Here is a 72,089-nt window from a genome sequence, read left to right as displayed (position 1 = left end):
CATGAGACGTGATATCCAACTCCTTCCCATTCCAATCCTGAGACTCTTCCTATAGCATGAGATGTGATATCTCAATGCTTCTACCAAACCTGAGACCCTTCCTATAGCATGAGATGTGATATCCAACTCCTTCCCATTCCAATCCTCAGACACTTTCTATAGCATGAGATGTGATATCTCAATGCTTCTAATACCAAACCTGAGACCCTTCCTATGGCATGAGATTTGATATCACACTCCTTCCCATTCCAATCCTGAGACCCTTCCTATAGCATGAGATATGATATCCAACTCCTCCCCATTCCAATCCGGAAACCCTTCCTATACCATGAGGTGTGAAATCTCAATGCTTCTAATACCAAACCTGAGACCCGTCCTATAACATGAGATGTGATATCCAAATCCTTCCCCTTCCAAAACTGAGACCCTTCCTTTAGCATGAGATGTGATACCCAGCTCCTTCCCATTCCAATCCTGAGACCCTTCCGATAGCATGAGATGTGATATCTCAATGCTTCTAATATCAAAACTGAGACCCTCCTTATAGCATGAGATGTGATATCTAAGTCCTTCCCATTCCAATCCTGAGATCCTTCTGATAGCAGAGATGTGATATCTCAATGCTTATACGAAACCTGAGACCCTTCCTATGGCATGAGTTGTGATATACAAATCCTTCCCATTCCAAACCAGAGACCCTTCCTATAGCGTGAGCTGTGATATCACAATGCTTGTAATACCAAACCTGAGACCCTTCCTATAGCATGAGATGTGATATCTCAATGCTTCTAATACCAAAACTGAGACCCGTCTTAAAGCATGAGATGTGATATCCAACTCCTTCTCATTCCAAACCTGAGGCCCTTCCTATAGCATATGTGATATCCAACTCCTTCCCATTCCAAACCTGAGACCCATCCTATAGCAAGAATGTAATATCCAACTCCTTCTCATTCCAATCCTGAGACCATTCCTATAGCATGAGATGTGATATCTCAATGCTTCTAATAGCAAACCTGAGATCCTTCCTATGACATGAGATGTGATATCCAATTCCTTTCCATTCCAAACCTGAGACCCTTCCTACAGCATGCGATGTGAATATCTCAATGCTTCTAATACCACACCTGAGACCCATCCAATAACATGAGATGGGATATCCAGGTCCTTCCCATTCCAATCCTGAGACCCTTCCTATAGCATGGGATGTGATATCTCAATGCTTCTAATACCAAACCTGAGACCCTTCCTATAACATGAGATGGTATATCCAACTCCTTCCCATTCCAATCCTGAGACCCTTCCGATAGCAGAGATGTGATATCTCAATGCTTATACCAAACCTGAGACCTTTCCTATGGCATGAGATGTGATATCCAAATCCTTCCCATTCCAATCCTGAGATCCTTCCTATAACATGAGATGTGATATCCAATTCCTTTCCATTCCAAACTTGAGACCCTTCCTATTGGATGAGATGTGATATCCAACTCCTTCCCATTCCAATCCTGAGACCCTTCCTATACCATGAGATGTGATATCTCAATGCTTCTAATACCAAACCTGGGACCCGTCCTATAACATGAGATATGATATCCAAATCCTTCCCCTTCCAAACCTGAGACCCTTCCTTTAGCATGAGATGTGATATCCAAATCCTTCCCATTCCAATCCTGAAACCCTTCCTATGGCATGAGATGTGATATCTCAATGTTTCTAATAAAAAACCTGAGACCCATCCTTTAGCATGAGATGTGATATCCAAATCCTTCCCATTCCAATCCTGAGACCCTTCCGATAGCAGAGATGTGATATCTCAATGCTTATACCAAACCTGAGACCTTTCCTATGGCATGAGATGTGATATCCAAATCCTTCCCATTCCAATCCTGAGATCCTTCCTATAACATGAGATGTGATATCCAATTCCTTTCCATTCCAAACTTGAGACCCTTCCTATTGGATGAGATGTGATATCCACCTCCTTCCCATTCCAATCCTGAACCCCTTCCATGAGATGTGATATCTCACTGCTTCTAATACCAAAGTCGGACCGTTCCTACACCATGAGATGTGATATCCAACTCCTTCCCATTCCAATCCTGCGTCCCTTCATTTAGCATGGGATTTGAGATCTCAGTGCTTCTAATACCAAACCTGAGACACTTCCTATAACATGAGATGTGATATCCAACTCCTGCCGATTCCACTCCTGAGACCCTTCCTATGGCATGAGATGTGATATCTCAATGTTTCTAATAACAAACCTGAGACCCTTCCTATTGCAAGAGATGTGATATCCAACTCCTTCCCATTTCAATCATGAGGCCCTTGCTATAGCATGAGATGTGATATCTCAATGCTTCTACCAAACCTGAGACCCTTCCTATAGCATGAGATGTGATATCTCAAGGCTCTTAATACCAAACCTTGGATCATTCCTATTGCAAGAGATGTGATATCCAAATGCTTCCCATTCCAAACCTGAGACCCTTCCTACAGGATGAGAAGTGATATCCAACACCTTCCCATTCCAATCCTGAGACCCTTCCTATAGCATGAGATGATATCCAACTCCTTCCCATTCCAATCCTGAGACCCTTCCTATACCATGAGATGTGATATCTCAATGTTTCTAATACCAGACCTGAGACCCTTCCTATTGCAAGAGATGTGATATCCAAACCCTTCCCATTCCAAACCTGAGACCTTTCCTATTGCATGATGTGATATCCAACTCCTTCCCAATCCAATCCTGAGACCCTTCCGATAGCATTAGATGTGATATTTCAATGCTTCTAATATCAAACCTGAGACCCTCCCTATAGCATGAGATGTGATATCCAACTCCTTCCCAATCCAATCCTGAGACCCTTCCGATAGCATGAGATGTGATATCCAACTCCTTCCAATTCCAACCTATGACCCTTCCTATAGCATGAGATGGGATATCCAACTCCTTCCCAATCCAATCCTGAGACCCTTCCGATAGCATGAGATGTGATATCTTAATGCTTCTACCATACCTGAGACCTTCCTATGGCATGAGATGTGATATCCAACTCCCTCCCATTCCAATCCTGAGACCCTTCCTAAAGCATGAAATGTGATATCCAACTCCTTCCCATTCCAATCCTGAGACCCTTCCAATAGCATGAGATGTGATATCCAACTTCTTCCCATTCCAATCCTGAGACCCTTCCTATAACATGAGATGTGATATCCAACTCCTTCCCAATCCAATCCTGAGACCCTCCCTATAGCATGAGATGTGATATCCAACTCCTTCCCATTCCAGTCCTGAGACCCTCCCTATAGCATGAGATGTGATATTCAACTCCTTCCCATTCCAATCCTGAGACCCTTACGATAGGATGAGATTTATTATCTCACTCCTTCAAATACCAAACTTGAGTCCCTTCCTAAAGGATGAGATCTGATATCTCAGTGCTTCTAATACCAAACCTGAGTACCTTCCTATAACATGAGATGTGATATCCAACTCCTTCGCATTCCAATCATGAGGCCCTTCCTATAGCATGAGATGTGATATCTCAATGCTCTTATTACCAAACCTGGGATCTTTCCTATAACACGAGATGATATCCACCTCCTTCCCATTCTAATCCTGAACCCCTTCCATGAGATGTGATATCTCAATGCTTCTAATACCAAAGTCGGACCGTTCCTATACCATGAGATGTGATATCCAACTCCTTCCCATTCCAATCCTGCGTCCCTTCATTTAGCATGGGATTTGAGATCTCAGTGCTTCTAATACCAAACCTGAGACACTTCCTATAACATGAGATGTGATATCCAACTCCTGCCGATTCCACTCCTGAGACCCTTCCTATGGCATGAGATGTGATATCTCAATGTTTCTACTACCAAACCTGAGACCTTTCCTATAACATGAGACGTGATATCCAACTCCTTCCCATTCCAATCCTGAGACTCTTCCTATAGCATGAGATGTGATATCTCAATGCTTCTACCAAACCTGAGACCCTTCCTATAGCATGAGATGTGATATCCAACTCCTTCCCATTCCAATCCTCAGACACTTTCTATAGCATGAGATGTGATATCTCAATGCTTCTAATACCAAACCTGAGACCCTTCCTATGGCATGAGATTTGATATCACACTCCTTCCCATTCCAATCCTGAGACCCTTCCTATAGCATGAGATATGATATCCAACTCCTCCCCATTCCAATCCGGAAACCCTTCCTATACCATGAGGTGTGAAATCTCAATGCTTCTAATACCAAACCTGAGACCCGTCCTATAACATGAGATGTGATATCCAAATCCTTCCCCTTCCAAAACTGAGACCCTTCCTTTAGCATGAGATGTGATACCCAGCTCCTTCCCATTCCAATCCTGAGACCCTTCCGATAGCATGAGATGTGATATCTCAATGCTTCTAATATCAAAACTGAGACCCTCCTTATAGCATGAGATGTGATATCTAAGTCCTTCCCATTCCAATCCTGAGATCCTTCTGATAGCAGAGATGTGATATCTCAATGCTTATACGAAACCTGAGACCCTTCCTATGGCATGAGTTGTGATATACAAATCCTTCCCATTCCAAACCAGAGACCCTTCCTATAGCGTGAGCTGTGATATCACAATGCTTGTAATACCAAACCTGAGACCCTTCCTATAGCATGAGATGTGATATCTCAATGCTTCTAATACCAAAACTGAGACCCGTCTTAAAGCATGAGATGTGATATCCAACTCCTTCTCATTCCAAACCTGAGGCCCTTCCTATAGCATATGTGATATCCAACTCCTTCCCATTCCAAACCTGAGACCCATCCTATAGCAAGAATGTAATATCCAACTCCTTCTCATTCCAATCCTGAGACCATTCCTATAGCATGAGATGTGATATCTCAATGCTTCTAATAGCAAACCTGAGATCCTTCCTATGACATGAGATGTGATATCCAATTCCTTTCCATTCCAAACCTGAGACCCTTCCTACAGCATGCGATGTGAATATCTCAATGCTTCTAATACCACACCTGAGACCCATCCAATAACATGAGATGGGATATCCAGGTCCTTCCCATTCCAATCCTGAGACCCTTCCTATAGCATGGGATGTGATATCTCAATGCTTCTAATACCAAACCTGAGACCCTTCCTATAACATGAGATGGTATATCCAACTCCTTCCCATTCCAATCCTGAGACCCTTCCGATAGCAGAGATGTGATATCTCAATGCTTATACCAAACCTGAGACCTTTCCTATGGCATGAGATGTGATATCCAAATCCTTCCCATTCCAATCCTGAGATCCTTCCTATAACATGAGATGTGATATCCAATTCCTTTCCATTCCAAACTTGAGACCCTTCCTATTGGATGAGATGTGATATCCAACTCCTTCCCATTCCAATCCTGAGACCCTTCCTATACCATGAGATGTGATATCTCAATGCTTCTAATACCAAACCTGGGACCCGTCCTATAACATGAGATATGATATCCAAATCCTTCCCCTTCCAAACCTGAGACCCTTCCTTTAGCATGAGATGTGATATCCAAATCCTTCCCATTCCAATCCTGAAACCCTTCCTATGGCATGAGATGTGATATCTCAATGTTTCTAATAAAAAACCTGAGACCCATCCTTTAGCATGAGATGTGATATCCAAATCCTTCCCATTCCAATCCTGAGACCCTTCCTATAGCATGAGATGTGATATCTCAATGCTTATACCAAACCTGAGACCCTTCCTATAGCCTGAGATGTGATATCCAACTCCTTCCCATTCCAATCCTGAGACCCTTCCTATAGCATGAGATGTGATATCTCAATGCCTCTAATACCAAACCTGAGATCCTTCCTCTAACATGAAATGTGATATCCAACTCCTTCCCTTTCCAAACCTGAGAGCCTACCTATAGCATGAGATGTGATATCCAAGTCCTTCCCATTCCAATCCTTAGACCCCTCCTACAGCATGCAATATGATATCTCAATGCTTATACCAAACCTGAGACCCTTCCTATAGCATGAGATGTGATATCCAACTCCTTCCCATTCCAATCCTGAGACCCTTCCTATAGCATGAGATGTGATATCTCAATGCCTCTAATAGCAAACCTGAGATCCTTCCTCTAACATGAAATGTGATATCCAACTCCTTCCCTTTCCAAACCTGAGAGCCTACCTATAGCATGAGATGTGATATCCAACTCCTTCCCATTCCAATCCTGAGACACTTCCAATAGCAGACATATGATATCTCAATGCTTATACCAAACCTGAGACGCTTCCTATAACATGAGATGTGATATCCAACTCTTTCCAGTTCCAAACCTGAGAACCTTCCTATAGCATGAGATGTGATATCCAACTTCTTCCCATTCCAATCCTGAGACCCATCCGATAGCATGAGATGTGATATCTCAATGCTTCTAATACCAAACCTGAGATCCTTCCTATAACATGAGATGTGATATCCAAATCACCTTCCAAACCTGAGACCCTCCCTATAGCATGAGATGTGATATCCAACTCCTTCCAGTTCCAAACCTGAGACCCTTCCTATAGCATGAGATGTGATATCCAACTCCTTCCCATTCCAATCCTGAGACCCTTCCAATAGCATGAGATGTGATATCTCAATGCCTCTAATACCAAACCTGAGATCCTTCCTCTAACATGAAATGTGATATCCAACTCCTTCCCTTTCCAAACCTGAGAGCCTTCCTATAGCATGAGATGGGATATCCAACTCATCCTATCCTGAGACCGTTCCGATAGCATGAGATGTGATATCTCAATGCTTCTACCAAACCTGAGACCCATACTATGGCATGAGATGTGATATCAAACTCCTTCCCATTCCAATCCTGAGACCCTTCCTATAGCTTGAGATGTGATATCCAACTCCTTCCCATTCCAATTCTGAGACCCTTCCTATACCATGAGACTTGATATCTCAATGCTTCTAATACGAAACCTGAGACCCTTCCTATAGCATGAGATGTGATATCCAATTCCTTCCCATTCCAAACCTGAGACCCTTCCTACAGCATGCAATGTCATATCTCAATGCTTCTAATACCAAACCTGAGACCCGTTCTATAACATGAGATGGGATATCCAACTCCTTCCCATTCCAAATCTGAGACCCTTCGTATAGCATGAGATGTGATATCTCAATGCTTCTAATACCAAACCTGGATCCTTCCTATAGCATGAAATGTGATATAAAACTCCGTCCCATTCCAATCCTGAGACACTTCCTATAACATGAGATGTGATATCCAACTCCTTCCCATTCCAACCTGAGACCCTTCCTATAGCATGAGATGGGATATCCAACTCATCCTATCCTGAGACCGTTCCGATAGCTTGAGATGTGATATCTCAATGCTTCTACCAAACCTGAGACCCATACTATGGCATGAGATGTGATATCAAACTCCTTCCCATTCCAATCCTGAGACCCTTCCTATAGCTTGAGATGTGATATCCAACTCCTTCCCATTCCAATTCTGAGACCCTTCCTATACCATGAGACTTGATATCTCAATGCTTCTAATACGAAACCTGAGACCCTTCCTATAGCATGAGATGTGATATCCAATTCCTTCCCATTCCAAACCTGAGACCCTTCCTACAGCATGCAATGTCATATCTCAATGCTTCTAATAACAAAACTTAGACCCGTCCTATAACATGAGATGGGATATCCAACTCCTTCCCATTCCAAATCTAAGACCCTTCGTATAGCATGAGATGTGATATCTCAATGCTTCTAATACCAAACCTGGATCCTTCCTATAGCATGAAATGTGATATAAAACTCTGTCCCATTCCAATCCTGCGTCCCTTCCTATAGCATGAGATTTGATATCTCAATGTTTCTACTACCAAACCTGAGACCTTTCCTATAACATGAGACGTGATATCCAACTCCTTCCCATTCCAATCCTGAGACTCTTCCTATAGCATGAGATGTGATATCTCAATGCTTCTACCAAACCTGAGACCCTTCCTATAGCATGAGATGTGATATCCAACTCCTTCCCATTTCAATCCTCAGACACTTTCTATAGCATGAGATGTGATATCCAGCTCCTTCCCATTCCAATCCTGAGACCCTTCCGATAGCATGAGGTGTGAAATCTCAATGCTTCTAATACCAAACCTGAGACCCGTCCTATAACATGAGATGTGATATCCAAATCCTTCCCCTTCCAAAACTGAGACCCTTCCTTTAGCATGAGATGTGATATCCAGCTCCTTCCCATTCCAATCCTGAGACCCTTCCGATAGCATGAGATGTGATATCTCAATGCTTCTAATATCAAAACTGAGACCCTCCTTATAGCATGAGATGTGATATCTAAGTCCTTCCCATTCCAATCCTGAGATCCTTCTGATAGCAGAGATGTGATATCTCAATGCTTATACGAAACCTGAGACCCTTCCTATGGCATGAGTTGTGATATACAAATCCTTCCCATTCCAAACCAGAGACCCTTCCTATAGCGTGAGCTGTGATATCACAATGCTTGTAATACCAAACCTGAGACCCTTCCTATAGCATGAGATGTGATATCTCAATGCTTCTAATACCAAAACTGAGACCCGTCTTAAAGCATGAGATGTGATATCCAACTCCTTCTCATTCCAAACCTGAGGCCCTTCCTATAGCATATGTGATATCCAACTCCTTCCCATTCCAAACCTGAGACCCATCCTATAGCAAGAATGTAATATCCAACTCCTTCTCATTCCAATCCTGAGACCATTCCTATAGCATGAGATGTGATATCTCAATGCTTCTAATAGCAAACCTGAGATCCTTCCTATGACATGAGATGTGATATCCAATTCCTTTCCATTCCAAACCTGAGACCCTTCCTACAGCATGCGATGTGAATATCTCAATGCTTCTAATACCACACCTGAGACCCATCCAATAACATGAGATGGGATATCCAGGTCCTTCCCATTCCAATCCTGAGACCCTTCCTATAGCATGGGATGTGATATCTCAATGCTTCTAATACCAAACCTGAGACCCTTCCTATAACATGAGATGGTATATCCAACTCCTTCCCATTCCAATCCTGAGACCCTTCCGATAGCAGAGATGTGATATCTCAATGCTTATACCAAACCTGAGACCTTTCCTATGGCATGAGATGTGATATCCAAATCCTTCCCATTCCAATCCTGAGATCCTTCCTATAACATGAGATGTGATATCCAATTCCTTCCCATTCCAAACCTGAGACCCTTCCTATTGGATGAGATGTGATATCCAACTCCTTCCCATTCCAATCCTGAGACCCTTCCTATACCATGAGATGTGATATCTCAATGCTTCTAATACCAAACCTGGGACCCGTCCTATAACATGAGACATGATATCCAAATCCTTCCCCTTCCAAACCTGAGACCCTTCCTTTAGCATGAGATGTGATATCCAAATCCTTCCCATTCCAATCCTGAAACCCTTCCTATGGCATGAGATGTGATATCTCAATGTTTCTAATAAAAAACCTGAGACCCATCCTTTAGCATGAGATGTGATATCCAAATCCTTCCCATTCCAATCCTGAGACCCTTCCTATAGCATGAGATGTGATATCTCAATGCTTATACCAAACCTGAGACCCTTCCTATAGCCTGAGATGTGATATCCAACTCCTTCCCATTCCAATCCTGAGACCCTTCCTATAGCATGAGATGTGATATCTCAATGCCTCTAATACCAAACCTGAGATCCTTCCTCTAACATGAAATGTGATATCCAACTCCTTCCCTTTACAAACCTGAGAGCCTACCTATAGCATGAGATGTGATATCCAAGTCCTTCCCATTCCAATCCTTAGACCCCTCCTACAGCATGCAATATGATATCTCAATGCTTATACCAAACCTGAGACCCTTCCTATAGCATGAGATGTGATATCCAACTCCTTCCCATTCCAATCCTGAGACCCTTCCTATAGCATGAGATGTGATATCTCAATGCCTCTAATACCAAACCTGAGATCCTTCCTCTAACATGAAATGTGATATCCAACTCCTTCCCTTTCCAAACCTGAGAGCCTACCTATAGCATGAGATGTGATATCCAAGTCCTTCCCATTCCAATCCTTAGACCCTTCCTACAGCATGCAATATGATATCTCAATGCTTATACCAAACCTGAGACCCTTCCTATAGCATGAGATGTGATATCCAACTCCTTCCCATTCCAATCCTGAGACCCTTCCTATAGCATGAGATGTGATATCTCAATGCCTCTAATATCAAACCTGAGATCCTTCCTCTAACATGAAATGTGATATCCAACTCCTTCCCTTTCCAAACCTGAGAGCCTACCTGTAGCATGAAATGTGATATCCAAGTCCTTCCCATTCCAATCCTTAGACCCTTCCTACAGCATGCAATGTGATATCTCAATGATTCTAATACCAAACCTGAGACCCGTCCTATAACATGAGATGGGATATCCAACTCCTTCCCATTCCAATCCTGAGACACTTCCGATAGCAGAGATGTGATATCTCAATGCTTATACCAAACCTGAGACGCTTCCTATAACATGAGATGTGATATCCAACTCCTTCCAGTTCCAAACCTAAGACCCTTCCTATAGCATGAGATGTGATATCCAACTCCATCCCGTTCCAATCCTGAGACCCATCCGATAGCATGAGATGTGATATCTCAATGCTTCTACCAAACCTGAGACCCTTCCTATAGCATGAGATGTGATATCCAACTCCTTCCCATTTCAATCCTCAGACACTTTCTATAGCATGAGATGTGATATCCAGCTCCTTCCCATTCCAATCCTGAGACCCTTCCGATAGCATGAGGTGTGAAATCTCAATGCTTCTAATACCAAACCTGAGACCCGTCCTATAACATGAGATGTGATATCCAAATCCTTCCCCTTCCAAAACTGAGACCCTTCCTTTAGCATGAGATGTGATATCCAGCTCCTTCCCATTCCAATCCTGAGACCCTTCCGATAGCATGAGATGTGATATCTCAATGCTTCTAATATCAAAACTGAGACCCTCCTTATAGCATGAGATGTGATATCTAAGTCCTTCCCATTCCAATCCTGAGATCCTTCTGATAGCAGAGATGTGATATCTCAATGCTTATACGAAACCTGAGACCCTTCCTATGGCATGAGTTGTGATATACAAATCCTTCCCATTCCAAACCAGAGACCCTTCCTATAGCGTGAGCTGTGATATCACAATGCTTGTAATACCAAACCTGAGACCCTTCCTATAGCATGAGATGTGATATCTCAATGCTTCTAATACCAAAACTGAGACCCGTCTTAAAGCATGAGATGTGATATCCAACTCCTTCTCATTCCAAACCTGAGGCCCTTCCTATAGCATATGTGATATCCAACTCCTTCCCATTCCAAACCTGAGACCCATCCTATAGCAAGAATGTAATATCCAACTCCTTCTCATTCCAATCCTGAGACCATTCCTATAGCATGAGATGTGATATCTCAATGCTTCTAATAGCAAACCTGAGATCCTTCCTATGACATGAGATGTGATATCCAATTCCTTTCCATTCCAAACCTGAGACCCTTCCTACAGCATGCGATGTGAATATCTCAATGCTTCTAATACCACACCTGAGACCCATCCAATAACATGAGATGGGATATCCAGGTCCTTCCCATTCCAATCCTGAGACCCTTCCTATAGCATGGGATGTGATATCTCAATGCTTCTAATACCAAACCTGAGACCCTTCCTATAACATGAGATGGTATATCCAACTCCTTCCCATTCCAATCCTGAGACCCTTCCGATAGCAGAGATGTGATATCTCAATGCTTATACCAAACCTGAGACCTTTCCTATGGCATGAGATGTGATATCCAAATCCTTCCCATTCCAATCCTGAGATCCTTCCTATAACATGAGATGTGATATCCAATTCCTTTCCATTCCAAACTTGAGACCCTTCCTATTGGATGAGATGTGATATCCAACTCCTTCCCATTCCAATCCTGAGACCCTTCCTATACCATGAGATGTGATATCTCAATGCTTCTAATACCAAACCTGGGACCCGTCCTATAACATGAGATATGATATCCAAATCCTTCCCCTTCCAAACCTGAGACCCTTCCTTTAGCATGAGATGTGATATCCAAATCCTTCCCATTCCAATCCTGAAACCCTTCCTATGGCATGAGATGTGATATCTCAATGTTTCTAATAAAAAACCTGAGACCCATCCTTTAGCATGAGATGTGATATCCAAATCCTTCCCATTCCAATCCTGAGACCCTTCCTATTGCATGAGATGTGATATCTCAATGCTTATACCAAACCTGAGACCCTTCCTATAGCCTGAGATGTGATATCCAACTCCTTCCCATTCCAATCCTGAGACCCTTCCTATAGCATGAGATGTGATATCTCAATGCCTCTAATACCAAACCTGAGATCCTTCCTCTAACATGAAATGTGATATCCAACTCCTTCCCTTTCCAAACCTGAGAGCCTACCTACAGCATGAGATGTGATATCCAAGTCCTTCCCATTCCAATCCTTAGACCCCTCCTACAGCATGCAATATGATATCTCAATGCTTATACCAAACCTGAGACCCTTCCTATAGCATGAGATGTGATATCCAACTCCTTCCCATTCCAATCCTGAGACCCTTCCTATAGCATGAGATGTGATATCTCAATGCCTCTAATAGCAAACCTGAGATCCTTCCTCTAACATGAAATGTGATATCCAACTCCTTCCCTTTCCAAACCTGAGAGCCTACCTATAGCATGAGATGTGATATCCAACTCCTTCCCATTCCAATCCTGAGACACTTCCAAAAGCAGACATATGATATCTCAATGCTTATACCAAACCTGAGACGCTTCCTATAACATGAGATGTGATATCCAACTCTTTCCAGTTCCAAACCTGAGAACCTTCCTATAGCATGAGATGTGATATCCAACTTCTTCCCATTCCAATCCTGAGACCCATCCGATAGCATGAGATGTGATATCTCAATGCTTCTAATACCAAACCTGAGATCCTTCCTATAACATGAGATGTGATATCCAAATCACCTTCCAAACCTGAGACCCTCCCTATAGCATGAGATGTGATATCCAACTCCTTCCAGTTCCAAACCTGAGACCCTTCCTATAGCATGAGATGTGATATCCAACTCCTTCCCATTCCAATCCTGAGACCCTTCCAATAGCATGAGATGTGATATCTCAATGCCTCTAATACCAAACCTGAGATCCTTCCTCTAACATGAAATGTGATATCCAACTCCTTCCCTTTCCAAACCTGAGAGCCTTCCTATAGCATGAGATGGGATATCCAACTCATCCTATCCTGAGACCGTTCCGATAGCATGAGATGTGATATCTCAATGCTTCTACCAAACCTGAGACCCATACTATGGCATGAGATGTGATATCAAACTCCTTCCCATTCCAATCCTGAGACCCTTCCTATAGCTTGAGATGTGATATCCAACTCCTTCCCATTCCAATTCTGAGACCCTTCCTATACCATGAGACTTGATATCTCAATGCTTCTAATACGAAACCTGAGACCCTTCCTATAGCATGAGATGTGATATCCAATTCCTTCCCATTCCAAACCTGAGACCCTTCCTACAGCATGCAATGTCATATCTCAATGCTTCTAATACCAAACCTGAGACCCGTCCTATAACATGAGATGGGATATCCAACTCCTTCCCATTCCAAATCTGAGACCCTTCGTATAGCATGAGATGTGATATCTCAATGCTTCTAATACCAAACCTGGATCCTTCCTATAGCATGAAATGTGATATAAAACTCCGTCCCATTCCAATCCTGAGACACTTCCTATAACATGAGATGTGATATCCAACTCCTTCCCATTCCAACCTGAGACCCTTCCTATAGCATGAGATGGGATATCCAACTCATCCTATCCTGAGACCGTTCCGATAGCTTGAGATGTGATATCTCAATGCTTCTACCAAACCTGAGACCCATACTATGGCATGAGATGTGATATCAAACTCCTTCCCATTCCAATCCTGAGACCCTTCCTATAGCTTGAGATGTGATATCCAACTCCTTCCCATTCCAATTCTGAGACCCTTCCTATACCATGAGACTTGATATCTCAATGCTTCTAATACGAAACCTGAGACCCTTCCTATAGCATGAGATGTGATATCCAATTCCTTCCCATTCCAAACCTGAGACCCTTCCTACAGCATGCAATGTCATATCTCAATGCTTCTAATACCAAACCTGAGACCCGTCCTATAACATGAGATGGGATATCCAACTCCTTCCCATTCCAAATCTAAGACCCTTCGTATAGCATGAGATGTGATATCTCAATGCTTCTAATACCAAACCTGGATCCTTCCTATAGCATGAAATGTGATATAAAACTCCGTCCCATTCCAATCCTGCGTCCCTTCCTATAGCATGAGATTTGATATCTCAATGTTTCTACTACCAAACCTGAGACCTTTCCTATAACATGAGACGTGATATCCAACTCCTTCCCATTCCAATCCTGAGACTCTTCCTATAGCATGAGATGTGATATCTCAATGCTTCTACCAAACCTGAGACCCTTCCTATAGCATGAGATGTGATATCCAACTCCTTCCCATTTCAATCCTCAGACACTTTCTATAGCATGAGATGTGATATCCAGCTCCTTCCCATTCCAATCCTGAGACCCTTCCGATAGCATGAGGTGTGAAATCTCAATGCTTCTAATACCAAACCTGAGACCCGTCCTATAACATGAGATGTGATATCCAAATCCTTCCCCTTCCAAAACTGAGACCCTTCCTTTAGCATGAGATGTGATATCCAGCTCCTTCCCATTCCAATCCTGAGACCCTTCCGATAGCATGAGATGTGATATCTCAATGCTTCTAATATCAAAACTGAGACCCTCCTTATAGCATGAGATGTGATATCTAAGTCCTTCCCATTCCAATCCTGAGATCCTTCTGATAGCAGAGATGTGATATCTCAATGCTTATACGAAACCTGAGACCCTTCCTATGGCATGAGTTGTGATATACAAATCCTTCCCATTCCAAACCAGAGACCCTTCCTATAGCGTGAGCTGTGATATCACAATGCTTGTAATACCAAACCTGAGACCCTTCCTATAGCATGAGATGTGATATCTCAATGCTTCTAATACCAAAACTGAGACCCGTCTTAAAGCATGAGATGTGATATCCAACTCCTTCTCATTCCAAACCTGAGGCCCTTCCTATAGCATATGTGATATCCAACTCCTTCCCATTCCAAACCTGAGACCCATCCTATAGCAAGAATGTAATATCCAACTCCTTCTCATTCCAATCCTGAGACCATTCCTATAGCATGAGATGTGATATCTCAATGCTTCTAATAGCAAACCTGAGATCCTTCCTATGACATGAGATGTGATATCCAATTCCTTTCCATTCCAAACCTGAGACCCTTCCTACAGCATGCGATGTGAATATCTCAATGCTTCTAATACCACACCTGAGACCCATCCAATAACATGAGATGGGATATCCAGGTCCTTCCCATTCCAATCCTGAGACCCTTCCTATAGCATGGGATGTGATATCTCAATGCTTCTAATACCAAACCTGAGACCCTTCCTATAACATGAGATGGTATATCCAACTCCTTCCCATTCCAATCCTGAGACCCTTCCGATAGCAGAGATGTGATATCTCAATGCTTATACCAAACCTGAGACCTTTCCTATGGCATGAGATGTGATATCCAAATCCTTCCCATTCCAATCCTGAGATCCTTCCTATAACATGAGATGTGATATCCAATTCCTTCCCATTCCAAACCTGAGACCCTTCCTATTGGATGAGATGTGATATCCAACTCCTTCCCATTCCAATCCTGAGACCCTTCCTATACCATGAGATGTGATATCTCAATGCTTCTAATACCAAACCTGGGACCCGTCCTATAACATGAGACATGATATCCAAATCCTTCCCCTTCCAAACCTGAGACCCTTCCTTTAGCATGAGATGTGATATCCAAATCCTTCCCATTCCAATCCTGAAACCCTTCCTATGGCATGAGATGTGATATCTCAATGTTTCTAATAAAAAACCTGAGACCCATCCTTTAGCATGAGATGTGATATCCAAATCCTTCCCATTCCAATCCTGAGACCCTTCCTATAGCATGAGATGTGATATCTCAATGCTTATACCAAACCTGAGACCCTTCCTATAGCCTGAGATGTGATATCCAACTCCTTCCCATTCCAATCCTGAGACCCTTCCTATAGCATGAGATGTGATATCTCAATGCCTCTAATACCAAACCTGAGATCCTTCCTCTAACATGAAATGTGATATCCAACTCCTTCCCTTTCCAAACCTGAGAGCCTACCTATAGCATGAGATGTGATATCCAAGTCCTTCCCATTCCAATCCTTAGACCCCTCCTACAGCATGCAATATGATATCTCAATGCTTATACCAAACCTGAGACCCTTCCTATAGCATGAGATGTGATATCTCAATGCCTCTAATACCAAACCTGAGATCCTTCCTCTAACATGAAATGTGATATCCAACTCCTTCCCTTTCCAAACCTGAGAGCCTACCTATAGCATGAGATGTGATATCCAAGTCCTTCCCATTCCAATCCTTAGACCCTTCCTACAGCATGCAATATGATATCTCAATGCTTATACCAAACCTGAGACCCTTCCTATAGCATGAGATGTGATATCCAACTCCTTCCCATTCCAATCCTGAGACCCTTCCTATAGCATGAGATGTGATATCTCAATGCCTCTAATATCAAACCTGAGATCCTTCCTCTAACATGAAATGTGATATCCAACTCCTTCCCTTTCCAAACCTGAGAGCCTACCTGTAGCATGAAATGTGATATCCAAGTCCTTCCCATTCCAATCCTTAGACCCTTCCTACAGCATGCAATGTGATATCTCAATGATTCTAATACCAAACCTGAGACCCGTCCTATAACATGAGATGGGATATCCAACTCCTTCCCATTCCAATCCTGAGACACTTCCGATAGCAGAGATGTGATATCTCAATGCTTATACCAAACCTGAGACGCTTCCTATAACATGAGATGTGATATCCAACTCCTTCCAGTTCCAAACCTAAGACCCTTCCTATAGCATGAGATGTGATATCCAACTCCATCCCGTTCCAATCCTGAGACCCATCCGATAGCATGAGATGTGATATCTCAATGCTTCTAATACCAAACCTGAGATCCTTCCTATAACATGAGATGTGATATCCAAATCCCCTTCCAAACCTGAGACCCTCCCTATAGCATGAGATGTGATATCCAACTCCTTCCCGTTCCAATCCTGAGACCCATCCGATAGCATGAGATGTGATATCTCAATGCTCATACCAAACCTGAGACCCTTCCTATAGGATGAGAAGTGATATCCAACACCTTCCCATTCCAATCCTGAGACCCTTCCTATAGCATGAGATGATATCCAACTCCTTCCCATTCCAAACCTGAGACCTTTCCTATTGCATGAGATGTGATATCCAACTCCTTCCCAATCCAATCCTGAGACCCATCCGATAGCATTAGATGTGATATCTCAATGCTTCTAATATCAAACCTGAGACCCTCCCTATAGCATGAGATGTGATATCCAACTCCTTCCCAATCCAATCCTGAGACCCTTCCGATAGCATGAGATGTGATATCCAACTCCTGCCAATTCCAACCTCTGACCCTTCCTATAGCATGAGATGGGATATCCAACTCCTTCCCAATCAAATCCTGAGACCCTTCCGATAGCATGAGATGTGATATCTTAATGCTTCTACCATATCTGAGACCTTCCTATGGCATGAGATGTGATATCCAACTCCTTCCCAATCCAATCCTGAGACCCTCCCTATAGCATGAGATGTGATATCCAACTCCTTCCCATTCCAATCCTTTGACCCTTCCCATAGCCTGAGATGTGATATCCAACTCCTTCCCATTCCAATCATGAGGCCCTTCCTATAGCATGAGATGTGATATCCAACTCCTTCCCATTCCAATCCTGACACCCTTCCTTTAGCATGAGATGTGATATCTCAATGCTTCTACCAAACCTGAGATCCTTCCTAAAGCATGAGATGTGATATTCAACTCCTTCCCATTCCAATCCTGAGACCCTTACGATAGGATGAGATTTATTATCTCACTCCTTCAAATACCAAACTTGAGTCCCTTCCTAAAGGATGAGATCTGATATCTCAGTGCTTCTAATACCAAACCTGAGTCCCTTCCTATAACATGAGATGTGATATCCAACTCCTTCCCATTCCAATCATGTGGCCCTTCCTATAGCATGAGATGTGAAATCTCAATGCTCTTATTACCAAACCAGGGATCATTCCTATAACACGAGATGATATCCACCTCCTTCCCATTCCAATCCTGAACCCCTTCCATGAGATGTGATATCTCACTGCTTCTAATACCAAAGTCGGACCGTTCCTACACCATGAGATGTGATATCCAACTCCTTCCCATTCCAATCCTGCGTCCCTTCATTTAGCATGGGATTTGAGATCTCAGTGCTTCTAATACCAAACCTGAGACACTTCCTATAACATGAGATGTGATATCCAACTCCTTCCCATTTCAATCATGAGGCCCTTGCTATAGCATGAGATGTGATATCTCAATGCTTCTACCAAACCTGAGACCCTTCCTATAGCATGAGATGTGATATCTCAAGGCTCTTAATACCAAACCTTGGATAATTCCTATTGCAAGAGATGTGATATCCAAATGCTTCCCATTCCAAACTTGAGACCCTTCCTACAGGATGAGAAGTGATATCCAACACCTTCCCATTCCAATCCTGAGACCCTTCCTATAGCATGAGATGATATCCAACTCCTTCCCATTCCAATCCTGAGACCCTTCCTATACCATGAGATGTGATATCTCAATGTTTCTAATACCAGACCTGAGACCCTTCCTATTGCAAGAGATGTGATATCCAAACCCTTCCCATTTCAAACCTGAGACCTTTCGTATTGCATGATGTCATATCCAACTCCTTCCCAATCCAATCCTGAGACCCTTCCGATAGCATTAGATGTGATATTTCAATGCTTCTAATATCAAACCTGAGACCCTCCCTATAGCATGAGATGTGATATCCAACTCCTTCCCAATCCAATCCTGAGACCCTTCCGATAGCATGAGATGTGATATCCAACTCCTTCCAATTCCAACCTATGACCCTTCCTATAGCATGAGATGGGATATCCAACTCCTTCCCAATCCAATCCTGAGACCCTTCCGATAGCATGAGATGTGATATCTTAATGCTTCTACCATACCTGAGACCTTCCTATGGCATGAGATGTGATATCCAACTCCCTCCCATTCCAATCCTGAGACCCTTCCTAAAGCATGAAATGTGATATCCAACTCCTTCCCATTCCAATCCTGAGACCCTTCCAATAGCATGAGATGTGATATCCAACTCCTTCCCATTCCAATCCTGAGACCCTTCCTATAACATGAGATGTGATATCCAACTCCTTCCCAATCCAATCCTGAGACCCTCCCCATAGCATGAGATGTGATATCCAACTCCTTCCCATTCCAGTCCTGAGACCCTCCCTATAGCATGAGATGTGATATTCAACTCCTTCCCATTCCAATCCTGAGACCCTTACGATAGGATGAGATTTATTATCTCACTCCTTCAAATACCAAACTTGAGTCCCTTCCTAAAGGATGAGATCTGATATCTCAGTGCTTCTAATACCAAACCTGAGTCCCTTCCTATACCATGAGATGTGATATCCAACTCCTTCCCATTCCAATCCTGCGTCCCTTCATTTAGCATGGGATTTGAGATCTCAGTGCTTCTAATACCAAACCTGAGACACTTCCTATAACATGAGATGTGATATCCAACTCCTGCCGATTCCACTCCTGAGACCCTTCCTATGGCATGAGATGTGATATCTCAATGTTTCTACTACCAAACCTGAGACCTTTCCTATAACATGAGACGTGATATCCAACTCCTTCCCATTCCAATCCTGAGACTCTTCCTATAGCATGAGATGTGATATCTCAATGCTTCTACCAAACCTGAGACCCTTCCTATAGCATGAGATGTGATATCCAACTCCTTCCCATTCCAATCCTCAGACACTTTCTATAGCATGAGATGTGATATCTCAATGCTTCTAATACCAAACCTGAGACCCTTCCTATGGCATGAGATTTGATATCACACTCCTTCCCATTCCAATCCTGAGACCCTTCCTATAGCATGAGATATGATATCCAACTCCTCCCCATTCCAATCCGGAAACCCTTCCTATACCATGAGGTGTGAAATCTCAATGCTTCTAATACCAAACCTGAGACCCGTCCTATAACATGAGATGTGATATCCAAATCCTTCCCCTTCCAAAACTGAGACCCTTCCTTTAGCATGAGATGTGATATCCAGCTCCTTCCCATTCCAATCCTGAGACCCTTCCGATAGCATGAGATGTGATATCTCAATGCTTCTAATATCAAAACTGAGACCCTCCTTATAGCATGAGATGTGATATCTAAGTCCTTCCCATTCCAATCCTGAGATCCTTCTGATAGCAGAGATGTGATATCTCAATGCTTATACGAAACCTGAGACCATTCCTATAGCATGAGATGTGATATCTCAATGCTTCTAATAGCAAACCTGAGATCCTTCCTATGACATGAGATGTGATATCCAATTCCTTTCCATTCCAAACCTGAGACCCTTCCTACAGCATGCGATGTGAATATCTCAATGCTTCTAATACCACACCTGAGACCCATCCAATAACATGAGATGGGATATCCAGGTCCTTCCCATTCCAATCCTGAGACCCTTCCTATAGCATGGGATGTGATATCTCAATGCTTCTAATACCAAACCTGAGACCCTTCCTATAACATGAGTTGGTATATCCAACTCCTTCCCATTCCAATCCTGAGACCCTTCCGATAGCAGAGATGTGATATCTCAATGCTTATACCAAACCTGAGACCTTTCCTATGGCATGAGATGTGATATCCAAATCCTTCCCATTCCAATCCTGAGATCCTTCCTATAACATGAGATGTGATATCCAATTCCTTCCCATTCCAAACCTGAGACCCTTCCTATTGGATGAGATGTGATATCCAACTCCTTCCCATTCCAATCCTGAGACCCTTCCTATACCATGAGATGTGATGTCTCAATGCTTCTAATACCAAACCTGAGACCCGTCCTATAACATGAGATATGATATCCAAATCCTTCCCCTTCCAAACCTGAGACCCTTCCTTTAGCATGAGATGTGATATCCAAATCCTTCCCATTCCAATCCTGAAACCCTTCCTATGGCATGAGATGTGATATCTCAATGTTTCTAATAAAAAACCTGAGTCCCATCCTTTAGCATGAGATGTGATATCCAAATCCTTCCCATTCCAATCCTGAGACCCTTCCTATAGCATGAGATGTGATATCTCAATGCTTATACCAAACCTGAGACCCTTCCTATAGCCTGAGATGTGATATCCAACTCCTTCCCATTCCAATCCTGAGACCCTTCCTATAGCATGAGATGTGATATCTCAATGCCTCTAATACCAAACCTGAGATCCTTCCTCTAACATGAAATGTGATATCCAACTCCTTCCCTTTCCAAACCTGAGAGCCTACCTGTAGCATGAAATGTGATATCCAAGTCCTTCCCATTCCAATCCTTAGACCCTTCCTACAGCATGCAATGTGATATCTCAATGATTCTAATACCAAACCTGAGACCCGTCCTATAACATGAGATGGGATATCCAACTCCTTCCCATTCCAATCCTGAGACACTTCCGATAGCAGAGATGTGATATCTCAATGCTTATACCAAACCTGAGACGCTTCCTATAACATGAGATGTGATATCCAACTCCTTCCAGTTCCAAACCTAAGACCCTTCCTATAGCATGAGATGTGATATCCAACTCCATCCCGTTCCAATCCTGAGACCCATCCGATAGCATGAGATGTGATATCTCAATGCTTCTAATACCAAACCTGAGATCCTTCCTATAACATGAGATGTGATATCCAAATCCCCTTCCAAACCTGAGACCCTCCCTATAGCATGAGATGTGATATCCAACTCCTTCCCGTTCCAATCCTGAGACCCATCCGATAGCATGAGATGTGATATCTCAATGCTCATACCAAACCTGAGACCCTTCCTATAGGATGAGAAGTGATATCCAACACCTTCCCATTCCAATCCTGAGACCCTTCCTATAGCATGAGATGATATCCAACTCCTTCCCATTCCAAACCTGAGACCTTTCCTATTGCATGAGATGTGATATCCAACTCCTTCCCAATCCAATCCTGAGACCCATCCGATAGCATTAGATGTGATATCTCAATGCTTCTAATATCAAACCTGAGACCCTCCCTATAGCATGAGATGTGATATCCAACTCCTTCCCAATCCAATCCTGAGACCCTACCGATAGCATGAGATGTGATATCCAACTCCTGCCAATTCCAACCTCTGACCCTTCCTATAGCATGAGATGGGATATCCAACTCCTTCCCAATCAAATCCTGAGACCCTTCCGATAGCATGAGATGTGATATCTTAATCCTTCTACCATACCTGAGACCTTCCTATGGCATGAGATGTGATATCCAACTCCTTCCCAATCCAATCCTGAGACCCTCCCTATAGCATGAGATGTGATATCCAACTCCTTCCCATTCCAATCCTTTGACCCTTCCCATAGCCTGAGATGTGATATCCAACTCCTTCCCATTCCAATCATGAGGCCCTTCCTATAGCATGAGATGTGATATCCAACTCCTTCCCATTCCAATCCTGACACCCTTCCTTTAGCATGAGATGTGATATCTCAATGCTTCTACCAAACCTGAGATCCTTCCTAAAGCATGAGATGTGATATTCAACTCCTTCCCATTCCAATCCTGAGACCCTTACGATAGGATGAGATTTATTATCTCACTCCTTCAAATACCAAACTTGAGTCCCTTCCTAAAGGATGAGATCTGATATCTCAGTGCTTCTAATACCAAACCTGAGTCCCTTCCTATAACATGAGATGTGATATCCAACTCCTTCCCATTCCAATCATGTGGCCCTTCCTATAGCATGAGATGTGATATCTCAATGCTCTTATTACCAAACCTGGGATCATTCCTATAACACGAGATGATATCCACCTCCTTCCCATTCCAATCCTGAACCCCTTCCATGAGATGTGATATCTCACTGCTTCTAATACCAAAGTCGGACCGTTCCTACACCATGAGATGTGATATCCAACTCCTTCCCATTCCAATCCTGCGTCCCTTCATTTAGCATGGGATTTGAGATCTCAGTGCTTCTAATACCAAACCTGAGACACTTCCTATAACATGAGATGTGATATCCAACTCCTGCCGATTCCACTCCTGAGACCCTTCCTATGGCATGAGATGTGATATCTCAATGTTTCTAATAACAAACCTGAGACCCTTCCTATTGCAAGAGATGTGATATCCAACTCCTTCCCATTTCAATCATGAGGCCCTTGCTATAGCATGAGATGTGATATCTCAATGCTTCTACCAAACCTGAGACCCTTCCTATAGCATGAGATGTGATATCTCAAGGCTCTTAATACCAAACCTTGGATCATTCCTATTGCAAGAGATGTGATATCCAAATGCTTCCCATTCCAAACCTGAGACCCTTCCTACAGGATGAGAAGTGATATCCAACACCTTCCCATTCCAATCCTGAGACCCTTCCTATAGCATGAGATGATATCCAACTCCTTCCCATTCCAATCCTGAGACCCTTCCTATACCATGAGATGTGATATCTCAATGTTTCTAATACCAGACCTGAGACCCTTCCTATTGCAAGAGATGTGATATCCAAACCCTTCCCATTCCAAACCTGAGACCTTTCCTATTGCATGATGTGATATCCAACTCCTTCCCAATCCAATCCTGAGACCCTTCCGATAGCATTAGATGTGATATTTCAATGCTTCTAATATCAAACCTGAGACCCTCCCTATAGCATGAGATGTGATATCCAACTCCTTCCCAATCCAATCCTGAGACCCTTCCGATAGCATGAGATGTGATATCCAACTCCTTCCAATTCCAACCTATGACCCTTCCTATAGCATGAGATGGGATATCCAACTCCTTCCCAATCCAATCCTGAGACCCTTCCGATAGCATGAGATGTGATATCTTAATGCTTCTACCATACCTGAGACCTTCCTATGGCATGAGATGTGATATCCAACTCCCTCCCATTCCAATCCTGAGACCCTTCCTAAAGCATGAAATGTGATATCCAACTCCTTCCCATTCCATTCCTGAGACCCTTCCAATAGCATGAGATGTGATATCCAACTCCTTCCCATTCCAATCCTGAGACCCTTCCTATAACATGAGATGTGATATCCAACTCCTTCCCAATCCAATCCTGAGACCCTCCCTATAGCATGAGATGTGATATCCAACTCCTTCCCATTCCAGTCCTGAGACCCTCCCTATAGCATGAGATGTGATATTCAACTCCTTCCCATTCCAATCCTGAGACCCTTACGATAGGATGAGATTTATTATCTCACTCCTTCAAATACCAAACTTGAGTCCCTTCCTAAAGGATGAGATCTGATATCTCAGTGCTTCTAATACCAAACCTGAGTCCCTTCCTATAACATGAGATGTGATATCCAACTCCTTCGCATTCCAATCATGAGGCCCTTCCTATAGCATGAGATGTGATATCTCAATGCTCTTATTACCAAACCTGGGATCTTTCCTATAACACGAGATGATATCCACCTCCTTCCCATTCTAATCCTGAACCCCTTCCATGAGATGTGATATCTCAATGCTTCTAATACCAAAGTTGGACCGTTCCTATACCATGAGATGTGATATCCAACTCCTTCCCATTCCAATCCTGCGTCCCTTCATTTAGCATGGGATTTGAGATCTCAGTGCTTCTAATACCAAACCTGAGACACTTCCTATAACATGAGATGTGATATCCAACTCCTGCCGATTCCACTCCTGAGACCCTTCCTATGGCATGAGATGTGATATCTCAATGTTTCTACTACCAAACCTGAGACCTTTCCTATAACATGAGACGTGATATCCAACTCCTTCCCATTCCAATCCTGAGACTCTTCCTATAGCATGAGATGTGATATCTCAATGCTTCTACCAAACCTGAGACCCTTCCTATAGCATGAGATGTGATATCCAACTCCTTCCCATTCCAATCCTCAGACACTTTCTATAGCATGAGATGTGATATCTCAATGCTTCTAATACCAAACCTGAGACCCTTCCTATGGCATGAGATTTGATATCACACTCCTTCCCATTCCAATCCTGAGACCCTTCCTATAGCATGAGATATGATATCCAACTCCTCCCCATTCCAATCCGGAAACCCTTCCTATACCATGAGGTGTGAAATCTCAATGCTTCTAATACCAAACCTGAGACCCGTCCTATAACATGAGATGTGATATCCAAATCCTTCCCCTTCCAAAACTGAGACCCTTCCTTTAGCATGAGATGTGATATCCAGCTCCTTCCCATTCCAATCCTGAGACCCTTCCGATAGCATGAGATGTGATATCTCAATGCTTCTAATATCAAAACTGAGACCCTCCTTATAGCATGAGATGTGATATCTAAGTCCTTCCCATTCCAATCCTGAGATCCTTCTGATAGCAGAGATGTGATATCTCAATGCTTTTACGAAACCTGAGACCCTTCCTATGGCATGAGTTGTGATATACAAATCCTTCCCATTCCAAACCAGAGACCCTTCCTATAGCATGAGCTGTGATATCACAATGCTTGTAATACCAAACCTGAGACCCTTCCTATAGCATGAGATGTGATATCTCAATGCTTCTAATACCAAAACTGAGACCCGTCTTAAAGCATGAGATGTGATATCCAACTCCTTCTCATTCCAAACCTGAGGCCCTTCCGATAGCATATGTGATATCCAACTCCTTCCCATTCCAAACCTGAGACCCATCCTATAGCAAGAATGTAATATCCAACTCCTTCTCATTCCAATCCTGAGACCATTCCTATAGCATGAGATGTGATATCTCAATGCTTCTAATAGCAAACCTGAGATCCTTCCTATGACATGAGATGTGATATCCAATTCCTTTCCATTCCAAACCTGAGACCCTTCCTACAGCATGCGATGTGAATATCTCAATGCTTCTAATACCACACCTGAGACCCATCCAATAACATGAGATGGGATATCCAGGTCCTTCCCATTCCAATCCTGAGACCCTTCCTATAGCATGGGATGTGATATCTCAATGCTTCTAATACCAAACCTGAGACCCTTCCTATAACATGAGATGGTATATCCAACTCCTTCCCATTCCAATCCTGAGACCCTTCCGATAGCAGAGATGTGATATCTCAATGCTTATACCAAACCTGAGACCTTTCCTATGGCATGAGATGTGATATCCAAATCCTTCCCATTCCAATCCTGAGATCCTTCCTATAACATGAGATGTGATATCCAATTCCTTACCATTCCAAACCTGAGACCCTTCCTATTGGATGAGATGTGATATCCAACTCCTTCCCATTCCAATCCTGAGACCCTTCCTATACCATGAGATGTGATATCTCAATGCTTCTAATACCAAACCTGGGACCTGTCCTATAACATGAGATATGATATCCAAATCCTTCCCCTTCCAAACCTGAGACCCTTCCTTTAGCATGAGATGTGATATCCAAATCCTTCCCATTCCAATCCTGAAACCCTTCCTATGGCATGAGATGTGATATCTCAATGTTTCTAATAAAAAACCTGAGACCCATCCTTTAGCATGAGATGTGATATCCAAATCCTTCCCATTCCAATCCTGAGACCCTTCCTATAGCATGAGATGTGATATCTCAATGCTTATACCAAACCTGAGACCCTTCCTATAGCCTGAGATGTGATATCCAACTCCTTCCCATTCCAATCCTGAGACCCTTCCTATAGCATGAGATGTGATATATCAATGCCTCTAATACCAAACCTGAGATCCTTCCTCTAACATGAAATGTGATATCCAACTCCTTCCCTTTCCAAACCTGAGGACCTACCTATAGCATGAGATGTGATATCCAAGTCCTTCCCATTCCAATCCTTAGACCCCTCCTACAGCATGCAATATGATATCTCAATGCTTATACCAAACCTGAGACCCTTCCTATAGCATGAGATGTGATATCCAACTCCTTCCCATTCCAATCCTGAGACCCTTCCTATAGCATGAGATGTGATATCTCAATGCCTCTAATACCAAACCTGAGATCCTTCCTCTAACATGAAATGTGATATCCAACTCCTTCCCTTTCCAAACCTGAGAGCCTACCTATAGCATGAGATGTGATATCCAAGTCCTTCCCATTCCAATCCTTAGACCCTTCCTACAGCATGCAATGTGATATCTCAATGATTCTAATACCAAACCTGAGACCCGTCCTATAACATGAGATGGGATATCCAACTCCTTCCCATTCCAATCCTGAGACACTTCCGATAGCAGAGATGTGATATCTCAATGCTTATACCAAACCTGAGACACTTCCCTTAACATGAGATGTGATATCCAACTCCTTCCAGTTCCAAACCTGAGACCCTTCCTATAGCATGAGATGTGATATCCAACTCCTTCCCATTCCAATCCTGGGTCCCATCCGATAGCATGAGATGTGATATCTCAATGCTTCTAATACCAAACCTGAGATCCTTCCTATAACATGGGATGTGATATCCAAATCCCCTTCCAAACCTGAGACCCTCCCTATAGCATGAGATGTGATATCCAACTCCTTCCAGTTCCAAACCTGAGACCCTTCCGATAGCATGAGATGTGATATCTCAATGCCTCTAATACCAAACCTGAGATCCTTCCTCTAACATGAAATGTGATATCCAACTCCTTCCCTTTCCAAACCTGAGAGCCTTCCTATAGCATGAGATGTGATATCCAACTCCTTCCCATTCCAATCTTGAGACCCTTCCGATAGCATGAGATGTGATATCTCAATGCCTCTAATACCAAACCTGAGATCCTTCCTCTAACATGAAATGTGATATCCAACTCCTTCCCTTTCCAAACCTCAGAGCCTTCCTATAGCATGAGATGTGATATCCAAGTCCTTCCCATTCCAATCCTGAGACCCTTCCTATAACATGAGATGTGATATCCAACTCCTTCCCATTCCAACCTGAGACCCTTCCTATAGCATGAGATGGGATATCCAACTCCATCCAAATCCAATCCTGAGACCCTTCAGATAGCATGAGATGTGATATCTCAATGCTTCTACCAAACCTGAGACCCATATTATGGCATGAGATGTGATATCAAACTCCTTCCCATTCCAATCCTGAGACCCTTCCTATAGCTTGGGATGTGATATCCAACTCCTTCCCATTCCAATTCTAAGACCCTTCCTATACCATGAGACTTGATATCTCAATGCTTCTAATACGAAACCTGAGACCCTTCCTATAGCATGAGATGTGATATCTCAATGCTTCTAATACCAAACCTGAGACCCTTCCTATAGCATGAGATGGGATATCCAACTCCTTCCCAATCCAATCCTGAGACCCTTCCTATACCATGAGATGTGATATCTCAATGCTTCTAATACTAAACCTGAGACCCGTCCTATAACATGAGATGTAATGTCCTAATCCTTCCCCTTCCAAGCCTGAGACCCTTCCTTTAGCATGAGATGTGATATCCAACTTCTTCCCATTCCAATCCTGAGACCCTTCCGATAGCATGAGATGTGATATCTCAATGATTCTAATATGAAACCTGAGACCCTCCCTATAGCATGAGATGTGATATCCAAGTCCTTCCCATTCCAATCCTGAAACCCTTCCTATAACATGAGATGTGATATCTCAATGCTTCTAATACCAAACCTGAGACCCTTCCTATAACATGAGATAGGATATCCAACTCCTTCCCATTCCAATCCCGAGACCCTTCCGATAGCAGAGATGTGATATATCAATGCTTATACCAAACCTGAGACCCTTCCTATGACATGAGATGTCATATACTACTCCTTCCCATTCCAATCCTGGGACCCTTCCTATAGCATGAGATGTGATATCTCAATGCTTCTACCAAACCTGAGACCCTTCCTATAGCAAGAGATGTGATATACAAATCCTTCCCATTCCAAACCTGAGACCCTTCCTATAGCATGAGTTGTGATATCTCAATGCTTCTAATAGCAAACCTGAGATCCTTCCTATGACATGAGATGTGATATCCAATTCCTTCCCATTCCAAACCTGAGACCCTTCCTACAGCATGCGATGTGATATCCCAATGCTTCTAATACCACACCTGAGACCCGTCCAATAGCATGAGATGGGATATCCAAGTCCTTCCGATTCCAATCCTGAGACCCTTCCTATAGCATGAGAGTTGGTATCTCAATGCTTCTAATACCAAACCTGAGACCCTTCCTATAACATGAGATGGGATATCCAACTCTTTCCCATTCCAATCCTGAGACCCTTCCGATAGCAGAGATAGGATATCTCAATGCTTATACTAAACCTGAAACCTTTCCTATGGCATGAGATGTCATATACAACTCCTTCCCATTCCAATCCTGAGACCCTTCCTATAGCTTGAGATGTGATACCCAACTCCTTCCCATTCCAATTCTGAGACCCTTTTTATACCATGAGACTTGATATCTCAATGCTTCTAATACCAAACCTGAGACCCTTCCTATAGCTTGAGATGTGATATCCAACTCCTTCCCATTCCAACCTGAGACCCTTCCTATAGCATGAGATGTGATATCTCAATGTTTCTAATAAAAAACCTGAGACCCTTCCTAAAGCAAGAGATGTGATATCCAAATCCTTCCCATTCCAATCCTGAGATCCTTCCTATAACATGAGATGGGATATCCAACTCCTTCCCACTCCAATACCGAGACCCTTCCTATAGCTTGAGATGTGATATCCAACTCCTTCCCATTCCAATCCTGAGACCGTTCCAATAGCATGAGATGTGATATGTCAATGCTTATACCAAACCTGAGACCCTTCCTATAGCATGAGATGTGATATCCAACTCCTTCCCATTCCAATCCTGAGACCCTTCCTATAGCATGAGATGTGATATCTCAATGCCTCTAATACCAAACCTGAGATCCTTCCTCTAACATGAAATGTGATATCCAACTCCTTCCCTTTCCAAACCTGAGAGCCTACCTATTGCATGAGATGTGATATCCAAGTCCTTCCCATTCCAATCCTTAGACCCTTCCTACAGCATGCGATGTGATATCTCAATGCTTATACCAAACCTGAGACCCTTCCTATAGCATGAGATGTGATATCCAACTCCTTCCCATTCCAATCCTGAGACCCTTCCTATAGAATGAGATGTGATATCTCAATGCCTCTAATACCAAACCTGAGATCCTTCATCTAACATGAAATGTGATATCCAACTCCTTCCCTTTCCAAACCTGAGAGCCTACCTATAGCATGAGATGTGATATCCAACTCCTTCCCATTCCAATCCTGAGACACTTCCAATAGCAGACATATGATATCTCAATGCTTATACCAAACCTGAGACGCTTCCTATAACATGAGATGTGATATCCAACTCTTTCCAGTTCCAAACCTGAGAACCTTCCTATTGCATGAGATGTGATATCCAACTTCTTCCCATTCCAATCCTGAGACCCATCCGTTAGCATGAGATGTGATATCTCAATGCTTCTAATACCAAACCTGAGATCCTTCCTATAACATGAGATGTGATATCCAAATCACCTTCCAAACCTGAGACCCTCCCTATAGCATGAGATGTGATATCCAACTCCTTCCAGTTCCAAACCTGAGACCCTTCCTATAGCATGAGATGTGATATCCAACTCCTTCCCATTCCAATCCTGAGACCCTTCCAATAGCATGAGATGTGATATCTCAATGCCTCTAATACCAAACCTGAGATCCTTCCTCTAACATGAAATGTGATATCCAACTCCTTCCCTTTCCAAACCTGAGAGCCTTCCTATAGCATGAGATGGGATATCCAACTCATCCTATCCTGAGGCCGTTCCGATAGCATGAGATGTGATATCTCAATGCTTCTACCAAACCTGAGACCCATACTATGGCATGAGATGTGATATCAAACTCCTTCCCATTCCAATTCTGAGACCCTTCCTATACCATGAGACTTGATATCTCAATGCTTCTAATACGAAACCTGAGACCCTTCCTATAGCATGAGATGTGATATCCAATTCCTTCCCATTCCAAACCTGAGACCCTTCCTACAGCATGCGATGTCATATCTCAATGCTTCTAATACCAAACCTGAGACCCGTCCTATAACATGAGATGGGATATCCAACTCCTTCCCATTCCAAATCTGAGACCCTTCGTATAGCATGAGATGTGATATCTCAATGCTTCTAATACCAAACCTGGATCCTTCCTATAGCATGAAATGTGATATAAAACTCCGTCCCATTCCAATCCTGAGACACTTCCTATAACATGAGATGTGATATCCAACTCCTTACCATTCCAACCTGAGACCCTTCCTATAGCATGAGATGGGATATCCAACTCATCCTATCCTGAGACCGTTCTGATAGCATGAGATGTGATATCTCAATGCTTCTACCAAACCTGAGACCCATACTATGGCATGAGATGTGATATCAAACTCCTTCCCATTCCAATCCTGAGACCCTTCCTATAGCTTGAGATGTGATATCCAACTCCTTCCCATTCCAATTCTGAGACCCTTCCTATACCATGAGACTTGATATCTCAATGCTTCTAATACGAAACCTGAGACCCTTCCTATAGCATGAGATGTGATATCCAATTCCTTCCCATTCCAAACCTGAGACCCTTCCTACAGCATGCAATGTCATATCTCACTGCTTCTAATACCAAACCTGAGACCCGTCCTATAACATGAGATGGGATATCCAACTCCTTCCCATTCCAAATCTAAGACCCTTCGTATAGCATGAGATGTGATATCTCAATGCTTCTAATACCAAACCTGGATCCTTCCTATAGCATGAAATGTGATATAAAACTCCGTCCCATTCCAATCCTGCGTCCCTTCCTATAGCATGAGATTTGATATCTCAATGTTTCTACTACCAAACCTGAGACCTTTCCTATAACATGAGACGTGATATCCAACTCCTTCCCATTCCAATCCTGAGACTCTTCCTATAGCATGAGATGTGATATCTCAATGCTTCTACCAAACCTGAGACCCTTCCTATAGCATGAGATGTGATATCCAACTCCTTCCCATTCCAATCCTCAGACACTTTCTATAGCATGAGATGTGATATCTCAATGCTTCTAATACCAAACCTGAGACCCTTCCTATGGCATGAGATTTGATATCACACTCCTTCCCATTCCAATCCTGAGACCCTTCCTATAGCATGAGATATGATATCCAACTCCTCCCCATTCCAATCCGGAAACCCTTCCTATACCATGAGGTGTGAAATCTCAATGCTTCTAATACCAAACCTGAGACCCGTCCTATAACATGAGATGTGATATCCAAATCCTTCCCCTTCCAAAACTGAGACCCTTCCTTTAGCATGAGATGTGATATCCAGCTCCTTCCCATTCCAATCCTGAGACCCTTCCGATAGCATGAGATGTGATATCTGAATGCTTCTAATATCAAAACTGAGACCCTCCTTATAGCATGAGATGTGATATCTAAGTCCTTCCCATTCCAATCCTGAGATCCTTCTGATAGCAGAGATGTGATATCTCAATGCTTATACGAAACCTGAGACCCTTCCTATGGCATGAGTTGTGATATACAAATCCTTCCCATTCCAAACCAGAGACCCTTCCTATAGCGTGAGCTGTGATATCACAATGCTTGTAATACCAAACCTGAGACCCTTCCTATAGCATGAGATGTGATATCTCAATGCTTCTAATACCAAAACTGAGACCCGTCTTAAAGCATGAGATGTGATATCCAACTCCTTCTCATTCCAAACCTGAGGCCCTTCCTATAGCATATGTGATATCCAACTCCTTCCCATTCCAAACCTGAGACCCATCCTATAGCAAGAATGTAATATCCAACTCCTTCTCATTCCAATCCTGAGACCATTCCTATAGCATGAGATGTGATATCTCAATGCTTCTAATAGCAAACCTGAGATCCTTCCTATGACATGAGATGTGATATCCAATTCCTTTCCATTCCAAACCTGAGACCCTTCCTACAGCATGCGATGTGAATATCTCAATGCTTCTAATACCACACCTGAGACCCATCCAATAACATGAGATGGGATATCGAGGTCCTTCCCATTCCAATCCTGAGACCCTTCCTATAGCATGGGATGTGATATCTCAATGCTTCTAATACCAAACCTGAGACCCTTCCTATAACATGAGATGGTATATCCAACTCCTTCCCATTCCAATCCTGAGACCCTTCCGATAGCAGAGATGTGATATCTCAATGCTTATACCAAACCTGAGACCTTTCCTATGGCATGAGATGTGATATCCAAATCCTTCCCATTCCAATCCTGAGATCCTTCCTATAACATGAGATGTGATATCCAATTCCTTCCCATTCCAAACCTGAGACCCTTCCTATTGGATGAGATGTGATATCCAACTCCTTCCCATTCCAATCCTGAGACCCTTCCTATACCATGAGATGTGATATCTCAATGCTTCTAATACCAAACCTGGGACCCGTCCTATAACATGAGATATGATATCCAAATCCTTCCCCTTCCAAACCTTAGACCCTTCCTTTAGCATGAGATGTGATATCCAAATCCTTCCCATTCCAATCCTGAAACCCTTCCTATGGCATGAGATGTGATATCTCAATGTTTCTAATAAAAAACCTGAGACCCATCCTTTAGCATGAGATGTGATATCCAAATCCTTCCCATTCCAATCCTGAGACCCTTCCTATAGCATGAGATGTGATATCTCAATGCTTATACCAAACCTGAGACCCTTCCTATAGCCTGAGATGTGATATCCAACTCCTTCCCATTCCAATCCTGAGACCCTTCCTATAGCATGAGATGTGATATCTCAATGCCTCTAATACCAAACCTGAGATCCTTCCTCTAACATGAAATGTGATATCCAACTCCTTCCCTTTCCAAACCTGAGAGCCTACCTATAGCATGAGATGTGATATCCAAGTCCTTCCCATTCCAATCCTTAGACCCCTCCTACAGCATGCAATATGATATCTCAATGCTTATACCAAACCTGAGACCCTTCCTATAGCATGAGATGTGATATCCAACTCCTTCCCATTCCAATCCTGAGACCCTTCCTATAGCATGAGATGTGATATCTCAATGCCTCTAATACCAAACCTGAGATCCTTCCTCTAACATGAAATGTGATATCCAACTCCTTCCCTTTCCAAACCTGAGAGCCTACCTATAGCATGAGATGTGATATCCAAGTCCTTCCCATTCCAATCCTGAGATCCTTCCTATAACATGAGATGTGATATCCAATTCCTTCCCATTCCAAACCTGAGACCCTTCCTATTGGATGAGATGTGATATCCAACTCCTTCCCATTCCAATCCTGAGACTCTTCCTATACCATGAGATGTGATATCTCAATGCTTCTAATACCAAACCTGGGACCCGTCCTATAACATGAGATATGATATCCAAATCCTTCCCCTTCCAAACCTTAGACCCTTCCTTTAGCATGAGATGTGATATCCAAATCCTTCCCATTCCAATCCTGAAACCCTTCCTATGGCATGAGATGTGATATCTCAATGTTTCTAATAAAAAACCTGAGACCCATCCTTTAGCATGAGATGTGATATCCAAATCCTTCCCATTCCAATCCTGAGACCCTTCCTATAGCATGAGATGTGATATCTCAATGCTTATACCAAACCTGAGACCCTTCCTATAGCCTGAGATGTGATATCCAACTCCTTCCCATTCCAATCCTGAGACCCTTCCTATAGCATGAGATGTGATATCCAATTCCTTCCCATTCCAAACCTGAGACCCTTCCTATTGGATGAGATGTGATATCCAACTCCTTCCCATTCCAATCCTGAGACCCTTCCTATACCATGAGATGTGATATCTCAATGCTTCTAATACCAAACCTGGGACCCGTCCTATAACATGAGATATGATATCCAAATCCTTCCCCTTCCAAACCTTAGACCCTTCCTTTAGCATGAGATGTGATATCCAAATCCTTCCCATTCCAATCCTGAAACCCTTCCTATGGCATGAGATGTGATATCTCAATGTTTCTAATAAAAAACCTGAGACCCATCCTTTAGCATGAGATGTGATATCCAAATCCTTCCCATTCCAATCCTGAGACCCTTCCTATAGCATGAGATGTGATATCTCAATGCTTATACCAAACCTGAGACCCTTCCTATAGCCTGAGATGTGATATCCAACTCCTTCCCATTCCAATCCTGAGACCCTTCCTATAGCATGAGATGTGATATCTCAATGCCTCTAATACCAAACCTGAGATCCTTCCTCTAACATGAAATGTGATATCCAACTCCTTCCCTTTCCAAACCTGAGAGCCTACCTATAGCATGAGATGTGATATCCAAGTCCTTCCCATTCCAATCCTTAGACCCCTCCTACAGCATGCAATATGATATCTCAATGCTTATACCAAACCTGAGACCCTTCCTATAGCATGAGATGTGATATCCAACTCCTTCCCATTCCAATCCTGAGACCCTTCCTATAGCATGAGATGTGATATCTCAATGCCTCTAATACCAAACCTGAGATCCTTCCTCTAACATGAAATGTGATATCCAACTCCTTCCCTTTCCAAACCTGAGAGCCTACCTATAGCATGAGATGTGATATCCAAGTCCTTCCCATTCCAATCCTTAGACCCTTCCTACAGCATGCAATGTGATATCTCAATGATTCTAATACCAAACCTGAGACCCGTCCTATAACATGAGATGGGATATCCAACTCCTTCCCATTCCAATCCTGAGACACTTCCGATAGCAGAGATGTGATATCTCAATGCTTATACCAAACCTGAGACACTTCCCTTAACATGAGATGTGATATCCAACTCCTTCCAGTTCCAAACCTGAGACCCTTCCTATAGCATGAGATGTGATATCCAACTCCTTCCCATTCCAATCCTGGGTCCCATCCGATAGCATGAGATGTGATATCTCAATGCTTCTAATACCAAACCTGAGATCCTTCCTATAACATGGGATGTGATATCCAAATCCCCTTCCAAACCTGAGACCCTCCCTATAGCATGAGATGTGATATCCAACTCCTTCCAGTTCCAAACCTGAGACCCTTCCGATAGCATGAGATGTGATATCTCAATGCCTCTAATACCAAACCTGAGATCCTTCCTCTAACATGAAATGTGATATCCAACTCCTTCCCTTTCCAAACCTGAGAGCCTTCCTATAGCATGAGATGTGATATCCAACTCCTTCCCATTCCAATCTTGAGACCCTTCCGATAGCATGAGATGTGATATCTCAATGCCTCTAATACCAAACCTGAGATCCTTCCTCTAACATGAAATGTGATATCCAACTCCTTCCCTTTCCAAACCTCAGAGCCTTCCTATAGCATGAGATGTGATATCCAAGTCCTTCCCATTCCAATCCTGAGACCCTTCCTATAACATGAGATGTGATATCCAACTCCTTCCCATTCCAACCTGAGACCCTTCCTATAGCATGAGATGGGATATCCAACTCCATCCAAATCCAATCCTGAGACCCTTCAGATAGCATGAGATGTGATATCTCAATGCTTCTACCAAACCTGAGACCCATATTATGGCATGAGATGTGATATCAAACTCCTTCCCATTCCAATCCTGAGACCCTTCCTATAGCTTGGGATGTGATATCCAACTCCTTCCCATTCCAATTCTAAGACCCTTCCTATACCATGAGACTTGATATCTCAATGCTTCTAATACGAAACCTGAGACCCTTCCTATAGCATGAGATGTGATATCTCAATGCTTCTAATACCAAACCTGAGACCCTTCCTATAGCATGAGATGGGATATCCAACTCCTTCCCAATCCAATCCTGAGACCCTTCCTATACCATGAGATGTGATATCTCAATGCTTCTAATACTAAACCTGAGACCCGTCCTATAACATGAGATGTAATGTCCTAATCCTTCCCCTTCCAAGCCTGAGACCCTTCCTTTAGCATGAGATGTGATATCCAACTTCTTCCCATTCCAATCCTGAGACCCTTCCGATAGCATGAGATGTGATATCTCAATGATTCTAATATGAAACCTGAGACCCTCCCTATAGCATGAGATGTGATATCCAAGTCCTTCCCATTCCAATCCTGAAACCCTTCCTATAACATGAGATGTGATATCTCAATGCTTCTAATACCAAACCTGAGACCCTTCCTATAACATGAGATAGGATATCCAACTCCTTCCCATTCCAATCCCGAGACCCTTCCGATAGCAGAGATGTGATATATCAATGCTTATACCAAACCTGAGACCCTTCCTATGACATGAGATGTCATATACTACTCCTTCCCATTCCAATCCTGGGACCCTTCCTATAGCATGAGATGTGATATCTCAATGCTTCTACCAAACCTGAGACCCTTCCTATAGCAAGAGATGTGATATACAAATCCTTCCCATTCCAAACCTGAGACCCTTCCTATAGCATGAGATGTGATATCTCAATGCTTCTAATAGCAAACCTGAGATCCTTCCTATGACATGAGATGTGATATCCAATTCCTTCCCATTCCAAACCTGAGACCCTTCCTACAGCATGCGATGTGATATCCCAATGCTTCTAATACCACACCTGAGACCCGTCCAATAACATGAGATGGGATATCCAAGTCCTTCCGATTCCAATCCTGAGACCCTTCCTATAGCATGAGAGTTGGTATCTCAATGCTTCTAATACCAAACCTGAGACCCTTCCTATAACATGAGATGGGATATCCAACTCTTTCCCATTCCAATCCTGAGACCCTTCCGATAGCATGAGATGTGATATCTCAATGATTCTAATATGAAACCTGAGACCCTCCCTATAGCATGAGATGTGATATCCAAGTCCTTCCCATTCCAATCCTGAAACCCTTCCTATAACATGAGATGTGATATCTCAATGCTTCTAATACCAAACCTGAGACCCTTCCTATAACATGAGATAGGATATCCAACTCCTTCCCATTCCAATCCCGAGACCCTTCCGATAGCAGAGATGTGATATATCAATGCTTATACCAAACCTGAGACCCTTCCTATGACATGAGATGTCATATACTACTCCTTCCCATTCCAATCCTGGGACCCTTCCTATAGCATGAGATGTGATATCTCAATGCTTCTACCAAACCTGAGACCCTTCCTATAGCAAGAGATGTGATATACAAATCCTTCCCATTCCAAACCTGAGACCCTTCCTATAGCATGAGATGTGATATCTCAATGCTTCTAATAGCAAACCTGAGATCCTTCCTATGACATGAGATGTGATATCCAATTCCTTCCCATTCCAAACCTGAGACCCTTCCTACAGCATGCGATGTGATATCCCAATGCTTCTAATACCACACCTGAGACCCGTCCAATAACATGAGATGGGATATCCAAGTCCTTCCGATTCCAATCCTGAGACCCTTCCTATAGCATGAGAGTTGGTATCTCAATGCTTCTAATACCAAACCTGAGACCCTTCCTATAACATGAGATGGGATATCCAACTCTTTCCCATTCCAATCCTGAGACCCTTCCGATAGCAGAGATAGGATATCTCAATGCTTATACTAAACCTGAAACCTTTCCTATGGCATGAGATGTCATATACAACTCCTTCCCATTCCAATCCTGAGACCCTTCCTATAGCTTGAGATGTGATACCCAACTCCTTCCCATTCCAATTCTGAGACCCTTTTTATACCATGAGACTTGATATCTCAATGCTTCTAATACCAAACCTGAGACCCTTCCTATAGCTTGAGATGTGATATCCAACTCCTTCCCATTCCAACCTGAGACCCTTCCTATAGCATGAGATGTGATATCTCAATGTTTCTAATAAAAAACCTGAGACCCTTCCTAAAGCAAGAGATGTGATATCCAAATCCTTCCCATTCCAATCCTGAGATCCTTCCTATAACATGAGATGGGATATCCAACTCCTTCCCACTCCAATACTGAGACCCTTCCTATAGCTTGAGATGTGATATCCAACTCCTTCCCATTCCAATCCTGAGACCGTTCCAATAGCATGAGATGTGATATGTCAATGCTTATACCAAACCTGAGACCCTTCCTATAGCATGAGATGTGATATCCAACTCCTTCCCATTCCAATCCTGAGACCCTTCCTATAGCATGAGATGTGATATCTCAATGCCTCTAATACCAAACCTGAGATCCTTCCTCTAACATGAAATGTGATATCCAACTCCTTCCCTTTCCAAACCTGAGAGCCTACCTATTGCATGAGATGTGATATCCAAGTCCTTCCCATTCCAATCCTTAGACCCTTCCTACAGCATGCGATGTGATATCTCAATGCTTATACCAAACCTGAGACCCTTCCTATAGCATGAGATGTGATATCCAACTCCTTCCCATTCCAATCCTGAGACCCTTCCTATAGAATGAGATGTGATATCTCAATGCCTCTAATACCAAACCTGAGATCCTTCATCTAACATGAAATGTGATATCCAACTCCTTCCCTTTCCAAACCTGAGAGCCTACCTATAGCATGAGATGTGATATCCAACTCCTTCCCATTCCAATCCTGAGACACTTCCAATAGCAGACATATGATATCTCAATGCTTATACCAAACCTGAGACGCTTCCTATAACATGAGATGTGATATCCAACTCTTTCCAGTTCCAAACCTGAGAACCTTCCTATTGCATGAGATGTGATATCCAACTTCTTCCCATTCCAATCCTGAGACCCATCCGTTAGCATGAGATGTGATATCTCAATGCTTCTAATACCAAACCTGAGATCCTTCCTATAACATGAGATGTGATATCCAAATCACCTTCCAAACCTGAGACCCTCCCTATAGCATGAGATGTGATATCCAACTCCTTCCAGTTCCAAACCTGAGACCCTTCCTATAGCATGAGATGTGATATCCAACTCCTTCCCATTCCAATCCTGAGACCCTTCCAATAGCATGAGATGTGATATCTCAATGCCTCTAATACCAAACCTGAGATCCTTCCTCTAACATGAAATGTGATATCCAACTCCTTCCCTTTCCAAACCTGAGAGCCTTCCTATAGCATGAGATGGGATATCCAACTCATCCTATCCTGAGGCCGTTCCGATAGCATGAGATGTGATATCTCAATGCTTCTACCAAACCTGAGACCCATACTATGGCATGAGATGTGATATCAAACTCCTTCCCATTCCAATTCTGAGACCCTTCCTATACCATGAGACTTGATATCTCAATGCTTCTAATACGAAACCTGAGACCCTTCCTATAGCATGAGATGTGATATCCAATTCCTTCCCATTCCAAACCTGAGACCCTTCCTACAGCATGCGATGTCATATCTCAATGCTTCTAATACCAAACCTGAGACCCGTCCTATAACATGAGATGGGATATCCAACTCCTTCCCATTCCAAATCTGAGACCCTTCGTATAGCATGAGATGTGATATCTCAATGCTTCTAATACCAAACCTGGATCCTTCCTATAGCATGAAATGTGATATAAAACTCCGTCCCATTCCAATCCTGAGACACTTCCTATAACATGAGATGTGATATCCAACTCCTTACCATTCCAACCTGAGACCCTTCCTATAGCATGAGATGGGATATCCAACTCATCCTATCCTGAGACCGTTCTGATAGCATGAGATGTGATATCTCAATGCTTCTACCAAACCTGAGACCCATACTATGGCATGAGATGTGATATCAAACTCCTTCCCATTCCAATCCTGAGACCCTTCCTATAGCTTGAGATGTGATATCCAACTCCTTCCCATTCCAATTCTGAGACCCTTCCTATACCATGAGACTTGATATCTCAATGCTTCTAATACGAAACCTGAGACCCTTCCTATAGCATGAGATGTGATATCCAATTCCTTCCCATTCCAAACCTGAGACCCTTCCTACAGCATGCAATGTCATATCTCACTGCTTCTAATACCAAACCTGAGACCCGTCCTATAACATGAGATGGGATATCCAACTCCTTCCCATTCCAAATCTAAGACCCTTCGTATAGCATGAGATGTGATATCTCAATGCTTCTAATACCAAACCTGGATCCTTCCTATAGCATGAAATGTGATATAAAACTCCGTCCCATTCCAATCCTGCGTCCCTTCCTATAGCATGAGATTTGATATCTCAATGTTTCTACTACCAAACCTGAGACCTTTCCTATAACATGAGACGTGATATCCAACTCCTTCCCATTCCAATCCTGAGACTCTTCCTATAGCATGAGATGTGATATCTCAATGCTTCTACCAAACCTGAGACCCTTCCTATAGCATGAGATGTGATATCCAACTCCTTCCCATTCCAATCCTCAGACACTTTCTATAGCATGAGATGTGATATCTCAATGCTTCTAATACCAAACCTGAGACCCTTCCTATGGCATGAGATTTGATATCACACTCCTTCCCATTCCAATCCTGAGACCCTTCCTATAGCATGAGATATGATATCCAACTCCTCCCCATTCCAATCCGGAAACCCTTCCTATACCATGAGGTGTGAAATCTCAATGCTTCTAATACCAAACCTGAGACCCGTCCTATAACATGAGATGTGATATCCAAATCCTTCCCCTTCCAAAACTGAGACCCTTCCTTTAGCATGAGATGTGATATCCAGCTCCTTCCCATTCCAATCCTGAGACCCTTCCGATAGCATGAGATGTGATATCTGAATGCTTCTAATATCAAAACTGAGACCCTCCTTATAGCATGAGATGTGATATCTAAGTCCTTCCCATTCCAATCCTGAGATCCTTCTGATAGCAGAGATGTGATATCTCAATGCTTATACGAAACCTGAGACCCTTCCTATGGCATGAGTTGTGATATACAAATCCTTCCCATTCCAAACCAGAGACCCTTCCTATAGCGTGAGCTGTGATATCACAATGCTTGTAATACCAAACCTGAGACCCTTCCTATAGCATGAGATGTGATATCTCAATGCTTCTAATACCAAAACTGAGACCCGTCTTAAAGCATGAGATGTGATATCCAACTCCTTCTCATTCCAAACCTGAGGCCCTTCCTATAGCATATGTGATATCCAACTCCTTCCCATTCCAAACCTGAGACCCATCCTATAGCAAGAATGTAATATCCAACTCCTTCTCATTCCAATCCTGAGACCATTCCTATAGCATGAGATGTGATATCTCAATGCTTCTAATAGCAAACCTGAGATCCTTCCTATGACATGAGATGTGATATCCAATTCCTTTCCATTCCAAACCTGAGACCCTTCCTACAGCATGCGATGTGAATATCTCAATGCTTCTAATACCACACCTGAGACCCATCCAATAACATGAGATGGGATATCGAGGTCCTTCCCATTCCAATCCTGAGACCCTTCCTATAGCATGGGATGTGATATCTCAATGCTTCTAATACCAAACCTGAGACCCTTCCTATAACATGAGATGGTATATCCAACTCCTTCCCATTCCAATCCTGAGACCCTTCCGATAGCAGAGATGTGATATCTCAATGCTTATACCAAACCTGAGACCTTTCCTATGGCATGAGATGTGATATCCAAATCCTTCCCATTCCAATCCTGAGATCCTTCCTATAACATGAGATGTGATATCCAATTCCTTCCCATTCCAAACCTGAGACCCTTCCTATTGGATGAGATGTGATATCCAACTCCTTCCCATTCCAATCCTGAGACCCTTCCTATACCATGAGATGTGATATCTCAATGCTTCTAATACCAAACCTGGGACCCGTCCTATAACATGAGATATGATATCCAAATCCTTCCCCTTCCAAACCTTAGACCCTTCCTTTAGCATGAGATGTGATATCCAAATCCTTCCCATTCCAATCCTGAAACCCTTCCTATGGCATGAGATGTGATATCTCAATGTTTCTAATAAAAAACCTGAGACCCATCCTTTAGCATGAGATGTGATATCCAAATCCTTCCCATTCCAATCCTGAGACCCTTCCTATAGCATGAGATGTGATATCTCAATGCTTATACCAAACCTGAGACCCTTCCTATAGCCTGAGATGTGATATCCAACTCCTTCCCATTCCAATCCTGAGACCCTTCCTATAGCATGAGATGTGATATCTCAATGCCTCTAATACCAAACCTGAGATCCTTCCTCTAACATGAAATGTGATATCCAACTCCTTCCCTTTCCAAACCTGAGAGCCTACCTATAGCATGAGATGTGATATCCAAGTCCTTCCCATTCCAATCCTTAGACCCCTCCTACAGCATGCAATATGATATCTCAATGCTTATACCAAACCTGAGACCCTTCCTATAGCATGAGATGTGATATCCAACTCCTTCCCATTCCAATCCTGAGACCCTTCCTATAGCATGAGATGTGATATCTCAATGCCTCTAATACCAAACCTGAGATCCTTCCTCTAACATGAAATGTGATATCCAACTCCTTCCCTTTCCAAACCTGAGAGCCTACCTATAGCATGAGATGTGATATCCAAGTCCTTCCCATTCCAATCCTGAGATCCTTCCTATAACATGAGATGTGATATCCAATTCCTTCCCATTCCAAACCTGAGACCCTTCCTATTGGATGAGATGTGATATCCAACTCCTTCCCATTCCAATCCTGAGACCCTTCCTATACCATGAGATGTGATATCTCAATGCTTCTAATACCAAACCTGGGACCCGTCCTATAACATGAGATATGATATCCAAATCCTTCCCCTTCCAAACCTTAGACCCTTCCTTTAGCATGAGATGTGATATCCAAATCCTTCCCATTCCAATCCTGAAACCCTTCCTATGGCATGAGATGTGATATCTCAATGTTTCTAATAAAAAACCTGAGACCCATCCTTTAGCATGAGATGTGATATCCAAATCCTTCCCATTCCAATCCTGAGACCCTTCCTATAGCATGAGATGTGATATCTCAATGCTTATACCAAACCTGAGACCCTTCCTATAGCCTGAGATGTGATATCCAACTCCTTCCCATTCCAATCCTGAGACCCTTCCTATAGCATGAGATGTGATATCCAATTCCTTCCCATTCCAAACCTGAGACCCTTCCTATTGGATGAGATGTGATATCCAACTCCTTCCCATTCCAATCCTGAGACCCTTCCTATACCATGAGATGTGATATCTCAATGCTTCTAATACCAAACCTGGGACCCGTCCTATAACATGAGATATGATATCCAAATCCTTCCCCTTCCAAACCTTAGACCCTTCCTTTAGCATGAGATGTGATATCCAAATCCTTCCCATTCCAATCCTGAAACCCTTCCTATGGCATGAGATGTGATATCTCAATGTTTCTAATAAAAAACCTGAGACCCATCCTTTAGCATGAGATGTGATATCCAAATCCTTCCCATTCCAATCCTGAGACCCTTCCTATAGCATGAGATGTGATATCTCAATGCTTATACCAAACCTGAGACCCTTCCTATAGCCTGAGATGTGATATCCAACTCCTTCCCATTCCAATCCTGAGACCCTTCCTATAGCATGAGATGTGATATCTCAATGCCTCTAATACCAAACCTGAGATCCTTCCTCTAACATGAAATGTGATATCCAACTCCTTCCCTTTCCAAACCTGAGAGCCTACCTATAGCATGAGATGTGATATCCAAGTCCTTCCCATTCCAATCCTTAGACCCCTCCTACAGCATGCAATATGATATCTCAATGCTTATACCAAACCTGAGACCCTTCCTATAGCATGAGATGTGATATCCAACTCCTTCCCATTCCAATCCTGAGACCCTTCCTATAGCATGAGATGTGATATCTCAATGCCTCTAATACCAAACCTGAGATCCTTCCTCTAACATGAAATGTGATATCCAACTCCTTCCCTTTCCAAACCTGAGAGCCTACCTATAGCATGAGATGTGATATCCAAGTCCTTCCCATTCCAATCCTTAGACCCTTCCTACAGCATGCAATGTGATATCTCAATGATTCTAATACCGAACTTGAGACCCGTCCTATAACATGAGATGGGATATCCAACTCCTTCCCATTCCAATCCTGAGACACTTCCGATAGCAGAGATGTGATATCTCAATACTTATACCAAACCTGAGATACTTCCCTTAACATGAGATGTGATATCCAACTCCTTCCAGTTCCAAACCTGAGACCCTTCCTATAGCATGAGATGTGATATTCAACTCCTTCCCATTCCAATCCTGAGTCCCATCCGATAGCATGAGATGTGATATCTCAATGCTTCTAATACCAAACCTGAGATCCTTCCTATAACATGAGATGGGATATCCAACTCCTTCCCACTCCAATACTGAGACCCTTCCTATAGCTTGAGATGTGATATCCAACTCCTTCCCATTCCAATCCTGAGACCGTTCCAATAGCATGAGATGTGATATGTCAATGCTTATACCAAACCTGAGACCCTTCCTATAGCATGAGATGTGATATCCAACTCCTTCCCATTCCAATCCTGAGACCCTTCCTATAGCATGAGATGTGATATCTCAATGCCTCTAATACCAAACCTGAGATCCTTCCTCTAACATGAAATGTGATATCCAACTCCTTCCCTTTCCAAACCTGAGAGCCTACCTATTGCCTGAGATGTGATATCCAAGTCCTTCCCATTCCAATCCTTAGACCCTTCCTACAGCATGCGATGTGATATCTCAATGCTTATACCAAACCTGAGACCCTTCCTATAGCATGAGATGTGATATCCAACTCCTTCCCATTCCAATCCTGAGACCCTTCCTATAGAATGAGATGTGATATCTCAATGCCTCTAATACCAAACCTGAGATCCTTCATCTAACATGAAATGTGATATCCAACTCCTTCCCTTTCCAAACCTGAGAGCCTACCTATAGCATGAGATGTGATATCCAACTCCTTCCCATTCCAATCCTGAGACACTTCCAATAGCAGACATATGATATCTCAATGCTTATACCAAACCTGAGACGCTTCCTATAACATGAGATGTGATATCCAACTCTTTCCAGTTCCAAACCTGAGAACCTTCCTATTGCATGAGATGTGATATCCAACTTCTTCCCATTCCAATCCTGAGACCCATCCGTTAGCATGAGATGTGATATCTCAATGCTTCTAATACCAAACCTGAGATCCTTCCTATAACATGAGATGTGATATCCAAATCACCTTCCAAACCTGAGACCCTCCCTATAGCATGAGATGTGATATCCAACTCCTTCCAGTTCCAAACCTGAGACCCTTCCTATAGCATGAGATGTGATATCCAACTCCTTCCCATTCCAATCCTGAGACCCTTCCAATAGCATGAGATGTGATATCTCAATGCCTCTAATACCAAACCTGAGATCCTTCCTCTAACATGAAATGTGATATCCAACTCCTTCCCTTTCCAAACCTGAGAGCCTTCCTATAGCATGAGATGGGATATCCAACTCATCCTATCCTGAGGCCGTTCCGATAGCATGAGATGTGATATCTCAATGCTTCTACCAAACCTGAGACCCATACTATGGCATGAGATGTGATATCAAACTCCTTCCCATTCCAATTCTGAGACCCTTCCTATACCATGAGACTTGATATCTCAATGCTTCTAATACGAAACCTGAGACCCTTCCTATAGCATGAGATGTGATATCCAATTCCTTCCCATTCCAAACCTGAGACCCTTCCTACAGCATGCGATGTCATATCTCAATGCTTCTAATACCAAACCTGAGACCCGTCCTATAACATGAGATGGGATATCCAACTCCTTCCCATTCCAAATCTGAGACCCTTCGTATAGCATGAGATGTGATATCTCAATGCTTCTAATACCAAACCTGGATCCTTCCTATAGCATGAAATGTGATATAAAACTCCGTCCCATTCCAATCCTGAGACACTTCCTATAACATGAGATGTGATATCCAACTCCTTACCATTCCAACCTGAGACCCTTCCTATAGCATGAGATGGGATATCCAACTCATCCTATCCTGAGACCGTTCTGATAGCATGAGATGTGATATCTCAATGCTTCTACCAAACCTGAGACCCATACTATGGCATGAGATGTGATATCAAACTCCTTCCAATTCCAATCCTGAGACCCTTCCTATAGCTTGAGATGTGATATCCAACTCCTTCCCATTCCAATTCTGAGACCCTTCCTATACCATGAGACTTGATATCTCAATGCTTCTAATACGAAACCTGAGACCCTTCCTATAGCATGAGATGTGATATCCAATTCCTTCCCATTCCAAACCTGAGACCCTTCCTACAGCATGCAATGTCATATCTCACTGCTTCTAATACCAAACCTGAGACCCGTCCTATAACATGAGATGGGATATCCAACTCCTTCCCATTCCAAATCTAAGACCCTTCGTATAGCATGAGATGTGATATCTCAATGCTTCTAATACCAAACCTGGATCCTTCCTATAGCATGAAATGTGATATAAAACTCCGTCCCATTCCAATCCTGCGTCCCTTCCTATAGCATGAGATTTGATATCTCAATGTTTCTACTACCAAACCTGAGACCTTTCCTATAACATGAGACGTGATATCCAACTCCTTCCCATTCCAATCCTGAGACTCTTCCTATAGCATGAGATGTGATATCTCAATGCTTCTACCAAACCTGAGACCCTTCCTATAGCATGAGATGTGATATCCAACTCCTTCCCATTCCAATCCTCAGACACTTTCTATAGCATGAGATGTGATATCTCAATGCTTCTAATACCAAACCTGAGACCCTTCCTATGGCATGAGATTTGATATCACACTCCTTCCCATTCCAATCCTGAGACCCTTCCTATAGCATGAGATATGATATCCAACTCCTCCCCATTCCAATCCGGAAACCCTTCCTATACCATGAGGTGTGAAATCTCAATGCTTCTAATAACAAACCTGAGACCCGTCCTATAACATGAGATGTGATATCCAAATCCTTCCCCTTCCAAAACTGAGACCCTTCCTTTAGCATGAGATGTGATATCCAGCTCCTTCCCATTCCAATCCTGAGACCCTTCCGATAGCATGAGATGTGATATCTGAATGCTTCTAATATCAAAACTGAGACCCTCCTTATAGCATGAGATGTGATATCTAAGTCCTTCCCATTCCAATCCTGAGATCCTTCTGATAGCAGAGATGTGATATCTCAATGCTTATACGAAACCTGAGACCCTTCCTATGGCATGAGTTGTGATATACAAATCCTTCCCATTCCAAACCAGAGACCCTTCCTATAGCGTGAGCTGTGATATCACAATGCTTGTAATACCAAACCTGAGACCCTTCCTATAGCATGAGATGTGATATCTCAATGCTTCTAATACCAAAACTGAGACCCGTCTTAAAGCATGAGATGTGATATCCAACTCCTTCTCATTCCAAACCTGAGGCCCTTCCTATAGCATATGTGATATCCAACTCCTTCCCATTCCAAACCTGAGACCCATCCTATAGCAAGAATGTAATATCCAACTCCTTCTCATTCCAATCCTGAGACCATTCCTATAGCATGAGATGTGATATCTCAATGCTTCTAATAGCAAACCTGAGATCCTTCCTATGACATGAGATGTGATATCCAATTCCTTTCCATTCCAAACCTGAGACCCTTCCTACAGCATGCGATGTGAATATCTCAATGCTTCTAATACCACACCTGAGACCCATCCAATAACATGAGATGGGATATCGAGGTCCTTCCCATTCCAATCCTGAGACCCTTCCTATAGCATGGGATGTGATATCTCAATGCTTCTAATACCAAACCTGAGACCCTTCCTATAACATGAGATGGTATATCCAACTCCTTCCCATTCCAATCCTGAGACCCTTCCGATAGCAGAGATGTGATATCTCAATGCTTATACCAAACCTGAGACCTTTCCTATGGCATGAGATGTGATATCCAAATCCTTCCCATTCCAATCCTGAGATCCTTCCTATAACATGAGATGTGATATCCAATTCCTTCCCATTCCAAACCTGAGACCCTTCCTATTGGATGAGATGTGATATCCAACTCCTTCCCATTCCAATCCTGAGACCCTTCCTATACCATGAGATGTGATATCTCAATGCTTCTAATACCAAACCTGGGACCCGTCCTATAACATGAGATATGATATCCAAATCCTTCCCCTTCCAAACCTTAGACCCTTCCTTTAGCATGAGATGTGATATCCAAATCCTTCCCATTCCAATCCTGAAACCCTTCCTATGGCATGAGATGTGATATCTCAATGTTTCTAATAAAAAACCTGAGACCCATCCTTTAGCATGAGATGTGATATCCAAATCCTTCCCATTCCAATCCTGAGACCCTTCCTATAGCATGAGATGTGATATCTCAATGCTTATACCAAACCTGAGACCCTTCCTATAGCCTGAGATGTGATATCCAACTCCTTCCCATTCCAATCCTGAGACCCTTCCTATAGCATGAGATGTGATATCTCAATGCCTCTAATACCAAACCTGAGATCCTTCCTCTAACATGAAATGTGATATCCAACTCCTTCCCTTTCCAAACCTGAGAGCCTACCTATAGCATGAGATGTGATATCCAAGTCCTTCCCATTCCAATCCTTAGACCCCTCCTACAGCATGCAATATGATATCTCAATGCTTATACCAAACCTGAGACCCTTCCTATAGCATGAGATGTGATATCCAACTCCTTCCCATTCCAATCCTGAGACCCTTCCTATAGCATGAGATGTGATATCTCAATGCCTCTAATACCAAACCTGAGATCCTTCCTCTAACATGAAATGTGATATCCAACTCCTTCCCTTTCCAAACCTGAGAGCCTACCTATAGCATGAGATGTGATATCCAAGTCCTTCCCATTCCAATCCTGAGATCCTTCCTATAACATGAGATGTGATATCCAATTCCTTCCCATTCCAAACCTGAGACCCTTCCTATTGGATGAGATGTGATATCCAACTCCTTCCCATTCCAATCCTGAGACCCTTCCTATACCATGAGATGTGATATCTCAATGCTTCTAATACCAAACCTGGGACCCGTCCTATAACATGAGATATGATATCCAAATCCTTCCCCTTCCAAACCTTAGACCCTTCCTTTAGCATGAGATGTGATATCCAAATCCTTCCCATTCCAATCCTGAAACCCTTCCTATGGCATGAGATGTGATATCTCAATGTTTCTAATAAAAAACCTGAGACCCATCCTTTAGCATGAGATGTGATATCCAAATCCTTCCCATTCCAATCCTGAGACCCTTCCTATAGCATGAGATGTGATATCTCAATGCTTATACCAAACCTGAGACCCTTCCTATAGCCTGAGATGTGATATCCAACTCCTTCCCATTCCAATCCTGAGACCCTTCCTATAGCATGAGATGTGATATCCAATTCCTTCCCATTCCAAACCTGAGACCCTTCCTATTGGATGAGATGTGATATCCAACTCCTTCCCATTCCAATCCTGAGACCCTTCCTATACCATGAGATGTGATATCTCAATGCTTCTAATACCAAACCTGGGACCCGTCCTATAACATGAGATATGATATCCAAATCCTTCCCCTTCCAAACCTTAGACCCTTCCTTTAGCATGAGATGTGATATCCAAATCCTTCCCATTCCAATCCTGAAACCCTTCCTATGGCATGAGATGTGATATCTCAATGTTTCTAATAAAAAACCTGAGACCCATCCTTTAGCATGAGATGTGATATCCAAATCCTTCCCATTCCAATCCTGAGACCCTTCCTATAGCATGAGATGTGATATCTCAATGCTTATACCAAACCTGAGACCCTTCCTATAGCCTGAGATGTGATATCCAACTCCTTCCCATTCCAATCCTGAGACCCTTCCTATAGCATGAGATGTGATATCTCAATGCCTCTAATACCAAACCTGAGATCCTTCCTCTAACATGAAATGTGATATCCAACTCCTTCCCTTTCCAAACCTGAGAGCCTACCTATAGCATGAGATGTGATATCCAAGTCCTTCCCATTCCAATCCTTAGACCCCTCCTACAGCATGCAATATGATATCTCAATGCTTATACCAAACCTGAGACCCTTCCTATAGCATGAGATGTGATATCCAACTCCTTCCCATTCCAATCCTGAGACCCTTCCTATAGCATGAGATGTGATATCTCAATGCCTCTAATACCAAACCTGAGATCCTTCCTCTAACATGAAATGTGATATCCAACTCCTTCCCTTTCCAAACCTGAGAGCCTACCTATAGCATGAGATGTGATATCCAAGTCCTTCCCATTCCAATCCTTAGACCCTTCCTACAGCATGCAATGTGATATCTCAATGATTCTAATACCAAACTTGAGACCCGTCCTATAACATGAGATGGGATATCCAACTCCTTCCCATTCCAATCCTGAGACACTTCCGATAGCAGAGATGTGATATCTCAATACTTATACCAAACCTGAGACACTTCCCTTAACATGAGATGTGATATCCAACTCCTTCCAGTTCCAAACCTGAGACCCTTCCTATAGCATGAGATGTGATATTCAACTCCTTCCCATTCCAATCCTGAGTCCCATCCGATAGCATGAGATGTGATATCTCAATGCTTCTAATACCAAACCTGAGATCCTTCCTATAACATGAGATGTGATATCCAAATCCCCTTCCAAACCTGAGACCCTCCCTATAGCATGAGATGTGATATCCAAATCCTTCCAGTTCCAAACCTGAGACCCTTCCGATAGCATGAGATGTGATATCTCAATGCCTCTAATACCAAACCTGAGATCCTTCCTCTAACATGAAATGTGATATCCAACTCCTTCCCTTTCCAAACCTGAGAGCCTTCCTATAGCATGAGATGTGATATCCAACTCCTTCCCATTCCAATCTTGAGACCCTTCCGATAGCATGAGATGTGATATCTCAATGCCTCTAATACCAAACCTGAGATCCTTCCTCTAACATGAAATGTGATATCCAACTCCTTCCCTTTCCAAACCTCAGAGCCTTCCTATAGCATGAGATGTGATATCCAAGTCCTTCCCATTCCAATCCTGAGACCCTTCCTATAACATGAGATGTGATATCCAACTCCTTCCCATTCCAACCTGAGACCCTTCCTATAGCATGAGATGGGATATCTCAATGCCTCTAATACCAAACCTGAGATCCTTCCTCTAACATGAAATGTGATATCCAACTCCTTCCCTTTCCAAACCTGAGAGCCTACCTATAGCATGAGATGTGATATCCAAGTCCTTCCCATTCCAATCCTTAGACCCTTCCTACAGCATGCAATGTGATATCTCAATGATTCTAATACCAAACCTGAGACCCGTCCTATAACATGAGATGGGATATCCAACTCCTTCCCATTCCAATCCTGAGACACTTCCGATAGCAGAGATGTGATATCTCAATGCTTATACCAAACCTGAGACACTTCCCTTAACATGAGATGTGATATCCAACTCCTTCCAGTTCCAAACCTGAGACCCTTCCTATAGCATGAGATGTGATATCCAACTCCTTCCCATTCCAATCCTGGGTCCCATCCGATAGCATGAGATGTGATATCTCAATGCTTCTAATACCAAACCTGAGATCCTTCCTATAACATGGGATGTGATATCCAAATCCCCTTCCAAACCTGAGACCCTCCCTATAGCATGAGATGTGATATCCAACTCCTTCCAGTTCCAAACCTGAGATCCTTCCGATAGCATGAGATGTGATATCTCAATGCCTCTAATACCAAACCTGAGATCCTTCCTCTAACATGAAATGTGATATCCAACTCCTTCCCTTTCCAAACCTGAGAGCCTTCCTATAGCATGAGATGTGATATCCAACTCCTTCCCATTCCAATCTTGAGACCCTTCCGATAGCATGAGATGTGATATCTCAATGCCTCTAATACCACACCTGAGATCCTTCCTCTAACATGAAATGTGATATCCAACTCCTTCCCTTTCCAAACCTCAGAGCCTTCCTATAGCATGAGATGTGATATCCAAGTCCTTCCCATTCCAATCCTGAGACCCTTCCTATAACATGAGATGTGATATCCAACTCCTTCCCATTCCAACCTGAGACCCTTCCTATAGCATGAGATGGGATATCCAACTCCATCCAAATCCAATCCTGAGACCCTTCAGATAGCATGAGATGTGATATCTCAATGCTTCTACCAAACCTGAGACCCATATTATGGCATGAGATGTGATATCAAACTCCTTCCCATTCCAATCCTGAGACCCTTCCTATAGCTTGGGATGTGATATCCAACTCCTTCCCATTCCAATTCTAAGACCCTTCCTATACCATGAGACTTGATATCTCAATGCTTCTAATACGAAACCTGAGACCCTTCCTATAGCATGAGATGTGATATCTCAATGATATTATTATTATTATTATTATTATTATACCATGAGATGTGATATCTCAATGCTTCTAATACTAAACCTGAGACCCGTCCTATAACATGAGATGTAATGTCCTAATCCTTCCCCTTCCAAGCCTGAGACCCTTCCTTTAGCATGAGATGTGATATCCAACTTCTTCCCATTTCAATCCTGAGACCCTTCCGATAGCATGAGATGTGATATCTCAATGATTCTAATATGAAACCTGAGACCCTCCCTATAGCATGAGATGTGATATCCAAGTCCTTCCCATTCCAATCCTGAAACCCTTCCTATAACATGAGATGTGATATCTCAATGCTTCTAATACCAAACCTGAGACCCTTCCTATAACATGAGATAGGATATCCAACTCCTTCCCATTCCAATCCCGAGACCCTTCCGATAGCAGAGATGTGATATATCAATGCTTATACCAAACCTGAGACCCTTCCTATGACATGAGATGTCATATACTACTCCTTCCAATTCCAATCCTGGGACCCTTCCTATAGCATGAGATGTGATATCTCAATGCTTCTACCAAACCTGAGACCCTTCCTATAGCAAGAGATGTGATATACAAATCCTTCCCATTCCAAACCTGAGACCCTTCCTATAGCATGAGATGTGATATCTCAATGCTTCTAATAGCAAACCTGAGATCCTTCCTATGACATGAGATGTGATATCCAATTCCTTCCCATTCCAAACCTGAGACCCTTCCTACAGCATGCGATGTGATATCCCAATGCTTCTAATACCACACCTGAGACCCGTCCAATAACATGAGATGGGATATCCAAGTCCTTCCGATTCCAATCCTGAGACCCTTCCTATAGCATGAGAGTTGGTATCTCAATGCTTCTAATACCAAACCTGAGACCCTTCCTATAACATGAGATGGGATATCCAACTCTTTCCCATTCCAATCCTGAGACCCTTCCGATAGCAGAGATAGGATATCTCAATGCTTATACTAAACCTGAAACCTTTCCTATGGCATGAGATGTCATATACAACTCCTTCCCATTCCAATCCTGAGACCCTTCCTATAGCTTGAGATGTGATACCCAACTCCTTCCCATTCCAATTCTGAGACCCTTTTTATACCATGAGACTTGATATCTCAATGCTTCTAATACCAAACCTGAGACCCTTCCTATAGCTTGAGATGTGATATCCAACTCCTTCCCATTCCAACCTGAGACCCTTCCTATAGCATGAGATGTGATATCTCAATGTTTCTAATAAAAAACCTGAGACCCTTCCTAAAGCAAGAGATGTGATATCCAAATCCTTCCCATTCCAATCCTGAGATCCTTCCTATAACATGAGATGGGATATCCAACTCCTTCCCACTCCAATACTGAGACCCTTCCTATAGCTTGAGATGTGATATCCAACTCCTTCCCATTCCAATCCTGAGACCGTTCCAATAGCATGAGATGTGATATGTCAATGCTTATACCAAACCTGAGACCCTTCCTATAGCATGAGATGTGATATCCAACTCCTTCCCATTCCAATCCTGAGACCCTTCCTATAGCATGAGATGTGATATCTCAATGCCTCTAATACCAAACCTGAGATCCTTCCTCTAACATGAAATGTGATATCCAACTCCTTCCCTTTCCAAACCTGAGAGCCTACCTATTGCATGAGATGTGATATCCAAGTCCTTCCCATTCCAATCCTTAGACCCTTCCTACAGCATGCGATGTGATATCTCAATGCTTATACCAAACCTGAGACCCTTCCTATAGCATGAGATGTGATATCCAACTCCTTCCCATTCCAATCCTGAGACCCTTCCTATAGAATGAGATGTGATATCTCAATGCCTCTAATACCAAACCTGAGATCCTTCATCTAACATGAAATGTGATATCCAACTCCTTCCCTTTCCAAACCTGAGAGCCTACCTATAGCATGAGATGTGATATCCAACTCCTTCCCATTCCAATCCTGAGACACTTCCAATAGCAGACATATGATATCTCAATGCTTATACCAAACCTGAGACGCTTCCTATAACATGAGATGTGATATCCAACTCTTTCCAGTTCCAAACCTGAGAACCTTCCTATTGCATGAGATGTGATATCCAACTTCTTCCCATTCCAATCCTGAGACCCATCCGTTAGCATGAGATGTGATATCTCAATGCTTCTAATACCAAACCTGAGATCCTTCCTATAACATGAGATGTGATATCCAAATCACCTTCCAAACCTGAGACCCTCCCTATAGCATGAGATGTGATATCCAACTCCTTCCAGTTCCAAACCTGAGACCCTTCCTATAGCATGAGATGTGATATCCAACTCCTTCCCATTCCAATCCTGAGACCCTTCCAATAGCATGAGATGTGATATCTCAATGCCTCTAATACCAAACCTGAGATCCTTCCTCTAACATGAAATGTGATATCCAACTCCTTCCCTTTCCAAACCTGAGAGCCTTCCTATAGCATGAGATGGGATATCCAACTCATCCTATCCTGAGGCCGTTCCGATAGCATGAGATGTGATATCTCAATGCTTCTACCAAACCTGAGACCCATACTATGGCATGAGATGTGATATCAAACTCCTTCCCATTCCAATTCTGAGACCCTTCCTATACCATGAGACTTGATATCTCAATGCTTCTAATACGAAACCTGAGACCCTTCCTATAGCATGAGATGTGATATCCAATTCCTTCCCATTCCAAACCTGAGACCCTTCCTACAGCATGCGATGTCATATCTCAATGCTTCTAATACCAAACCTGAGACCCGTCCTATAACATGAGATGGGATATCCAACTCCTTCCCATTCCAAATCTGAGACCCTTCGTATAGCATGAGATGTGATATCTCAATGCTTCTAATACCAAACCTGGATCCTTCCTATAGCATGAAATGTGATATAAAACTCCGTCCCATTCCAATCCTGAGACACTTCCTATAACATGAGATGTGATATCCAACTCCTTACCATTCCAACCTGAGACCCTTCCTATAGCATGAGATGGGATATCCAACTCATCCTATCCTGAGACCGTTCTGATAGCATGAGATGTGATATCTCAATGCTTCTACCAAACCTGAGACCCATACTATGGCATGAGATGTGATATCAAACTCCTTCCCATTCCAATCCTGAGACCCTTCCTATAGCTTGAGATGTGATATCCAACTCCTTCCCATTCCAATTCTGAGACCCTTCCTATACCATGAGACTTGATATCTCAATGCTTCTAATACGAAACCTGAGACCCTTCCTATAGCATGAGATGTGATATCCAATTCCTTCCCATTCCAAACCTGAGACCCTTCCTACAGCATGCAATGTCATATCTCACTGCTTCTAATACCAAACCTGAGACCCGTCCTATAACATGAGATGGGATATCCAACTCCTTCCCATTCCAAATCTAAGACCCTTCGTATAGCATGAGATGTGATATCTCAATGCTTCTAATACCAAACCTGGATCCTTCCTATAGCATGAAATGTGATATAAAACTCCGTCCCATTCCAATCCTGCGTCCCTTCCTATAGCATGAGATTTGATATCTCAATGTTTCTACTACCAAACCTGAGACCTTTCCTATAACATGAGACGTGATATCCAACTCCTTCCCATTCCAATCCTGAGACTCTTCCTATAGCATGAGATGTGATATCTCAATGCTTCTACCAAACCTGAGACCCTTCCTATAGCATGAGATGTGATATCCAACTCCTTCCCATTCCAATCCTCAGACACTTTCTATAGCATGAGATGTGATATCTCAATGCTTCTAATACCAAACCTGAGACCCTTCCTATGGCATGAGATTTGATATCACACTCCTTCCCATTCCAATCCTGAGACCCTTCCTATAGTATGAGATATGATATCCAACTCCTCCCCATTCCAATCCGGAAACCCTTCCTATACCATGAGGTGTGAAATCTCAATGCTTCTAATACCAAACCTGAGACCCGTCCTATAACATGAGATGTGATATCCAAATCCTTCCCCTTCCAAAACTGAGACCCTTCCTTTAGCATGAGATGTGATATCCAGCTCCTTCCCATTCCAATCCTGAGACCCTTCCGATAGCATGAGATGTGATATCTGAATGCTTCTAATATCAAAACTGAGACCCTCCTTATAGCATGAGATGTGATATCTAAGTCCTTCCCATTCCAATCCTGAGATCCTTCTGATAGCAGAGATGTGATATCTCAATGCTTATACGAAACCTGAGACCCTTCCTATGGCATGAGTTGTGATATACAAATCCTTCCCATTCCAAACCAGAGACCCTTCCTATAGCGTGAGCTGTGATATCACAATGCTTGTAATACCAAACCTGAGACCCTTCCTATAGCATGAGATGTGATATCTCAATGCTTCTAATACCAAAACTGAGACCCGTCTTAAAGCATGAGATGTGATATCCAACTCCTTCTCATTCCAAACCTGAGGCCCTTCCTATAGCATATGTGATATCCAACTCCTTCCCATTCCAAACCTGAGACCCATCCTATAGCAAGAATGTAATATCCAACTCCTTCTCATTCCAATCCTGAGACCATTCCTATAGCATGAGATGTGATATCTCAATGCTTCTAATAGCAAACCTGAGATCCTTCCTATGACATGAGATGTGATATCCAATTCCTTTCCATTCCAAACCTGAGACCCTTCCTACAGCATGCGATGTGAATATCTCAATGCTTCTAATACCACACCTGAGACCCATCCAATAACATGAGATGGGATATCGAGGTCCTTCCCATTCCAATCCTGAGACCCTTCCTATAGCATGGGATGTGATATCTCAATGCTTCTAATACCAAACCTGAGACCCTTCCTATAACATGAGATGGTATATCCAACTCCTTCCCATTCCAATCCTGAGACCCTTCCGATAGCAGAGATGTGATATCTCAATGCTTATACCAAACCTGAGACCTTTCCTATGGCATGAGATGTGATATCCAAATCCTTCCCATTCCAATCCTGAGATCCTTCCTATAACATGAGATGTGATATCCAATTCCTTCCCATTCCAAACCTGAGACCCTTCCTATTGGATGAGATGTGATATCCAACTCCTTCCCATTCCAATCCTGAGACCCTTCCTATACCATGAGATGTGATATCTCAATGCTTCTAATACCAAACCTGGGACCCGTCCTATAACATGAGATATGATATCCAAATCCTTCCCCTTCCAAACCTTAGACCCTTCCTTTAGCATGAGATGTGATATCCAAATCCTTCCCATTCCAATCCTGAAACCCTTCCTATGGCATGAGATGTGATATCTCAATGTTTCTAATAAAAAACCTGAGACCCATCCTTTAGCATGAGATGTGATATCCAAATCCTTCCCATTCCAATCCTGAGACCCTTCCTATAGCATGAGATGTGATATCTCAATGCTTATACCAAACCTGAGACCCTTCCTATAGCCTGAGATGTGATATCCAACTCCTTCCCATTCCAATCCTGAGACCCTTCCTATAGCATGAGATGTGATATCTCAATGCCTCTAATACCAAACCTGAGATCCTTCCTCTAACATGAAATGTGATATCCAACTCCTTCCCTTTCCAAACCTGAGAGCCTACCTATAGCATGAGATGTGATATCCAAGTCCTTCCCATTCCAATCCTTAGACCCCTCCTACAGCATGCAATATGATATCTCAATGCTTATACCAAACCTGAGACCCTTCCTATAGCATGAGATGTGATATCCAACTCCTTCCCATTCCAATCCTGAGACCCTTCCTATAGCATGAGATGTGATATCTCAATGCCTCTAATACCAAACCTGAGATCCTTCCTCTAACATGAAATGTGATATCCAACTCCTTCCCTTTCCAAACCTGAGAGCCTACCTATAGCATGAGATGTGATATCCAAGTCCTTCCCATTCCAATCCTGAGATCCTTCCTATAACATGAGATGTGATATCCAATTCCTTCCCATTCCAAACCTGAGACCCTTCCTATTGGATGAGATGTGATATCCAACTCCTTCCCATTCCAATCCTGAGACCCTTCCTATACCATGAGATGTGATATCTCAATGCTTCTAATACCAAACCTGGGACCCGTCCTATAACATGAGATATGATATCCAAATCCTTCCCCTTCCAAACCTTAGACCCTTCCTTTAGCATGAGATGTGATATCCAAATCCTTCCCATTCCAATCCTGAAACCCTTCCTATGGCATGAGATGTGATATCTCAATGTTTCTAATAAAAAACCTGAGACCCATCCTTTAGCATGAGATGTGATATCCAAATCCTTCCCATTCCAATCCTGAGACCCTTCCTATAGCATGAGATGTGATATCTCAATGCTTATACCAAACCTGAGACCCTTCCTATAGCCTGAGATGTGATATCCAACTCCTTCCCATTCCAATCCTGAGACCCTTCCTATAGCATGAGATGTGATATCCAATTCCTTCCAATTCCAAACCTGAGACCCTTCCTATTGGATGAGATGTGATATCCAACTCCTTCCCATTCCAATCCTGAGACCCTTCCTATACCATGAGATGCGATATCTCAATGCTTCTAATACCAAACCTGGGACCCGTCCTATAACATGAGATATGATATCCAAATCCTTCCCCTTCCAAACCTTAGACCCTTCCTTTAGCATGAGATGTGATATCCAAATCCTTCCCATTCCAATCCTGAAACCCTTCCTATGGCATGAGATTTGATATCTCAATGTTTCTAATAAAAAACCTGAGACCCATCCTTTAGCATGAGATGTGATATCCAAATCCTTCCCATTCCAATCCTGAGACCCTTCTTATAGCATGAGATGTGATATCTCAATGCTTATACCAAACCTGAGACCCTTCCTATAGCCTGAGATGTGATATCCAACTCCTTCCCATTCCAATCCTGAGACCCTTCCTATAGCATGAGATGTGATATCTCAATGCCTCTAATACCAAACCTGAGATCCTTCCTCTAACATGAAATGTGATATCCAACTCCTTCCCTTTCCAAACCTGAGAGCCTACCTATAGCATGAGATGTGATATCCAAGTCCTTCCCATTCCAATCCTTAGACCCCTCCTACAGCATGCAATATGATATCTCAATGCTTATACCAAACCTGAGACCCTTCCTATAGCATGAGATGTGATATCCAACTCCTTCCCATTCCAATCCTGAGACCCTTCCTATAGCATGAGATGTGATATCTCAATGCCTCTAATACCAAACCTGAGATCCTTCCTCTAACATGAAATGTGATATCCAACTCCTTCCCTTTCCAAACCTGAGAGCCTACCTATAGCATGAGATGTGATATCCAAGTCCTTCCCATTCCAATCCTTAGACCCTTCCTACAGCATGCAATGTGATATCTCAATGATTCTAATACCAAACCTGAGACCCGTCCTATAACATGAGATGGGATATCCAACTCCTTCCCATTCCAATCCTGAGACACTTCCGATAGCAGAGATGTGATATCTCAATACTTATACCAAACCTGAGACACTTCCCTTAACATGAGATGTGATATCCAACTCCTTCCAGTTCCAAACCTGAGACCCTTCCTATAGCATGAGATGTGATATTCAACTCCTTCCCATTCCAATCCTGAGTCCCATCCGATAGCATGAGATGTGATATCTCAATGCTTCTAATACCAAACCTGAGATCCTTCCTATAACATGAGATGTGATATCCAAATCCCCTTCCAAACCTGAGACCCTCCCTATAGCATGAGATGTGATATTCAACTCCTTCCAGTTCCAAACCTGAGACCATTCCGATAGCATGAGATGTGATATCTCAATGCCTCTAATACCAAACCTGAGATCCTTCCTCTAACATGAAATGTGATATCCAACTCCTTCCCTTTCCAAACCTGAGAGCCTTCCTATAGCATGAGATGTGATATCCAACTCCTTCCCATTCCAATCTTGAGACCCTTCCGATAGCATGAGATGTGATATCTCAATGCCTCTAATACCAAACCTGAGATCCTTCCTCTAACATGAAATGTGATATCCAACTCCTTCCCTTTCCAAACCTCAGAGCCTTCCTATAGCATGAGATGTGATATCCAAGTCCTTCCCATTCCAATCCTGAGACCCTTCCTATAACATGAGATGTGATATCCAACTCCTTCCCATTCCAACCTGAGACCCTTCCTATAGCATGAGATGGGATATCTCAATGCCTCTAATACCAAACCTGAGATCCTTCCTCTAACATGAAATGTGATATCCAACTCCTTCCCTTTCCAAACCTGAGATCCTACCTATAGCATGAGATGTGATATCCAAGTCCTTCCCATTCCAATCCTTAGACCCTTCCTACAGCATGCAATGTGATATCTCAATGATTCTAATACCAAACCTGAGACCCGTCCTATAACATGAGATGGGATATCCAACTCCTTCCCATTCCAATCCTGAGACACTTCCGATAGCAGAGATGTGATATCTCAATGCTTATACCAAACCTGAGACACTTCCCTTAACATGAGATGTGATATCCAACTCCTTCCAGTTCCAAACCTGAGACCCTTCCTATAGCATGAGATGTGATATCCAACTCCTTCCCATTCCAATCCTGGGTCCCATCCGATAGCATGAGATGTGATATCTCAATGCTTCTAATACCAAACCTGAGATCCTTCCTATAACATGGGATGTGATATCCAAATCCCCTTCCAAACCTGAGACCCTCCCTATAGCATGAGATGTGATATCCAACTCCTTCCAGTTCCAAACCTGAGACCCTTCCGATAGCATGAGATGTGATATCTCAATGCCTCTAATACCAAACCTGAGATCCTTCCTCTAACATGAAATGTGATATCCAACTCCTTCCCTTTCCAAACCTGAGAGCCTTCCTATAGCATGAGATGTGATATCCAACTCCTTCCCATTCCAATCTTGAGACCCTTCCGATAGCATGAGATGTGATATCTCAATGCCTCTAATACCAAACCTGAGATCCTTCCTCTAACATGAAATGTGATATCCAACTCCTTCCCTTTCCAAACCTCAGAGCCTTCCTATAGCATGAGATGTGATATCCAAGTCCTTCCCATTCCAATCCTGAGACCCTTCCTATAACATGAGATGTGATATCCAACTCCTTCCCATTCCAACCTGAGACCCTTCCTATAGCATGAGATGGGATATCCAACTCCATCCAAATCCAATCCTGAGACCCTTCAGATAGCATGAGATGTGATATCTCAATGCTTCTACCAAACCTGAGACCCATATTATGGCATGAGATGTGATATCAAACTCCTTCCCATTCCAATCCTGAGACCCTTCCTATAGCTTGGGATGTGATATCCAACTCCTTCCCATTCCAATTCTAAGACCCTTCCTATACCATGAGACTTGATATCTCAATGCTTCTAATACGAAACCTGAGACCCTTCCTATAGCATGAGATGTGATATCTCAATGCTTCTAATACCAAACCTGAGACCCTTCCTATAGCATGAGATGGGATATCCAACTCCTTCCCAATCCAATCCTGAGACCCTTCCTATACCATGAGATGTGATATCTCAATGCTTCTAATACTAAACCTGAGACCCGTCCTATAACATGAGATGTAATGTCCTAATCCTTCCCCTTCCAAGCCTGAGACCCTTCCTTTAGCATGAGATGTGATATCCAACTTCTTCCCATTCCAATCCTGAGACCCTTCCGATAGCATGAGATGTGATATCTCAATGATTCTAATATGAAACCTGAGACCCTCCCTATAGCATGAGATGTGATATCCAAGTCCTTCCCATTCCAATCCTGAAACCCTTCCTATAACATGAGATGTGATATCTCAATGCTTCTAATACCAAACCTGAGACCCTTCCTATAACATGAGATAGGATATCCAACTCCTTACCATTCCAATCCCGAGACCCTTCCGATAGCAGAGATGTGATATATCAATGCTTATACCAAACCTGAGACCCTTCCTATGACATGAGATGTCATATACTACTCCTTCCCATTCCAATCCTGGGACCCTTCCTATAGCATGAGATGTGATATCTCAATGCTTCTACCAAACCTGAGACCCTTCCTATAGCAAGAGATGTGATATACAAATCCTTCCCATTCCAAACCTGAGACCCTTCCTATAGCATGAGATGTGATATCTCAATGCTTCTAATAGCAAACCTGAGATCCTTCCTATGACATGAGATGTGATATCCAATTCCTTCCCATTCCAAACCTGAGACCCTTCCTACAGCATGCAATGTGATATCCCAATGCTTCTAATACCACACCTGAGACCCGTCCAATAACATGAGATGGGATATCCAAGTCCTTCCGATTCCAATCCTGAGACCCTTCCTATAGCATGAGAGTTGGTATCTCAATGCTTCTAATACCAAACCTGAGACCCTTCCTATAACATGAGATGGGATATCCAACTCTTTCCCATTCCAATCCTGAGACCCTTCCGATAGCAGAGATAGGATATCTCAATGCTTATACTAAACCTGAAACCTTTCCTATGGCATGAGATGTCATATACAACTCCTTCCCATTCCAATCCTGAGACCCTTCCTATAGCTTGAGATGTGATACCCAACTCCTTCCCATTCCAATTCTGAGACCCTTTTTATACCATGAGACTTGATATCTCAATGCTTCTAATACCAAACCTGAGACCCTTCCTATAGCTTGAGATGTGATATCCAACTCCTTCCCATTCCAACCTGAGACCCTTCCTATAGCATGAGATGTGATATCTCAATGTTTCTAATAAAAAACCTGAGACCCTTCCTAAAGCAAGAGATGTGATATCCAAATCCTTCCCATTCCAATCCTGAGATCCTTCCTATAACATGAGATGGGATATCCAACTCCTTCCCACTCCAATACTGAGACCCTTCCTTTAGCTTGAGATGTGATATCCAACTCCTTCCCATTCCAATCCTGAGACCGTTCCTATAGCATGAGATGTGATATGTCAATGCTTATACCAAACCTGAGACCCTTCCTATAGCATGAGATGTGATATCCAACTCCTTCCCATTCCAATCCTGAGACCCTTCCTATAGCATGAGATGTGATATCTCAATGCCTCTAATACCAAACCTGAGATCCTTCCTCTAACATGAAATGTGATATCCAACTCCTTCCCTTTCCAAACCTGAGAGCCTACCTATTGCATGAGATGTGATATCCAAGTCCTTCCCATTCCAATTCTTAGACCCTTCCTACAGCATGCGATGTGATATCTCAATGCTTATACCAAACCTGAGACCCTTCCTATAGCATGAGATGTGATATCCAACTCCTTCCCATTCCAATCCTGAGACCCTTCCTATAGAATGAGATGTGATATCTCAATGCCTCTAATACCAAACCTGAGATCCTTCATCTAACATGAAATGTGATATCCAACTCCTTCCCTTTCCAAACCTGAGAGCCTACCTATAGCATGAGATGTGATATCCAACTCCTTCCCATTCCAATCCTGAGACACTTCCAATAGCAGACATATGATATCTCAATGCTTATACCAAACCTGAGACGCTTCCTATAACATGAGATGTGATATCCAACACTTTCCAGTTCCAAACCTGAGAACCTTCCTATTGCATGAAATGTGATATCCAACTTCTTCCCATTTCAATCCTGAGACCCATCCGTTAGCATGAGATGTGATATCTCAATGCTTCTAATACCAAACCTGAGATCGTTCCTATAACATGAGATGTGATATCCAAATCACCTTCCAAACCTGAGACCCTCCCTATAGCATGAGATGTGATATCCAACTCCTTCCAGTTCCAAACCTGAGACCCTTCCTATAGCATGAGATGTGATATCCAACTCCTTCCCATTCCAATCCTGAGACCCTTCCAATAGCATGAGATGTGATATCTCAATGCCTCTAATACCAAACCTGAGATCCTTCCTCTAACATGAAATGTGATATCCAACTCCTTCCCTTTCCAAACCTGAGAGCCTTCCTATAGCATGAGATGGGATATCCAACTCATCCTATCCTGAGGCCGTTCCGATAGCATGAGATGTGATATCTCAATGCTTCTACCAAACCTGAGACCCATACTATGGCATGAGATGTGATATCAAACTCCTTCCCATTCCAATTCTGAGACCCTTCCTATACCATGAGACTTGATATCTCAATGCTTCTAATACGAAACCTGAGACCCTTCCTATAGCATGAGATGTGATATCCAATTCCTTCCCATTCCAAACCTGTGACCCTTCCTACAGCATGCGATGTCATATCTCAATGCTTCTAATACCAAACCTGAGACCCGTCCTATAACATGAGATGGGATATCCAACTCCTTCCCATTCCAAATCTGAGACCCTTCGTATAGCATGAGATGTGATATCTCAATGCTTCTAATACCAAACCTGGATCCTTCCTATAGCATGAAATGTGATATAAAACTCCGTCCCATTCCAATCCTGAGACACTTCCTATAACATGAGATGTGATATCCAACTCCTTACCATTCCAACCTGAGACCCTTCCTATAGCATGAGATGGGATATCCAACTCATCCTATCCTGAGACCGTTCCGATAGCATGAGATGTGATATCTCAATGCTTCTACCAAACCTGAGACCCATACTATGGCATGAGATGTGATATCAAACTCCTTCCCATTCCAATCCTGAGACCCTTCCTATAGCTTGAGATGTGATATCCAACTCCTTCCCATTCCAATTCTGAGACCCTTCCTATACCATGAGACTTGATATCTCAATGCTTCTAATACGAAACCTGAGACCCTTCCTATAGCATGAGATGTGATATCCAATTCCTTCCCATTCCAAACCTGAGACCCGTCCTATAACATGAGATGGGATATCCAACTCCTTCCCATTCCAAATCTAAGACCCTTCGTATAGCATGAGATGTGATATCTCAATGCTTCTAATACCAAACCTGGATCCTTCCTATAGCATGAAATGTGATATAAAACTCCGTCCCATTCCAATCCTGCGTCCCTTCCTATAGCATGAGATTTGATATCTCAATGTTTCTACTACCAAACCTGAGACCTTTCCTATAACATGAGACGTGATATCCAACTCCTTCCCATTCCAATCCTGAGACTCTTCCTATAGCATGAGATGTGATATCTCAATGCTTCTACCAAACCTGAGACCCTTCCTATAGCATGAGATGTGATATCCAACTCCTTCCCATTCCAATCCTCAGACACTTTCTATAGCATGAGATGTGATATCTCAATGCTTCTAATACCAAACCTGAGACCCTTCCTATGGCATGAGATTTGATAACACACTCCTTCCCATTCCAATCCTGAGACCCTTCCTATAGCATGAGATATGATATCCAACTCCTCCCCATTCCAATCCGGAAACCCTTCCTATACCATGAGGTGTGAAATCTCAATGCTTCTAATACCAAACCTGAGACCCGTCCTATAACATGAGATGTGATATCCAAATCCTTCCCCTTCCAAAACTGAGACCCTTCCTTTAGCATGAGATGTGATATCCAGCTCCTTCCCATTCCAATCCTGAGACCCTTCCGATAGCATGAGATGTGATATCTCAATGCTTCTAATATCAAAACTGAGACCCTCCTTATAGCATGAGATGTGATATCTAAGTCCTTCCCATTCCAATCCTGAGATCCTTCTGATAGCAGAGATGTGATATCTCAATGCTTATACGAAACCTGAGACCCTTCCTATGGCATGAGTTGTGATATACAAATCCTTCCCATTCCAAACCAGAGACCCTTCCTATAGCGTGAGCTGTGATATCACAATGCTTGTAATACCAAACCTGAGACCCTTCCTATAGCATGAGATGTGATATCTCAATGCTTCTAATACCAAAACTGAGACCCGTCTTAAAGCATGAGATGTGATATCCAACTCCTTCTCATTCCAAACCTGAGGCCCTTCCTATAGCATATGTGATATCCAACTCCTTCCCATTCCAAACCTGAGACCCATCCTATAGCAAGAATGTAATATCCAACTCCTTCTCATTCCAATCCTGAGACCATTCCTATAGCATGAGATGTGATATCTCAATGCTTCTAATAGCAAACCTGAGATCCTTCCTATGACATGAGATGTGATATCCAATTCCTTTCCATTCCAAACCTGAGACCCTTCCTACAGCATGCGATGTGAATATCTCAATGCTTCTAATACCACACCTGAGACCCATCCAATAACATGAGATGGGATATCCAGGTCCTTCCCATTCCAATCCTGAGACCCTTCCTATAGCATGGGATGTGATATCTCAATGCTTCTAATACCAAACCTGAGACCCTTCCTATAACATGAGATGGTATATCCAACTCCTTCCCATTCCAATCCTGAGACCCTTCCGATAGCAGAGATGTGATATCTCAATGCTTATACCAAACCTGAGACCTTTCCTATGGCATGAGATGTGATATCCAAATCCTTCCCATTCCAATCCTGAGATCCTTCCTATAACATGAGATGTGATATCCAATTCCTTCCCATTCCAAACCTGAGACCCTTCCTATTGGATGAGATGTGATATCCAACTCCTTCCCATTCCAATCCTGAGACCCTTCCTATACCATGAGATGTGATATCTCAATGCTTCTAATACCAAACCTGGGACCCGTCCTATAACATGAGATATGATATCCAAATCCTTCCCCTTCCAAACCTGAGACCCTTCCTTTAGCATGAGATGTGATATCCAAATCCTTCCCATTCCAATCCTGAAACCCTTCCTATGGCATGAGATGTGATATCTCAATGTTTCTAATAAAAAACCTGAGACCCATCCTTTAGCATGAGATGTGATATCCAAATCCTTCCCATTCCAATCCTGAGACCCTTCCTATAGCATGAGATGTGATATCTCAATGCTTATACCAAACCTGAGACCCTTCCTATAGCCTGAGATGTGATATCCAACTCCTTCCCATTCCAATCCTGAGACCCTTCCTATAGCATGAGATGTGATATCTCAATGCCTCTAATACCAAACCTGAGATCCCTCCTCTAACATGAAATGTGATATCCAACTCCTTCCCTTTCCAAACCTGAGAGCCTACCTATAGCATGAGATGTGATATCCAAGTCCTTCCCATTCCAATCCTTAGACCCCTCCTACAGCATGCAATATGATATCTCAATGCTTATACCAAACCTGAGACCCTTCCTATAGCATGAGATGTGATATCCAACTCCTTCCCATTCCAATCCTGAGACCCTTCCTATAGCATGAGATGTGATATCTCAATGCCTCTAATACCAAACCTGAGATCCTTCCTCTAACATGAAATGTGATATCCAACTCCTTCCCTTTCCAAACCTGAGAGCCTACCTATAGCATGAGATGTGATATCCAAGTCCTTCCCATTCCAATCCTTAGACCCTTCCTACAGCATGCAATGTGATATCTCAATGATTCTAATACCAAACCTGAGACCCGTCCTATAACATGAGATGGGATATCCAACTCCTTCCCATTCCAATCCTGAGACACTTCCGATAGCAGAGATGTGATATCTCAATGCTTATACCAAACCTGAGACACTTCCCTTAACATGAGATGTGATATCCAACTCCTTCCAGTTCCAAACCTGAGACCCTTCCTATAGCATGAGATGTGATATTCAACTCCTTCCCATTCCAATCCTGAGTCCCATCCGATAGCATGAGATGTGATATCTCAATGCTTCTAATACCAAACCTGAGATCCTTCCTATAACATGAGATGTGATATCCAAATCCCCTTCCAAACCTGAGACCCTCCCTATAGCATGAGATGTGATATCCAACTCCTTCCAGTTCCAAACCTGAGACCCTTCCGATAGCATGAGATGTGATATCTCAATGCCTCTAATACCAAACCTGAGATCCTTCCTCTAACATGAAATGTGATATCCAACTCCTTCCCTTTCCAAACCTGAGAGCCTTCCTATAGCATGAGATGTGATATCCAACTCCTTCCCATTCCAATCTTGAGACCCTTCCGATAGCATGAGATGTGATATCTCAATGCCTCTAATACCAAACCTGAGATCCTTCCTCTAACATGAAATGTGATATCCAACTCCTTCCCTTTCCAAACCTCAGAGCCTTCCTATAGCATGAGATGTGATATCCAAGTCCTTCCCATTCCAATCCTGAGACCCTTCCTATAACATGAGATGTGATATCCAACTCCTTCCCATTCCAACCTGAGACCCTTCCTATAGCATGAGATGGGATATCCAACTCCATCCAAATCCAATCCTGAGACCCTTCAGATAGCATGAGATGTGATATCTCAATGCTTCTACCAAACCTGAGACCCATATTATGGCATGAGATGTGATATCAAACTCCTTCCCATTCCAATCCTGAGACCCTTCCTATAGCTTGGGATGTGATATCCAACTCCTTCCCATTCCAATTCTAAGACCCTTCCTATACCATGAGACTTGATATCTCAATGCTTCTAATACGAAACCTGAGACCCTTCCTATAGCATGAGATGTGATATCTCAATGCTTCTAATACCAAACCTGAGACCCTTCCTATAGCATGAGATGGGATATCCAACTCCTTCCCAATCCAATCCTGAGACCCTTCCTATACCATGAGATGTGATATCTCAATGCTTCTAATACTAAACCTGAGACCCGTCCTATAACATGAGATGTAATGTCCTAATCCTTCCCCTTCCAAGCCTGAGACCCTTCCTTTAGCATGAGATGTGATATCCAACTTCTTCCCATTCCAATCCTGAGACCCTTCCGATAGCATGAGATGTGATATCTCAATGATTCTAATATGAAACCTGAGACCCTCCCTATAGCATGAGATGTGATATCCAAGTCCTTCCCATTCCAATCCTGAAACCCTTCCTATAACATGAGATGTGATATCTCAATGCTTCTAATACCAAACCTGAGACCCTTCCTATAACATGAGATAGGATATCCAACTCCTTCCCATTCCAATCCTGAGACCCTTCCGATAGCAGAGATGTGATATATCAATGCTTATACCAAACCTGAGACCCTTCCTATGACATGAGATGTCATATACTACTCCTTCCCATTCCAATCCTGGGACCCTTCCTATAGCATGAGATGTGATATCTCAATGCTTCTACCAAACCTGAGACCCTTCCTATAGCAAGAGATGTGATATACAAATCCTTCCCATTCCAAACCTGAGACCCTTCCTATAGCATGAGATGTGATATCTCAATGCTTCTAATAGCAAACCTGAGATCCTTCCTATGACATGAGATGTGATATCCAATTCCTTCCCATTCCAAACCTGAGACCCTTCCTACAGCATGCGATGTGATATCCCAATGCTTCTAATACCACACCTGAGACCCGTCCGATAACATGAGATGGGATATCCAAGTCCTTCCGATTCCAATCCTGAGACCCTTCCTATAGCATGAGAGTTGGTATCTCAATGCTTCTAATACCAAACCTGAGACCCTTCCTATAACATGAGATGGGATATCCAACTCTTTCCCATTCCAATCCTGAGACCCTTCCGATAGCAGAGATAGGATATCTCAATGCTTATACTAAACCTGAAACCTTTCCTATGGCATGAGATGTCATATACAACTCCTTCCCATTCCAATCCTGAGACCCTTCCTATAGCTTGAGATGTGATACCCAACTCCTTCCCATTCCAATTCCGAGACCCTTTTTATACCATGAGACTTGATATCTCAATGCTTCTAATACCAAACCTGAGACCCTTCCTATAGCTTGAGATGTGATATCCAACTCCTTCCCATTCCAACCTGAGACCCTTCCTATAGCATGAGATGTGATATCTCAATGTTTCTAATAAAAAACCTGAGACCCTTCCTAAACCAAGAGATGTGATATCCAAATCCTTCCCATTCCAATCCTGAGATCCTTCCTATAACATGAGATGGGATATCCAACTCCTTCCCACTCCAATACTGAGACCCTTCCTTTAGCTTGAGATGTGATATCCAACTCCTTCCCATTCCAATCCTGAGACCGTTCCTATAGCATGAGATGTGATATGTCAATGCTTATACCAAACCTGAGACCCTTCCTATAGCATGAGATGTGATATCCAACTCCTTCCCATTCCAATCCTGAGACCCTTCCTATAGCATGAGATGTGATA

The sequence above is a fragment of the Ambystoma mexicanum genome, chromosome 13, assembly GCF_040938575.1.
Source record: "Ambystoma mexicanum isolate Mex_15411 chromosome 13, UKY_AmexF1_1, whole genome shotgun sequence".
Taxonomy (NCBI): domain Eukaryota; kingdom Metazoa; phylum Chordata; class Amphibia; order Caudata; family Ambystomatidae; genus Ambystoma; species Ambystoma mexicanum.
The sequence above is the reverse complement of the archived record's forward strand: the minus strand, read 5'-3'. Positions refer to the sequence as shown.